The following is a 67,557-nucleotide window of genomic DNA, read 5'->3' as shown; positions in this document are numbered from 1 at the left end:
ACGTGCTGTGCCTCATACAGTTCGTTTTGAAGAGGTCTTGTAATTAAATAAATGCTTTTTAGCTTTAGTGCAATTAATGAGATGTAAGTACTTACGAATAACAGCAAAACAATAATGTAATTTATTTGAAAAGGCAAAACATTGCAGCTCACCAAAATACTTCTAAAACAAATAATGAAATGGGTTTAATTTAAACCTGTTTTCACAAAATGTAATAGGAAATACTCGTTTAGCTTGTGGCAATTTTTTCTAGACGATGATTTAGTGATCAAAACTTTAAACTGTGTTGAGATTTGGAAATTGCTGTTTTAAATGACCTATGGGACTACCCATTTTTGTTGACATGTTTAGCTTATTTCATAGTTTAATTGTTGCATTTTACCTCTTTAGTTACATCTGCATTGCCTTGGTTTTTAACATGATGGCAACAAGTTTACTTTTAGTTTGTCTGATTTTAACATACTGCTCTTTCGTTAATGGTGATGACCCACCTGGTCATATGAAGCCCATTGGTTCCCATGCACCTCCACGTTCAGTCGATGTTCTAGATTATATTCCAAACCCTTTAGAATTTTATGACAATTATGTTAGTGTAAGTAAGCCGGTTTTGTTTAAAGGAGCTGCCAAACTTTTTCCAAGTTTCGATAATTGGAAGGATGATGAATATTTAAAGTAAGTCAGTGAATATTTTGTAAATACATACCAAAGAGATTAATTTTGCTTTGTATCTTTGATGCCTCACATTTAGCTTGAGAAAAACTTGATTTGCCTAAATGTTTCTTCATAATATCTATTAACTGAAAAATATGGAAGTGTGCTCACATTATTATCTATTAACCAATTTTGCGAAAGTAATATTCAATAAAGAAGTAATATAAAATAAAGAAACATGGAAACAACATTCAACTCAGCTTTACAGTTTCAGCCAAGATACTACTAGCTCTTTCTTATATCCAATTTACCTTAATTTTGATTTTATAAATAATATTTATGCTGAAATAAACCTGCTTATCAAAAATTTTAATTGTTCCCCCACCATTTGATAATTTTAGAACTAAGTATGGAAAATGGAGTGTTCAAGCAGAAGAGGGAAAAAAGGAAAACCGCAGTCTCGGTGTTCAAGATATGAGTTACAAAAAGTTTTTAAGTATCTATGCAAAAAGTGATATTTATCTCGTCCAGGATGTTTTGCCACCAAATCCAATGACAAGTAAGCAAATGGATAAACTGTTATTTTTAAAACTGCAGGATTATTACCATTCCAACAGTTGCAAAGTTGTTATGCTGCAAATTTTTACTTTAATTGTTATTTAGAGGAAGTGTTTCTTCCAAAATGTCTGTTGTGTGGAGGATTCACTGATTACTTAAGTACAGCTGTCATGTGGTTTTCTTCTGGCGGTACAAAATCAGTTCTTCACAATGATAACTTTGAGAACATCAATTGTTTATATGATGGTTCAAAAGAGCTATATATGGTTGACAGAGTAAGTATGTGTACCGGTAATGCTGATAGCTGAGTTAACCAAGCGTTTTTCTACTTATTTAAAAGTTAAGCTGCCTCAAAAAGTTGCAACAAAAAATAAATAGTAAAGTTTGAAATAGGTGTAAAACTGATGAAACTTAGTTGGCACACATACTTTCAAAAGTTTATAATTGTTTGTCTTAAAATTTAAATTTATAAGCTTGTGGTATGTTTATGCCATCCAGCCTGGTTACATTTGTTTACTTTCTTAGAAACACAAAGACTTGGTTCCAATTGATGTACTTGATGGGGGCTACAGCAGTGTAGATGTTGAAAAAGTTGATATGTATAAATTCCCAACTCTTTCTAAGCTGGAATGGTTTCGGGCCGAGATGCAGGCTGGTGATTGTTTTTATATACCTTTAAGGTATGCAGTAGTTGTTATTGTGGTCTGTGGGATTTTTATTGATATTTGTTGGTCATATATGTACATGTTTTCACCTGGAAATGTTGCCGATTTTATTAAGCAGATTTCAGGTACCAAAGCATTTCCTAATCTGACAATCAAAGCCAAAGAAATATAAAAAGCTTATTCATCAGATATGTACATTTAATTAACTTAAGATTTTACTTATGAATTTAGTAACTGTTTATGTGTTCATAGGTTTCATAATGATTAATTGCAGAGTTGGATCAATTGTAATTTGGAATTTTAATTAATGTAATTAATTACAGGTTTTAATGTAATTTGCAAAAATTTTGGCTCAATACATTAATATTTGAGAAAAGTTTCAATGCTGAAAATTGTAATTGATGTAATTAATTACAGTTTTTAAGGTAATTTTGTAATTGAAATATTTAAGGGAGTAATTGTAATAGAACTGAATTAATGTAATTGATCCAACTCTGATTAATTGTAAATTGCATCTATCCTTAAGTTTGTAGCAGGGTGTTATTGAATGAGTAAACAAAATCACATTAAAAACTTTTCTCTTTTAACTTGTAGTTGGTACCATCATGTTAACTCATCAATGTCAAGAAACTTAGCAATAAACATTTGGTGGAATTCAATGTATGACTTGCCGAAGCGTGCTGAATGTGAAAAACAAGTGGATCAATTATCAAATTACGATGCACTCTTTAACCACAAAATGGCAGATCCAATAGAGCAATCAAGGTAATATTTTCGTGTAATGTGTTCATATATGGTTGTGTGTCTACAAGTCTACACACCATGTACCTTGTTTTACTTTTATTAGCATAGTTTATGAGCAGAGTAAATAGGTAACAAGTTTAAAACACTACATTAAACACGCTGATTTAGCATCAGGCACCTTAAAAATCTATTTTTTTGTAAATGATTGCATATAAAAGACGATATGCACAAGTAGAATAAGTCGTTTTAACAAATGTAAAGGTAATTTATTTTTTTAACTTTGAAAGTAGAAGTTAAATTTGAACAGGTATTATTTATTTTTGTATGAAATTTGTTAGGAACCTAATTATTTTTACATTTCTGTAGACCATTATTGTTTGAAACATTTGATGAAAAAACTCGATCAGTAACCAAAGAAGATTTTTTATCCAGGTTTCCTACTATTATGGAAACTGATGATATACCTGTAAGTTGTTTTATACTAATTAATTGTTTTGTAACTGTTGGCTTACCACAGTGGTTAGGGGTTTGCAAGCACCTGTAAATTGTAAATTTAGTGATATTAGGTAAAGCTTATCCTTTCAATTCATTTGTAACTGAAGACAGTTATTGGACTCTGATTTAAAAAAAACAATTGGGTGCAATTATGTTCAGAAAGCAGTGATGCGCCAGGTGAAAATGTTTGATAAATACTGGTCACCACAGAGTGGTCAAACTGGCGTTGGGACTGTTGTAAACAATTTGTGAGTGTTAAATTCGCACATACTTTGCAGAGCTGTATTAGTTTTGCATGAACTAAAAAATCTCAAATCATCAACATCCCAATTAATTATCCCATTGACTTTTAAACAATATTGCCTTGTGCTAAAAATTGAGAATCTTGTATTATCCAGGTGTTAAACCTGTGACCTTCTGCCACATGCCACCCTTTACATACATCATAAGACACCCATGATATTTACATTTTTGCCTGCAGCGTATATTAACTTGCATATTTAAAATACTATCTTAAAATGAGTGGATTTTCTGTTTTTTGACACAGCAAAAAATTAACTTGGTAAATAAAAGTACATCCTAAAAAGATTTTGTTGCCTGCAGCTGCAACGCAAGTGAGATTTGTTACTTTCAAACATTTCCTAAATCGTGTCATTTTCGGTGCCTAAAATATTTATGAGGTGCCCATGTCACTCTATACTATTTGTATTTATCGGTGATGTTAAAAACGTCTTTAAGCATATCCACACTATAAACCAGTGGTTCTCAATTTTTTGTGCTCCGTGGCCCCCTTTAAAAAGCTTTTAACCTTCGTGGCCCCCTTGATTAAAAAAACAACTAGCATAGTATTTAATGTGTTTTCACTTGTTTTACTACCACACGTTAATAACCAATACATTAACGAAGTCTAACGAATAAAAGCACTTACTTTTTATTAATTTAACAAACCATGCAGTCATTTTACTTTAAATTAACTTAGTTATTCATTGCCAAGCTTTTTCTTGTACTCCGCCATGTTTTCACTCAGTTCTGTTTCGTATTAAGACAAGCGAATGTCATTATATACGTCAAGACGATTTCTAACTTTCGTTTTATGCACGCCTGATCAGAAAGTCTAGCTTCGCAAAGATAGGTATAGTTGCCAATTAAACGCACATTACAACGGTCTTCTTGCTGAGTAGTGGGTACGAATATCTGATAGACAGCAAAAAATGGTGACATAATTAAACTATTCATAACAAAAATGTTTTATCTGGCGAGTAGGAATCTGCAAGCAGGGCTGCGGAGCCGGTTAAAAACAACCAGAGTCCGACTATCGAGTCCGACTTCGGCCAAAAAAATACACCCGAGTCCAGCTCTGACTCTACAGCCTGTATTTCACCCATTTACGCAACTAACTTAGAGTGACTCATATTGGTGTCATAATTGATCCACCCGCATTATATAGTTAAAATATTTTCACCATTTGCTATTACACTTTTACAACTTAGATTTTGCCGCCTTAACAGTTTTAAATTTTAAAACTGCGCACGCGCACGTCGGATTCGGGACTCGGGGGGTTTTACGCGGTCTTACTCGAGTCCCGCGTCTGACTCCGACTCCGCAGCATGCTGCAAAGTAGAATCCAAAGGTATTTTATTTTTCTATAACAAACGGTTTCGAATTTAGAGTAACAAATCTAATAATTTTTTAAAAACTAATGCTAATATATGTATATTGTAGTCGAAAAAATAAATAACAAATGATTAAGATTCTAAACAAATGCCACTTAAAGAAATTGTTTAAATTAGAATGCATAACTACACGAAAAACTAAACAAGAACCTAGAACGTGATAGAAACCCCCATTGAGTGCAGTGCAAAACATTGTAGTGTTTCATTTCTACTTCATTACAAATATGATACGTTAATTAGGCAGTCCAAATAATATGCTGCCATTATGCGTTACTATTACTTGACAAATACGCTGTGGCGTATTACCTCCCTGAATATTAGCCTAAAGTTTACCTTGAGTAACCCCGTAGCGCATTTTGCGCGCTTTACGATGGAGTGGTTCTTTTGCAACTTAACGCCCTTTAAAAAATTCGAAATCTCTTCACCTGGCATTGAACGTTAGTTGCTCGCCCAGCAGCATTTGATGGACACTTAATAATCTGGCGACTGTTATCAGAAAGTTATTGCTCGCCCGAAAAAACACGCCACGCCACGCCACGTTATTAGGCTGCACGAGGCGAATTGTTTCGCCGCAGCGATAGGCGGCGTGAATCTTGCCAATCGCAGATTTACGACTAGGCAAAACTTTCCGCGATGAAACGAACAAATTTTTTTTACCCGATATAAACGGCTGAATTGGATTAAAAAAAAAAATACAAATTTGAGTTAACTGTCAAATTTAAAAAATAATGACCCTGCTAAGCGAATTATGCTCGTGGCCCCCCAATCACAGCTCCGTGACCCCCCAGGGGGGCCAAGGGCCACGTTAGAGAAACCCTGCTATAAACCAAGCTAGTGCAGATACAATAAATATAATGTTCTGTAAACATTTTTAAACAGTTTTTGTTTCTTAGTTATTCAACACTTGTCCTATCATATCCATCAAAGGTTTTATTATAACAACACTTTTATAACTATAAATCCTTTTGATTATTGTTATTTTTTTTCAGGATTTGAATGCCTTTTTTGAGATATTGGATAAAGACAAAAATGGTATTGTCACTGCACAAGAGGTGTATGATACACCAGCTGAAATGCTGAAACCTTTCTTGGGTGAAGGACCTGAAGGCGACTTCTATACTAAAACGAAGCCAGAAACATCTGCAGAGCATAACGAATTGTAGAGAATTGTAAATATTATCAGCGTTACGATTGCAAAAATATTACTTGGGCAAAGTGTCTGATACGAAGTTTGATTCACTGTTTTAGAAAAACCTTTTTAAAGTGGCTTATATTTATTCTGTTCGTTTTTTTGACTATAGTATTTTTCCGTTTTTGGTTTTGAACTAATCAAGGACTTTATTTTCCACATATAGCTCAAATGCTGCTTGAGTGCTACTGGCCTAAATTTTGTTTAATTACTCTACTAAAGAAACATCCTAAATTACAGTGATAGGCCTATTTTACTTGTTGCTTTGTAATTTACAAATGTTTCGGTTTTACACATGTAAGTGACACGAGTTTAGCTTCATCCTATGAATTGCTTGTGTACAATGTAAAGTTGTTGGTTCAATGCAGTAAGTTTTATTTAGTGGTTTTGCTTGTTACCGTTTTGTGCTGCGTTCACTGTACTGTTATGCGTGTTCCAGATTATGAATGAGGTTTTTGTTAAGAATAAAACGTTTTCCTTCCTAATGTTTGGTCCAGAATTTTAACCTAAGCATGAAACAGTAAATAGCGTTTTCAGGATCTATGTATTGCACCGGCCATAGGATTTTCTTTTCTGGTAAAATTGAGGTACAGAAATGCATCTTTGTCAGTTCAAACCTACAATAAACCGAACAAAACTTCCTAATATTTTACTCCTTACCTACTTCTATATTTCCCTCACGGTTTGTCCACAATGTTTGAGTGTTTAAGCAAGACTGTAAGAATAGATCAATCAAAATCCGATACAGAAAGAGGTGAATAGAGATATTGTTTGAAACACTATGTTTTTACTACGTATTATTAGTTTAAACAGCTGAATTACTAGTTTTTTGGTTAAATTTAAGCATATGTAAAATAACTGCAGCACTATAAAAAGTTTATTAGGCAGATGAAAAATTCAATTTTGTTCATTAGAACGAATATACACAAATGTCATAAAACAGTATGGATATGCAGTTAGCACAACACTTTAACTACAAAACATGGTTTTGGCGGACCAAGATACCACTCAACAAATGGAATTTAGCTCGTATGCTGGATTGCAGAAATATCAGTGCATTGCAGTTCGTTTAAAGAGGCGTCATTGCTTTTCCTTACCTCGGCAAAATCACAAATTGGATTGTAATAGGTACTGGTAAATGCAAATAATATAGGATCGATTGGTGGAATACAGACCCATGCCATGGCAGTCACAGAATTGACGCATAATGCGAAATACCGAGTTGAAACAAAAAACTGACGAGGTTAAGACGAAAAAATATTCGAGAGCCAATTTGATCAAATCCACACTGAAACGAGACAAATTTTATTTTGGTAGTTTAGGCTTATAAATTAATTAATCGACCGAACGGAAACGGACCAGGTACTGTATGTGGTAAGCGGGCAACCAGTCATTATTTTAAAAATAAAATACGATTAAGTGCAAAGAATACATTACATTCGGCGGCAATAAATAAGATATAATAACAGTGACCAAACCGCGTGAACAAGCTGCATATTGTTTCATGATGCGAACAAATATTCCTAGGTAGATAAATTCATTCTCGTCAGGAAGATTCACATTTAATCCAACCAGCTTCTTTCCGTTGAAAGCAAAGAGGTTTTCCATCAGCAAACAAAGACTGCAATGGCTTCGGATTGTCGGCTATAAAAAGCAGGGTAGATCGCATAGCAGGCACAAACTCTTCCGGTTCTACCTCTGGTGAAGTGGACATGTGCCTGTATTAACAGAAAGTCGTTTATTTTAAGGACAGTTGCGTAATGCTGTGAATTGCAAATCATTTATGGGCTATTTTTAGTCGTTTGACATTTTGAATAGACTTGGTATCTACTTCATTCTACAATGGAACGCATTTGAATTAGTAGGGAAAAAAGAATCCCCCAAACTGTTGTCGGTTTTCTAGTCAGCAGAAAACTATTTTATACAAATAAGGTTTTAAAGATCTTTGAAAAAAGTGAATATCTTGTCCAGCAAAAGTAAAATAAAAACATCACTAAAGAAAACCTAACATGAGCCAGTAACATATATTGGATTTTTCGGTTTTTTAAAGGTCAAGTTTTTTAGATTTGATGTTGCAAAACTGACGTTATAAAAAAATACAAAACTTAACTTTTAAAAATGTCTTGTTGAGAAATACTTGTTTGTTTGACAGTTTTAGGAATTAAAAAACTTTATACAGTAAATAGGTATACAAAAATTGTACAACTTTTTTGCAGTTACGTTTTTATAATGTCATCTGGAAGTTTTGTCCACTCAGCAGCAGATGGAAATGGTCCCCAGGTAAACGGTTCCACAACAATAGACTTCTGTTCCCACCTAAATATTCTCTTGTTAAAATATTTTACGTACCTCTTATTTAAATCAGTTTGACCTGGTTAACATTATCATTGCTCCTAATCAGGGCTGCGGAGACGGACTCGGGGTGTCGGTTTGTTTTGCTGGAGGCAGACTCTGGTAAGACCACGTAAAACTACCTGAGTCCCGAGTCCGACATGCGCAGTCCAAATTTTAAAACTGATATGGCCTCCAACTGGAAATTTTAAAGGTGGAATAGCATATGGTGAACATTTTCCAACCATGTATGGTGAGTAAACGAATTATATGACACCCCTTTAAGTGGATTTCTGAATATACACATAACTTAAGTTACGTAAATTGGCGGAATACAGGCTGTAGATTCAGGGCCGGAGTCGGGACTCGACAAAATCGCACATTTGACCGGAGTCGGACTCGGACTCGGTTAGTTCCAGCCCTGCTCCTAATGAAACAGTGGCGTGTTGCAACCAGTAAATCATACTAATTAGGAATTCGATTTTTTAATTTTATTTTTATGAAATCATAATTACCACAAACTATGAAACCAAGTAACCGACTTTAGGGCGAAAAAAAAATGTATAAAGCAATAAAACTTCTAACTAAGAAAGCAAACTAGCCTAACTTCATACAAACCTATACATATTTGTCATTTTTGCCCTCCCATGAAACGTCCTGGCACTTCTCAGGGTCTTGCATGGCTGTCTTGTGCTTTCAGAAAATTCCACAGGAAATATGTCCCCGGTCTGCACATTCACTCCAAGACTAAACAGTATGGGACTGTTTATCAGTTCACCTTCTGGCCCAAATGGCACAAGGGTGTTGTTCAGTGGACTGCAGCAGAAGGTTTTTAGGTGAATCTCAAGATCCAGGCAGAAGTCTGTCAAAAAGTAATCGACATTTTTAGGGTTGAACCATTTAGTTGCTAGGCAGTAGGCAGACCATTCCGAATTCTAGCTTATCAGAAAAAAATCTATTTAAATCTAAAGCCACCACTTTCTGATAAGCTTAAAACTTTGCACAACTTCACAGAAAAAGTTTTTTTTTAGTATAGACAACAACATCTCAGTCTGGGTGGGATCTGTCCGATAAATTGTTTTAAAAACTAGAAAACTAACTGAAATTTGTCTTTCAAACAGAATAAAATGTATGAATTATTCTATGAAATATCATGGAGTCTTTATTGCTCAGTTAGTCGAGTAATACTACAGGTGTGAATGACAGAAGGCATAAGCAAGTTTTAGTCTTTCTAGTCAATGCATTGCTTGCACTTAAAACCCTGGTGTTAGGATTTCAGGCAGGCGTTTCCATACAGTTTCATAAATACATGTTTGAAATATTTTTAAACAGGTTGGCACTCTCGCTTGAAGTAAGATTTAAAAAAAGAAGTCACAAAAATGTAATTATTATTGGGTTTCTCTTACCTACACAAATGCAATGTAGTTCTTGCAATAATTCAAGGGATAAATCATGTGAGGCTCCCATGTCATCATTAAAGCCTCCTGCTATATGAAGATCAATTTTTCTTCCTTCAAGGGTAAAAAACGGTAAACCAACAATGCGTCATGATGTTTAAACACTTTTTAAATTACTGTTGTTGTTTTTAAATCTCTTGTAATAAATGGGAAAGGTCGGTAGCTGGCATGCGATCTTAAAGAGGCAGACAGAGTAACGTCATCGTCGCCTATAACGAAATTTCGTGATATGTTAATCGATCGGGAATCACTTACAACTTTAGAAGTTACCTAAACATAATTTTTTTTCACACGTTGCGCTACACGTTCGGTAAATAGACATTTCAAATTATTTGATGTGTTTCTTTGCATTTCGTCGGTCATGGGAAAACACGTATAGTCTAAATTGTTATACAACATATGTGTTGCTCCTCCCTGTTATCAATTATCGCGTTAATCTGATTGAATGTGAAACATCTAATTGTTTGCCGTAAACTAAAATTCACCTAATTGTTTTTTTACATTTTGTTAAAACAGTACTATGTAGCCAAATTGCAATATCGTGTGTTTATTTGAAATGGAATGATTAAATACCCAACGACTAAGCACGTCAAACATATTTTACGTAACGAAAACCCGTGACATATCTTGATAGGGAGCCACTCACAAACGTAAAATCTTAAGTTGTAGCAGCCATTGTTCGCATTGCGTGTTTGTTCGCATTGAATCCCGGTACCATACTGCGTCCAACGTATACGTTGGAGCCGGTTGGTTTGGCGCAGGGGTTCTTTAACTGGGGTCCATGGACCCCTTGGGGCTACATGAACTAGTTTTAGGGGTTTCATGAAGGCCTAATTAGACTATTAGCGTATATTTAGCATCCAATTTTTCAACGAAAAAAGTAGGCTATATTAAAAATAAAACGTTTTTGCCCTGAGTATAGTTAGACTTCATTTCATTTCACATATTTAGGACAGGAAACAGCAAAATTTTGATGTCTGTTAGTATTATGATGACATAAATGTATGACGTCATCTCTAAAAATTTCTTGCCTACGCTGGACCATGCAAAGCAAAATTTTTTTTAGGGGTCCGTGGTACAAAAAGTTTAAGAACCCCTGGTTTAGCGCCTATTTACTAAACCAAACCGAGAATGATGTGGCGCCGGTAATACGTATTTGTAGGGCCAACGATTGCTTTCGCTAAATTGTAAAGGTGTTGCCACTACAACACTGGCTGCATCTTTGAACGGTTTTTGTTTAAATGTGTATTTCGGCGCCCTATTTTAGACACAATCCGGAACATTATTTTTAGGTTACATGCTAAATTGCAACAAGTTATTTAAAAATCATCGGTTATAAAGCGATATGTGAGCACACTGACACGCTATGGGTCAACATAATATGTAATGGTGATTAACAGGGAACAAGCTAATGGCCATCCGAGGACCATTTGGCAAGGGAAAATTTAGTTTTAAAACTGGATTTTCTTTCGTTGGGCGCAGTATTGTACCTACCGGGATTACGCATTTGAATGAATTTCGTGCAATTTGAATAATTGCTGCTACGACTTAAGCTTTATTTTTGATTTCCTATCGATATATGTCACGGGTTTCCGTTACGGAAAATATGTGAGACGTGCTTAGCCAAGAGTTGACCTTTTATTCGTTCCATTTAAACACAACACACAACTGTTAAAACGTAATGTACAATAGTGATGAAGAGCCCACAACATGATGGATCATGTCATTTTGTTTAATCGCACAAAACTCAATATACTTGGTACATTATCGTGGTTATTGTAGGTGTAATTACTTTTTTGCCGGTTAGAATTTATTCCATGTGTCAAAGTTAAAGCTTTTATGTTTAATAGCTTCTTGCAGTTGAAGGTAGTCCGAGAGACGCAAAATATTGCGTTTATTGCAGCGTTTTCCTTAACATTGTTTCATTAGACATCAAGACACTTACTTAAAAAACGTACAACAACCCTAACCGAGAATAAATTGTTATTATTAAGACCAAGGCCAAACGGCTTCTTACAGTTTGTTTAACTACGCAAAATTAAAACTGAGTATGCCGAAAAAATATCGTTTGGCGCAGCATGGTACCGGAATTACGTATTTTACTTGAATTTTGCGTAAATTGAACAATTGCTGCTAAGACAGACGGTTTACGTTTGTTAGTGATTTTCGATCGATATATGTCACGGGTTTCCGTTGCGTAAAATATTGAGACGTGTTTAGCCCAGGTTGTGTGTTAAGTCGTTCCACTTTAACAAAACAGACAACATGACAATTTGATGTTAAATATCTCAATACATTTTTTAAACATGCGGCTTCAGCAAGCTTACACAAGGCTGGTACCACGTAAATTAGTGATTAAAATGGTCACAGCGCGATCGCGCTTTTCCTTTAGTGAAGTATTTCAGACACAAAACACAAAATTGCTTTTATTTATGCCTCTGAGGATGTTCTTCGGCTATTATAAACATTACTTTGTGGTTATATGCTGATTGCCACATTTATTTTTTCATAATCATGGGCTATAACACGAGGCTACCAGTTTAACATGTAACAACGTAATGTGCATAGTGATATAGAGCCCACAACATGATGGATTGTGTCATGTCGTTTAACCAGACAAAAATCAGGTATACTTCGTACATTATCGTGGTTATTGTAGGGGTAATTAATTTTTTACTACTAAAATTAAACTGGTAAATACTCTATTAACCTGGGCAACGTGAGGTATTTCATAAAGTATCATATAAATTTAGAAGCAGTCCTGTTTTTTACAACAATACAAAATTACGGATTACAAAGTTAATGGGGGTCCATGGAACATGGAAATGCAACACTTTTAAATCACAATTTTTATATATTTTAGGCGGAAAGCCAAACAAGCACTTACTCTCTGTGTGACAAAGTTCAGGGCAGGTAAGAATGGAGATGTCATGCACTGCATTTAGCATCTCTTTGACTCCTAGTGAAGTAGACATGCCATCAAAATGGCCGAGGGAGGTTGCTTTGGATAAAGGACAACGGGCAACCACGGCATGACAAGTGGTCATCATGTCTGTGCCAATCGACGAAACCTATTATGTATGCATAAAGGGAATGTTTTTCATATCATATTTATATAGGTTAAAAATTTTTACAGTAAAATCAGGTTAAAAACTATATCACCACCATATTATGATACATATATATTAAAAACATTTTGGCATTTTACATTTAAACTAGAACTAGGGATTCTGTGGCCTTTGATGCACTTTACAGAATTAAGTAACGATGTTTCCACATATGGACAGCAACATTATTATCTCTGACCCAGGGAACATTATTTAATTGAGTGATAAACTTTTTTTGCTTGGAATTTGCGATGTATGTGTCCCACCATAAACAAAAAATATCTAAAATATATAAGAAGGGCTCGGTTGAGTTCAGTATTATGTTTTCAAACAAATTGTGATACACATTGTTGTATCAAGCAAAGAGATCCTTGAACTGAAAGCTTTTCCAACATCAAGGAAATTAAATACAATCTATTTTTGCGATTACAAATGACCTTGAATATTTCCGCATGATTCAACTCAAAAGTTGTTTTATTATGCCACACTATGTCATAAGAGCACTAACTTACTGTGTTTTGCCAATAAAAGATATACACAAATAATATTATGGCCGAGGGAATGACATTCTTGACTCATATCTGGGGACTGCCGCCTCCCATAGATTAATCTACATGGTTCCATTTGGCCAAAATAGCAAATTACATGAGAACAATGAACCCTATATTACAATTGCCTATCTTCTAACCTTTTATCTAATGTAACATAACGAAATATTTTCTAAAAAGATGAAACATGTTAAAAAAATAAAACTTTAGCCATAAATTCTAAATTTAAGCCAAACCAACACTATCATCTTGAATGCCAGTGCTTCCAATTTCCCTTTGTCCAATAAAGAGGCAACAGTCTGATTCTGTGATGTGCTTTGACACTTGGGATGTAAGATCTTTGGCATTTTCAATAAAAAATTTATTGTTATTCTGTAAAACAAATTGCATATTTTAGTTGTTATATCACTCTTAACAAAATAAATAAAGATATTAAAATAAAGTTGAGTGTTGTTTACAAATGAGCCCAGTTCAATCTAAATTATAAATTAGAAGGGTTTTGGATTGAAATATGATAACAAAAAGGGGCAATTGCTTCCATTTAGCTATTCTGAACCAGTGGACAACAAGGCTTTTTTAATTGGGCTGTGCACTTTTACTTAAAATGGAATCGCATGTGTTCTTTATGTTAATACAGGGGTTCTTAAACTGGGGTACATGGGCCCCTTAGGGGTCCGTGAACTAATTTTAGGGGGTCCATGAAGGCCAAAATATTCGTGTATCAATTTTTCAAAGAAAAGAGTTTCAACAAAAATAAAACGTTTCAGCACTGAACGTAATGAGACTTCATTTTACTAAAATCATCACCATATTTCTGAAGTCTATTTGTATTTGTAAATTAATACATAAATCTTTTTTTTTTTATTGCGACATCAATTAATGACGTATTTTGTTTAAATTTTTCTCACTACCGTGGTCCACGCAAAGCAAAATAAGTTTCGGGGTCCGCGGTAAAAAAAGTATAAGAACCCCTGTGTTAATCGTTTTGCCACCAGACATTATTGTGGCGTCCTACCAAATTCCAACAGAACTAGAAGGTTGTATAAGTTTGTAGAAGTTGATCGCAAAAAAATGATGATAAGCAGTGTGCCAAAGAAGTTTATTGACAGTCAAATATCTGAACACAATTTAACATACCTGGAGGAATGAGTGCAAACTTTCAAGGTTCTCATCAGCAACACGCTTGGGCTCTGGCCGACAGACATACAGGGGCATATTTTAAATGACCTAAAGCACAAACCTTAACAAATCAAAAAGTGGCAGTGGTTAGGCAAAAACGAAATGAAATTGTCGCAAAACAACATTTATGTGCACAAGTAATGTACATGAGAATACAAATGTTACACAGTAAGGAAAATTAGCAAACAAAAATATTGCAAAACAGCTTAATGAAAATCTACAAGATTGGCACATAATGTTTTACAAAGGTCATGTTCTACAGAATGAAGTTATTCAAATTCCATTTCAGGAAACTGTCTATTGTTCCAAAATTGATTTGTGTTGTAACTTGGGATTTCAGCTTGGTAATTTTGATGATTGGTATCATTTGCTTCGCTGAATGTTAGCATGGTGTCTTTCCAATACTCATTGTCCAAGTATTCATTTTTATCCGCTGTTTTCTGACAAAATAAGTAAACATATTGACATATTTTTCCCAAAAAGCTTTAAAGTTTATAAAAACTAAATAATCCAGTCTGCGAAGTATGTCCCATATACTAAAATTTGTCATGTAACACATTCAGAAATGAGACATGTTTTGCCGATTGGATTAGACCACTGGGGTTAGGCAAGCTTTTCCTAATCGTGGTACAAAGCCAAACTTAGAACTTTAGGTATCTGTGAGCCTTTTTAAAACAACCGCAACGACTGTTTAACATTTTAACAACCGCAACGACTGTTAGACAGGAATAAAACTAGGGTATTTCACAATTGAAAAGGGGACAACTACATCTTACACTTGATGCAAAAAAAACATTTGCTCAAAACGCAGAAAATTCCCTTTAAGTTAAAAAAAGTTTTGGAAATGGCCTCAGGCCCAGTTGCATGACTTTCGTTGGCGGGCCGTAGGTTTCTTAACCCTTGATACAATTAGCAGTAAAAAAATGGTTAAAACTGCAAAAAAGTAAAAAAAAATTAATAAAACTCTTAAGGAGGCGCTGCAAACATAGCAACCAAATTGTTGTTGAGTTAGTAGCCCATAAAAATGTGATGCGACCAAATTAGAAAGTATTTATTTTTTTTACTTTTTCATGCTTAAATAAAATTTCCAATGACTGGAAAACCAAACCAATAAAATTGTTTGTACATAATGCCCCAAAATGACGAAAGATAATCTATGGTTATTAAGCAATAAAAATATCAGTGTTATACCAACGCCATATACTTTGACATACCATTATGTTTTCGCCGACAGGTGATTTTGCTTCAGCCAGGGGAAAGGTAGAGAAGTATCGCAAGTCTGTGTTTGCTTTTGTTTCCATCTTATCGTTCACGTAATCAATCAGTTTCTTCGGACGTTTCGATCTGTTGTCAAATTCTAAATCCAAAGAAAGCTTACGCTTGTCGCAAGATAACTTGGGCCGTTTGTCCTCACAAAATACAAAGTGTTCTAACTTTCTTTTCCCAAGTAAGAAGTGCATTTAATTTAGCTGTTGCAAATGATAACCACTAATAAACATTTCTAAATTCTATTTGTGCACAAAAATAAATAAATATATACATTTTTAATCTTTTTTTCCAAATGGTATACCAGAATAGAAAAAATGTTTAGGGATCCGAAGTAAACTTGTAATATCGGTTGTCGTTTCATACTTAGGTGGCATCAATACCAATCCTATACGTAATAATTTGAGCATTTCAGTCTTGGATTGCGTTTAAACTGGAATTACTACTTTTCTAAAACAATATTCACATTTTTGTGTGATTATGGTAAGCGCTTATAAAAAGACTGAAAAACATAAGATATTTCTACTGAAATAAATCTGGGGTAATACCCAATTGTTTTATTACTATTGTCTGATGTTCGTTATTGTCATTCTACTCTTCACCCAAAGTAGGCCTATGCCAATACGCGATACTATTAGCACCGCGATTAGATGTGATAAAAAATGACCACAGGCTAAACCCGGATTTTATTTTGGAGTCATACAAAGTACCAAACTACTGTAGTGACTTTGCAGGCAAGTTTATAGCGGCAGTGATAGTTTTTCTGCTGCATTCCATAAATCGCCTTTTTCGCGTGTCTGCTTAAATCATTTGTACATCCTTCCTTCGAAAGGGACCGCCAAAGTCTCTCGCCGAGGCCAGAACAACCCTCTCTTGTGCTCCACGACCTTCTGTGATGTAATATTTACTAAACGAACTATAAGTAGCCTAGGCCAGTGGTTCTCAACTTTTTAGCTTACGGACCGGTAAAATTTCAAAACATAATTTCCAAACCGGTGGACTTTTAAAAATAAAATCAACCAAAATGTAATTCCGACAAAAGTATGGAACTTAAACGCAAAACAAGTTGCAGCCTGCTTTTAAATAGTTGAACACAACACTTGCAACATTGTGACATGCGACAAAGTCCAAAGTAGACCATTAACTCAATGTTTTGTCACAGTTCTGCAAATTACGGAACTAGCGAAGTTTTAAGTTTGACGGACACGAGACAAGCCTTCATCATCTTGCATTTTGTTATTGAGATACAAAATTGTAATATACTTGGCGGACTGGCGGAAAAGTTGACCCGGTCAGGCACCGGCGGTTGAGAACCACTGAACTATAAAGGCTACAATTAGTAGGCCTAGTCGGTAAATGGCATATTTTCTTGTAGGCCAACAGTTAAAATGTTAGCGGATGTAAATTCTAGCTAAATTTTGATAAAATTGTAAACTGATCTACAATTTAATAAAGCTTACTAGGCCTACAGGTTTTGTTGCATATATTAGTTTATATTACCTGTACGATAATTCAAGTTAATTAAGTTCAACACAGATTTTTATTTCCGGCCCGCGATCGTCAATTAATTACAGTTATTCAGCCCACAAGCTAATTCCCTATTAGCATATAGGTGTTAACGGACTCGAGTAAGAGGAACCTTAATATCTTCCGATAGTATGGGCTTATCGAGAGGCTTCACTTGTGAGACCGAGTAGGACATTCGTACTCCGGCTGACATGGAAGGTGGGCGTCTAGAATGTCTTACAAATCGCTCTGTTTTTCTTTAGCTGCACAATCCAAGCCAGATATGCGGCGGACATGCTTGAAACAAAACACACGGACGATTTTCCAGCTGCGTAACTTGTAATACCAGGGTTGGGCGGTATGAAAAACTCAAGTTTAGATCCAGATGCCTGCATCTCAGATGTTGGTTTGTCACAAAGCGCCGCCCGGCATATTTCGTACTGGCAAAAAGCTCACTTTGCAGAAAGTCATTATCAATAAAGGTTTGATTCAAGACAAAGTCACTGAACACAGATCTGACTTCAGAATGTAGCTATTGGTGTTCGGCACAAGCCAGTCTTTTTTGATCTTTTAACTCTGATCTTAATATTTCTTCAATTGACGTTTCTATTGTATAATCCTTACAACTAAGAACGATAAAAACATTATTTTCATAATACTTATGAAGACGAGACTGATACGCTATTCGAAAGACGAGTAACAATAAGTTAAAACGTTACGCTCCAAAAGCCCGACGCATGGGCGAACCTTTACACATGATAAACTACTACGATCACGATGCCAAACAACAGAAACATTTATAAACAGAGTTTCTGAATAGGGCCGGGAACCAATTGTAATTCCAATTCAAATGGCTTTAAATTTACAACTGTCATATCGGGAGTCATTGTCGGTGAAGTGCATATATGATATTTCATTCAATGAATAAGAGAATACACAACACACAACACCAAAGAAAAGCAAAAAAGCACATCATGGACTTAACGGTTAGAAACATTTATCCAACGCAAAGACTAAAACTACACGCCATTCGTGAAAATAAAACTTTGATATAAGAGCTATAAATACAGCAATATGATGTGCCAACTCCGCAACTATATCCAAGGACGATTCCTATAAATTAAAAAAAACACAATACACATAGAAAAGGCTTTAACTTAAGACAAAATGTAAACAACGCGGTTTTGGAATAAAGATCAGGAAAGAAAAAATGAAAGCACCAACCGCCAATCTTCCCTAACATAATCTGTTTCGCCAAACGCAAATACATAGGCTACGTCACCACGTAAAATCACACCTTCAATGAATAATATTTACCTATACATAAAACACATACGTCCAAAGTATGCAGATGACTGTCAATCTTTTAAGACAAAATCCAGACTTGAACACGCCCCCACCAAAAATGTATTCAGATCTAGACGAAGATGGCATCATAGCCATCGTCAGAATTCTCATGTTTGTTTTGTTGACATCACAAAACCCCCAAAAACAACAAAAGCCACTCTTATTAAAGGTTTAGAAGCAGGAACACTTATCTTTTATATAATTGGAGAACTATTCATTATATAATTTTTTCCTAAAACACCGCTTATAGGCTAGTTAGATTTCCTCTGTTTTTTTGACGACTTGGCCGCCTCACCCTCATTCGAATCCGAATCATCGACCGAGCGTTTCTGCGCAGATTCCCGCTCGAGCACCAACAATTCATTTCTATAACGAGTCAAATTCTTACCAGTCACATTCTGGCCCCATACTGTCATCTGTAATGATTCTGCAACATCCAAAACTCCTTTCTTTCTTTCAGTCGGAGCACCATAATTAAAGGCTCCCCAGAGTTCAGCCCTTTGGGCAGCCTGATTTGCTGCATCAATTGAAGCGCCCGCCTTCCTCGCATTTCTAAATGCCTCAAGCATGTCCTTATGGCCACCACGTTTAAATTCAATCAATGTGCTGCGCGTTCCAAGCAATATGGCTCTCAACTCTGCATTAGAATACTTTGCCTCGAAAATTGGACGCCACCTTCTCTCGTAAGAAATAGAAAGGGCATCGTCTCGATCTTTGAAACGGACGCCGAATTTATCAGCGTTACGAACCACCAAAATGGCCAGGATACCTATCTGGTCCTTCTTCTGCCATTTGTTCTTCTTTTTGGGATCGAATGGCTTCTCTAGAACGCGGTAAACGTGCTTCCAGTTCGAATAAATGCCGCCCTGTAGCCAGGGTTCGAGACTACAATCTGGAATTTTATGCAACGCTTGGTAGGCATGCTCGGCTGAAGGAAACGTATGGTCGCCCACCCGAACAGTACACGCATACAAATTGCTCAGTTTGAACCAGGGATCTTTTGCGCCACTGAAGAAGCGTGTTGGCGGCGTTTCCAGATGGTCAGATGGGTGCAGACCTTCTGATATAGCGGCTTCTAGTTTTTGCTCCATGTTATTTAGTTATTCTGAAATATATAGAGAACTGTTTTAAAGACGTAGGCCACTGGAAAATTTTGAAAAATTTTCTTAAAAAATAATAGGGGAATTCTTCTCAAACATAAGAGCCATGATTTTAAAAGTTTCAAGGGAAATCTGTAAAAGGTTACAGGAGGGAAATAGAATAGGCTTAGAAATTGAAATACACGTATTTTTTAACTTTCATTTTGAGTTGGTGATTTGCTATACTATATTTGTTAATAATGGAAGAATATGGAAATAGGTTGTGGGCTAGATGTGATTCTTTGGGGAAGCCAGAAGCTTGTTTTTAGGCAATATCCCCAGTTATTTTTATTGTGATTTTTTTTAATTTGATGATTTATTTTTTAAATGATGGCATCCATATTTTGCTTACAATTCCCCAACCAACCTAAACATATAAACAACATACAGTTAGATCTTGTTAATTAGACCAATTGGTTTTGCAAAAAATGTTGGTTTAGGGCAGCGTTTTACCAACTTGTGGGCAATAGCGCCAAAAAAACACTAAATCATTGGGCAATAGCGCCAAAAAAACACTAAATCATTATGGTGTCAGAGTTCAACACCTAAAGTTGACAAAATCTTAACTGGTCGAAAACATATCACAAAAATGGGAAGACCACTTTTGGTCCATTGGTGCTTTTATTTGGAGTTTCACGAGGATGCATTATGGTTCAACTACTTTTTAAACTTATGTCAATGATTTGTCTTCTAACACAAACCTAAATTGAAGCTTGTATGCTGATGATATTGTTCTATTTTCCTCCCATTCTGATAAAAAACAACTGGAAAATATAATGTAATAGAATCTAAATAAAATTGTTCATTGATTTTAGGCAGCTTAAAAACCGATGCACAGCGGCACACAAAGGAAAAAATATTTTAATTAAAAAAAAAATGTTAACTTCCTACTAGGCTTAGCTCATTGATTCCAAAGTACTTTAAGGGCAACACACAATAAAACCTACAAAGCAACAATACCAACATCAGAATAATCTAGATATTATTATCTAAAATCGTCTGAATAAGACATAAACATGTAAGAATAAGTCCTAAATTTATTGGAATAAGGCCAAAAACTGTATAGAGAGAGGGTATACAGATGCTTGGGGACACCTGTCTGGCATTAGCTTTTTTACTGTAGATAGTTGGGTGCCCTAGTTGACACCAAATTTTTGTGCCCCTGTTTGTGGTTAAGGGCGGTTAATGGATGGGGTTAGAAATTTGGTAAGGGTTGAAATTATTAGGGGTGGGGTTTGGGGTTAAATAAAGGTTATATAAAAAAAATTGCAAAACAATTTAAGAGAAATACCGGTATACCCAAAACATTTCCGCACCCTGAGGTAAAAAAGGTTTAGAAACACTGGTTTACAAACTGTCCATAAATTACCTATGGATGGGAAATTTGAATAAATTTCTTGTCTTTTAACTTTTAAATAATGTGCTCATTCTGTGACCATAACTTGGTGGTTTTAATTTGAGGTTCACCAGTTTTCTAACCTGTATAACAGAAAATAGTGTAACAAATTAAATTTTAAATAAATAAATACTTTTATGTCAGCATTGCCAATACTTAGAAGTTTGTAATAAATAGATCAGGGCTTTCCAAACAGGGGGCCACTTAATGAGTTATTTTAATACAAAAGTGCTACATATTATAAAATTGTTATTTTTTCTGTTTAGATTGCTAATGGCAAATGTAATGCACATTACTAAAATGAATGTGTGCAAAGCAGACATCAAGAAGTGTTACGTTTTAAACTGTTTAACGTTTAACCTAAGTGGTCGTGGAAAATTTCAAAATCAATAAAGTGGTCACAGACTGAACGGTTTAGGTCAGGGGTTCTTAACCTTTTTTGTATGTTTTACCCTTTTAACAAAGATGAATATCATATTTACCCCCAAAATACAAAGTGGTACTCATTTATTAAAAAACGAAGGTGAAAAATACATCAGTTATATTTAGTGACGGCTGTCCTTGGGTTTTTTGGCAACTAGTTGTTCAATTTCTTGTAAAGTAGTTGATAATGCACAACAAATATCAGATTTAACATGTTAAGTCGGTTTTGTGCTTTAGATTTGATAGTAGGCAATGCAGAGAAGCCACTTTGCATAGGTTAGTTAAGAAAACGGATCCAGAATATTCAGAGCTTGAATACATATCCTTGGATTTACCCCCTAAATCGAGGAAATTTACCCGCTGGGGTAAATTTACCCCAGGTTAAGAAAGGCTGGTTTAGGTAGACCTGAACTAGATAAACTTTCACCCACGGACAGGCTACAGTTTATGTTTTGTTTTTAAGTAAAAAATACTCTATAATGATTTGCATTACAAACTTATATCATTTTTTTAATTATTACATTTGTCACTATGATCTTACCAGAGGTTAGTTGTATGTTGAAAATAATAGACTGACCATTTTTTGAACTGTTGGTATGTGTTTAAGCAATGTCAAACATAATTCCAGATTGGCTTAATCACAGTTATAAATGCATATGTGTTCTCATAGTTTACCAAGTAAATATGAGAGAGTTCTATGAAAATAAACTAAGTGGATAGGTTTAACATTATATAACATATTCCAATACTGAGCATCAAATAAATATCATTGGCAAAAGTATTGACTGAAGTCAGCGACAGCTGGTTACCAGATTTGGTGTCAATTTAAAGTTCATGGTATCAATTTTAATGTGCCCAAATTTCTTACACTGGAACAAGTATAGAAAAAAGCAGAACAGCATGAATTTAAACTGTGTAGGCTACTGAACCAGCATAGGAAAGAAAAATTTGAGAGACATTTATGGAAAAATATTCTTTTGGATAAGTATATATTTGTGTAGAGAACATTTTGCAAATGGACGATGTCTATTACTATTTGTTTATTTATAATTAAATTGATATACAACAAAATATTATTCCAACTCAGGGGCATATCCAGAAATCAAAAAGGGGGTCCCGAATTTTTATCTTAGGGAATTTCCCTAGTTGCCGTCTGACGATAATAAATAATAACACCTAAAATACAAGCTGCGGTTGAGAGAAAATATTTTGTGTTAATTACACACTACAAACGTTGTCTAAGAATGTGCTTACAGAGAATAATTTTGCGTTAACTATAATAACTTAAAAATTGCGACTTTGAAACGCACACGACAGTCACCATTCTATCAGCTTTTAAGAATCTGCTTCAGTTAAAAAAAATGCTGTTTTTACGCCAATATTGGATATTAGCTCAGACAGCGAACAGCGAGGAACATAGCTGCGCCTCACTCGGCCTTTTTCAGCGAGAAAAAAAGACGGTTTGACTTGTAGCGACTAGCGATGTCAATTGTCGAATACCCACTTGCTAATCAGCCAACCCGAACTAAAACGAAAGAGAAAAAATATCTCGCGTTTACGGCCGTCCAAACAAAAGACGAAGATGGCGTTTTGCGTTTGATTTTGGTTTCGCTATTAGCTTAAGACGCGTGTATATGCATAAATTGAGACTAGGGGTCATTAAACAACAAATTACGCCAAAAGCTTGCCGTATATTATGCATAACAGGTTTAATGGAAAATATTATGATTTTCTTATTATGGTAGAATGCATCACTTAAAGGAAAAGCAGGGGTTCTTAAATTGGGGTCCATGGACCCTTTGAGGATCCGTGAACTAATTTTAGGGGGTCCATGAAAGGCAAGTTGAAATATTAGTCTATATTTAGAAAGTAATCAATTTTTCAAAGAAAAGAGTTTAATTAAAAATAAAACGTCTTAACGCTGAATGTAGGCTATTTTAACTCCATTTCACTTTAACATTTTTTGGACCGAAATCAGCATATTTCTGAAGTCTCTTTGTCTCTCTTTAAATTTTTTACTTTGTTTTTGAAACTTTTCTTCCTACCGTGGTCCACGCGAAGCAAAACAAAATTTTAGGGGTCCGTGTTAAAAAGAAGTTCAAGAACTCGTGGCTTAAAAGAAAAAGAGCAGAACTAGTAGTTACTAGTTTATCCTCAAGGTTATAATCTCTTTGGTTCGACTTCATGATGCGCAGACCGTAGATTTATAAGATGTTTTAACCGTTGTTCAGCTATCCATTTAAAACGTTTAAAATCCGTCCAAAATTAGTGCAGTTCCAACCAAAAAGGTTTACGACAATTAGTGTACCATCAAAAAGCCCTTTAAAAAAAAGTCGACTTTTAAACTTTGAGTTCGTGGACAACAAACACCCGAACTCAAACGCTAACCAGCACCCTATTAACCCAGTGGTTCTCAACATTTTTAGCTTACGGACCGGTAAAATTTCAAAACAAATTTTGCGGACCGGTGGACCTTCAAAAATCAAACCGGAACCGAACCGGAACTTTATGAACCGGATTTGGTCCAAATTTTCCCGAACCTGAACCGTTTCAGGTAAAATTGTAAGGAGCCGAACCGGAACCGAACCGAATATTTTGAAAGAATCTGAACCTTAACCGAACCCGAAACTTTGTAACAAAAGCGGTTCACTCCAGGATGACGTCACAACCTCTATTTTACAGAGTCAAGTTATGTCATGTTCGAAATTTTATCAAAACAAATTAATACGGATTAAATAAAACGTTGATTTTCATTTTTCAGATATTTCAATAACGAGCTGCTTGTTTACGTCACGTAACTTTACATTTATTGACCCACATTTTCATATTCAATTGCATCCGAACCGGAACTTTATGAACCGGTTTGGAAAATAAATTTAGTCGAACCGGAGGTGAACCGGAACATTTAAAATGCTCAAAACCGAAACCGGAACTGAAGTGGATTGCGAAAAAATCCTTGAACCCGAACCGAAACTGAACCGAAAAAGTCAAACGTTTCGACTCCCTGCCCAAAACATAATTGCGACAAACGTATGCAACTTAAAAGCAAAAAATGGAAACTTTAATGTAATGAGCAATTTGCTGCTGTATTTTTGTATTATACGTGTTATACGTGATGGTTCTATTAAAGTTTTTGACATAGAACCGGTCTTAAAGTTTAAGACTTGAACAAATAGCCTGTTTTTAAAAAGTTCGGTACAGCACTTTGTAGCATTGTGACGTAGTTTACAGTCCAAACTAGACCGTTAGCTCTTTGTTACGTCACAATGCTACATACGGAACTGGCTAATTTTTTTTGATGGACAAGCCATCAACATCTTCCATTTTGCAATTGAGATATAAAATTGTACTATATTTGGCGGACCGGCGGTTGAGAACCACTGCCCTAACCCAAATATTGTGCGTTAATTTAATAATTGCATAAACGCTTTAGGTCCCATAAATTTGTGACTTATGCCCACCCTAGTTTGGGCTTTTTCCCCAGCGTTTAAAAATATTATTAAATTAACGCAGATTATTTTGGTTAGGGTTCAAGTTAGCATATGAGTTTAGAGGAGGTCAAGTATTATTAATTCGATCTCACATATTTTGTTATCTTTTGTGAATTGTCAGAGAATATTTTTAATTAATTTACGCCGGGAGTTTAGCTAAAGGCCCTAACGCCCAACTAGTGCATTGCCGTGACCTCAATGTCTAAAAGTTAGACTTTTCTGCCCTTGACCTTTTTGCTTAGAACTGCTATAATTTCTAACGGATCGTGTGTTTATTTTGCAGATCTTTGCCCCTATTTGTGCTTGCCAATCGACCATTCACCAGTGTTGCAAACAAGTTACTTTGAAATGACGTAAATCCCAGTCAAGTCATTCGTACAAGTTCTTTTCATAAAAATAAAACGTTCAATGATAAACTCGTCCGATTTAATTATAAGCAATATAGCTCAAGTAGCCTAAACATATAATAAACGCAAACTGTTTTATGTGCAAATAGTAAGATGAATAACCCAATTTAACAAAAGCTCAATGAAAACACTTTATTTCAACCTGATTTGACTAAATGACTTTAGTCACGTTATGGGTCCAAAAGACCCAAGTCAAGTCATTTTTCCCGGAAGACTTAAGTGAAGTTTAGCGATTAGAAGCTGTATAGTTCCTACGGGTAACTTAGGCGCTGGCTCTTAGGCAAGAGCCGACGACTGCCTAAGTCTTTCATACGTTCCTTGTTAAGACTGAATCCACAAAACAGGTCGCTAAAATACCTGTCCTTAATTTCTACTCTAGATAGAGTCACTTTACTCAGTTAATATCACTCGTTGAGTATATGTATATATATTCACAAATCTCAGAACACACGATAACGTAACACGGTGATTCAAGTCACTATAGTATAACCGGTTACGGGTATAGTGACGTCAAGTTGTGTAATAATGCTTGATGAATGCTGCACAAGTCATTTGCTCAAAATACTCTAATTAGGTCAAGTTATTTTGACCAAAACTCATTACAAGGCTGATACTAATACCGGAATTATGACGCCATGCTGTGACGCAACTTGTAACAATATAACTGAAAAAAAATTCTGATAAGTTTACATTTTGGGCTGCAGCCCACAGTTACCGGCCCACTGGATGGAAACAGTCCATAATTGAATGATGGTTTATGATTCAGAAAATAATTAAATTTGTATAACTAAAACGGTTCTATTTCGAAGGATACACTGTGATATATTTGTTGATTGCATTCCAGATTTTCAAGTCCACATTAGACCAAATAGTTCGTTTTAGAGATTGACTGGTGATATTTTTGATGCCTCCGCAACACCTAGTCAGCCTACAAAATCTCGCCCTATCTCATCCTACAATTTCACTGGCAAAATAACCATCTTTATTCAGCATTTAGAAAACAAATATTTTACAACCACACTAATACAGGTCTATATTTTATAAATATAAAAAAAAAATAGCAAAAAAAAAATATATATATATATTAATATTGAATATTAATATTCGCGGAATATTGAAAGATAAAAACATTTGCCGACCGTTTAACCAACAAATCGCGATAATCGTAACGCCTGTAGCTCACACAGTTCGCATTGGAACTGGACGAAAGCGTATACTTTACCAATGAAAAAAGAAAATACAAAAAATCTCAAGGTTTAGAATATTCCATTTTCATAATTGAATATGAGCAATGTCGCGATTTTTGTTCCTGGTAGCATCCCCTTAAAATGAAGGGAAATTTTGAATTGCCGACCGTTTAACCAACAGATTGGGGTAAACCTTGATCATACCTTTCCAATGATGCTACATATAATACCACTGATATGGGGGATAAGGGTTTAAATCGACGATAACCGATATTCATATTCATAACCGATCGCGATAATCGTTAAACGCCTGTAGCTCGCACAGTTCACAATTACTTTAAAAAACAATTGGCTTTCTTTGGCATTTAGAAGTCTCTGTGCCAACTATTGTTCTCGTGCTATAGTAGGCTAATTGTTATCTTTTCGCACCAACTGCTCGTGCCGAAAGTGTAAAGCGAAAAAATTCCTATCTTTTCGCAACACCTTTTCGATCCAAAAGTGCGAAACGAAGAAGGTTCTAAGGATGATGCTATCATAAAACTCGGTTTTACTGTTCATGCATTTCAGCAGAAAGACAATAAAGAAAATTTATTTTATAAAACAAGATCGCAGTTGGCAGGAATCCTACTCGCATAAGAGTGTTTTATAGTTTCTTTAGGCCTTATAGTTTGTGTTTTCTGGATGTTGAGTGAACTGCTGGTGAGTTGAACGGAGTTTCAAAAGCATGAACGCTTTGTAAACCTCCAATTTGGGGAAATTCTGTTGCCATAATATTCATTACTGTATCAATATGTCTGTCACTAAGCCAGGTGTCTTTTGACAATAGTTCCGTATAGTCATTTTGATCCATGTTAAACCTGGGTTGATATTTCACACCACAACAACGGCGACCCCGGGAACTAACAGGCAAATTGGAATTACAATTGTGGTCCTCAATTGATTTGTTGCTCGGCACTTTTCCGTGCTTTTTAGGACTAGAGCTTCTCAAGTCCTTTGAAGATACTTTCCAACCGTCCTATCTGGTTCTGGGTTTCTTTGCCCAGCTTTCCTCCTCCTGTGGCTGGACGACTACCCTCTTACGCCTGAATTTTTGCGTAAACCGAATGTTATCTCTAAATTCACGAACTAATGCATTATTTTGGTCGTCGTACACTTTGGCGAACTCAGCAACGTTACAAAAACGCTTTCCGAAACGCCGCGATCGCTTTAATTCCTGCCGACTCTTTTCCATAACGCCTTGCGGGTTCTGTTATCTTTCGTTAAATTTTGCTCTTCACTTTTAGTTAACTCATCGAAAAATTCAGACGGTCGTATGTACAACTCGTCCTTTCCGTGCCGACTCAAATCGCCTAACAACAGCCCCGTCCACAGCGCAATTTTTGGCAAGCAATTGCTCGTAAATCTTACAAAAAAATCAGGTAAAATTCCTTTTGTCCACATGACTTTTGCATTTGGACTTCCTGTCTTGGTCTTCTAATAGTGTTGTCAAAGTACTTAACAAATGGGTTGGTTGACGTGGTGGCGATTTTGTGAAGTTCTAGTTCGCTCTCTCCCGATTTCCTTTCAGAAAGAACAATTGTTTTGAAATATGCTGATTTCGTTCAATTTGTGCTTTCAACCATTTCCAGCCTATTTTTACTTGAGTGTCATTTCTCGAAGTAAATATGATTACCATACGATATAGAATGTTGTTAATCTCAAGAGATTGATGATCCCGCGCACATCAACAAACCCATTACATACATTGCCTCTTTCCTTCTTTTAGGAAGAAGACCACAAAGGCTTTTCATATTCTTCATAGTGTGGCTACCATACAAATGAAGAAACGGTTTGCTGAAAGTTCTTTGAGTCGCTTTTCCTGTTACTAAACTAAAACATCGATCTAAATAGGCTTCCAAATCCTCGCTCATATAAACTGATAACGGCGATCGAATAATTGCCACGCTTCCATCGCAAATAATGTGGCGCACAACGGTTTTTCCAACTAATTTATTTTCGTCCGAATAAAACATTTAAAAAAATTCGAAATGGAAACGATGTTGTGACTGTTAGTAACATCAGTCGTAACAGCCAAGGGGCTTTTCCATTGGCCGGATGACGCACAGAGATTTCATACGAAAATACCACCTGTGGCGTCTATGTACATAACATCTGTTTTAGTTCTTTCGTGAAAAATGCGTAAAGTATCCAACCACGACCAAAGCGAAGGCTACTCGGAATGCTTGAATAAAAGCGAATGGTCCTTGACAACGCGGACTTGCTTCCTGTACATTTATCCGCTTGCGCGACTTACATAGCCTTAATCGCGTCGGTTTCGTTACTCGAACTTCCGCCCTCGCTTGTCCTTCCGCCCCTCTTTGTCGTTACTTCCGCCCTCGCTTGTCTTAAAACGTTGTAAATAGGCGCGTTATCGCGATTTCTTGACTCTTCAACTTCGTCGTCCAACTTGTCTAAATTATTTAGGTTAAAGCGGTGGGGCAAAATGTTAGCCAAATCACCCTTTAATCTGCGGGCAACAATGTCGCCTTTCTTGAGCTCGACCTCGCCTGTGTATGTAACCTGAAATGTTTTACAGGTATACTCGCAAATCGATAGTAAATTTACAAAATTCAAATGTACAATAACCTATATAATTAAGATCACGGGTTTTATCGTTTTTTCGATTCCAAAATGTCTTCTAAAGGCAAAACTACGGAAAGGCTTTTTTTAAAGTGCTTGACGAAACACGTCAACCCAATTTTTATTTGTGAAACTTCGACCAACTACGGACGATTTTAATGGAATCCTCTCAGATTCGGTGAGTTCAAATGTTTGTTGTTCTGCTATTTTTGTATCAGGAGTTCAAAACTCGCAACTCTTATTTTTTTGCGCTATCCTTTTCGTCAAATGACGACACATGATCACACGGGTTAATAAACGGCGAATTGCTCTCATAGCCTACAACATGGGCTCCGCACAACACTCATCCTCACTAATTTCAACACCTGAAGCACTACTACTACTGCCACAACTTTCCCGCCCGACACAAAGCCACCAACACATTCAACACCGGTCACACTCTCTTCACCTCGATTTTCATTAAATGCACAACACTCATCTTCACTAATTTCAACACCTGAAGCACTACTACTACTGCCACAACTTTACTCGCCCGACACACAGCCACCAACACATTCAACACCGGTCACACTCTCTTCACCTCGATTTTCATTAAATGCACAACACTCATCTTCACTAATTTCAACACCTGAAGCACCACTACTACTGCCACAACTTTACTCGCCCGACACACAGCCACCAACACATTCAACACCGGTCACACTATCTTCACCTCGATTTTCATTAAATGCACAACACTCATCTTCACTAATTTCAACACCTGAAGCACTACTATTACTGCCACAACTTTACTCGCCCGACACACAGCCACCAACACATTCAACACCTGCCATACTCTCCTCTCCTCGATTTTCATTAAATGCACAACACTCATCTTCACTAATTTCAACACCTGAAGCACTACTACTACTACCGCAACTTTACTCGACCGACACACAGCCACCAACACATTCAACACCGGTCACACTATCTTCACCTCGATTTTCATTAAATGCACAACACTCATCTTCACTAATTTCAACACCTGAAGCACTACTATTACTGCCACAACTTTACTCGCCCGACACACAGCCACCAACACATTCAACACCTGCCATACTCTCCTCTCCTCGATTTTCATTAAATGCACAACACTCATCTTCACTAATTTCAACACCTGAAGCACTACTACTACTACCGCAACTTTACTCGCCCGACACACAGCCACCAACACATTCAACACCGGTCAAACTCTCCTCTCCGCGATTTTCATTAAATGCATGACAATTTTGCGCAAAAAAGTGCTTAAGCGATCGAACTTCGCGGCTAAGTTCTTTCTTCGACATTTTTTCGTCTTTAATTGTTTTACCAAAGTAGCCCAGCTAGCACCGAATAAAGGGACAAAATTAAACGTTTTGATTGTGGCCTTTATTGATTTAAGTTCATCAACGAGATTAACGTCACAACTCTTTTTTACCACATTTTTTACACAATCCATACGAGACACATCCTCAACATTCAATAAAGCACTGCTACTACTGCCACAACTTTCCTCGACCGACACACAGCCACCAACACATTCAGCACCTGTCATACTCTCCTCTCCTCGATTTTCATTAAATGCATGGCAATTATGAATATGAATATTGGCTATCGTCGATTTAAACCATTATCCCCCATATCAGTGGCATCATGTGTAGCATCGTTGGAAAGGTGTGATCAAGGTCTACCCAAATTTGTTGGTTAAACGGTCGGCAAATGTTTTTATCTTTTAATATTCACCATATATTAATATTTAAAAAATTTTTTTTTTTATATTTATAAAATATAGACCTGTATTAGTGTGTTGCAAAATCTTTTTTCCTTAATGCTGAATAAATATGTTTATTTTGCCATTGAAATTGTACGATGAGATAGGGTGAGATTTTGTAGGCTGGCTAGTTTTTGGTCTCCGCAACCACTTCTTTCTAAATATCAGGAAATCAATGAATCTAAACCGGTAGATGACTTGGAAAGTGAACTCAGAAACCATTAAATGAGCTTGTTCAGAAGCTATTTGATCCGCCACCTATATCACCGAAGTATCCGACAAATAGCGATGCAACATTGTGTAACTTTGCATAGATGTTGTAAGATGTTTTCCTAATTTCATCTTCAGTTAATCTGTATCACTTTTTAGCTCTGCAGAATAATTTTGCTTCCAGGTAAAACACGGTATGTATGGTGATAGTGGATTAGCTGGCTTGCAGTTTTCAGCACACGTGTAAACAGCAACAGTTCCCCAGTCTATAGTTGGCCCCTGTATACTTGTGTCGCATTGCAAGAACGTGAGTAACTGGGGCATAATCTGCAAGAAACAGTGTATTTAAATATTTGTAAGTTGAAAAATATATATGAAAGAGTAGGAAGGCATTCGTTTTTGCTTTAAGTCTATACGATGCCACAAACCCCTTAAACATATTTGATGTCAAAAATGTAAATCCGCAAGAGGTAAATCATAACAGGTAAAAAATGAAAAATAATTTAAGTGATGTATACAAGAAAAAAAAATATGATGCTAAAGAGTAAAAAAAATCATAACTGGAAATGTTAGTGTGGATTAAATTGAAGAATATTGTCATGATAACAAATATAACATTTAATATTTGATATAAAATGGCATTTCATGCAGAATGGCATTAGACATTTTAATAATGTCTTTTAAAATTACTTAAAACCAACCTGAAATTCAAATATTCTCTTAGAACCACATTCACACTGTGCTATATCATTCTCTTGAGGTACAAAGTTGTTGCTGCACCACAGCGTTTTTTCACCTTTACCATATCTTAGAATCTGATATAAAAATATTTGTATTTTATCAATAAAACCTAATGTGCCAGTGTAGTAAAAGCGGTTGACAAACTACAATTAACCCAAAATTCAATAACATTTTTAACATAACAACAACTGTAATAAGCTTTCTATTTATTTTGTTGTCTATTTTTTGCGTTTCCTTCGTTTAATCAATTATAATTTAACACAAAGTTTTATATTCCGCCTGTCATATTAATTTCTTACAGTTATCAAACTGACCTACTTTAACAAAAAATTTTATTTGCCATAAAAGCCTTAATTGTTAGGGTGTTAACTGTTAACCCCCAAAAAAGGAATTTATGTAAAAAAAACAAAAAATAAATTTTACCTACTCATATTGCAACAAGCCTATACATAAAGCAAAAAAACAGGTTAATTTTTTTATTGTTAAAAATTACAAAGAAACAACCAGAGACTTAACTAAATGCTAATAGTGTTAACATTATGATAAACAAAAGTTATAAACCTGGTCAGGAAAACTTGAAATCCTTTTCTTAAACTTCGAAAATGTCTTGTCTTCCTCTTTTATACCAACCGCTTCATTCAGTTCAGCTTCACTAAATTTAGAATTGTCTTCATTGGTTGAAGAAATTTTGATGTCTGGAGTAGCGAGTTCTCCAGTGTAATCATCTTCTTTACTAAATTGTTCTTCTGACTCAATTACAATCTCGCCTTCTAAAATAACCAAACACTTTACAGTCAAAACAGTTATTACCTAACCAAGTTTTATTAAGTTTGTATATAAATATTTAGTTTATATATATAAATACTCACCCCCAAACCAAGATTTATTGAGGGTAATAGCTTAAACACAATTACTTATTATAAATATAACAGTAAGATTAAAAAGCAAGTTGCAAAATTTGTTATTTACCATTCAGCAACAGGTATTTAGATTTCTATACTAGTTGCTTAGATTTTTCTACTAGCATATATAGTACTTCAATTACTGCTTACCTTTAAACAGGTAATCTGAGACTTTTAGGAAATCATCTTTAGTCTCTGGCTTTTTTCCACAAACATGTTTGTGGAGTTTCCAGTCAACTATTTGATGGTCGCGCCCACAATAGTGTACAACTTTGCATTTCGAGCATGTCTTGGGTCCAATACATCCACAGAGGTTACATAATGCCTGAGGTTCACAGCAGTTCCTTTACAAAATTGTTTACTTTAAAGATAAATGCAACTAAAGCATTCTTAAAGCCTGCATAGCTTTGTTGATTTGGATTACTAAGCTCAGTGACGTCAAACTTGATCAATAATAAATTCATACAGATTCTTTAACAAAAAAAATGCAACCCTACATTTACAGGGCAAAATAGTTTGTTTATGTATCTGACAATGGTTAACTTAGTTCACTAAGGTTTAATCAGAGCCGCGGAGTAGGTTAAAACAAATCTGACTCCACCCTACAAAATAAAGTAGAGTCAAACTCACAAGTCCAACTTGAGGCCACTATATAGATAGATAATAAAGTAATACTTCACTCATACATGGACACTAAATCGTCTGCAATCCACTCATAGGAGTGTCATTCAATTTATCCACACATTGTTGAAAAATATCCCACCCTATAATATTACATCTTGGTGATTAATAAATTTCCATCTTCGGTGATTAATATTCCATCTTGGTGATTAACAATGACTTGACTTAAGTGCACTTAAGTCACTGTTTTCAAATGACTTGACTTTTAAAAGTCATTTGGGTATGACTTGACTTGACTTAAGTCTTTCGTCAAACGACTTGACTTGGCTTAAGTCTTTTGGACAAATAACTTCGGTTGAAATGAAGTGTTTTCTTTAGGTGTTTTTGATAAATTTGAGCTATTTATCCAAATTTTTGAACATAAAACAATATTTTTGCTGTGTGTTTCATTTCCTCGTTGTTTTAGATCAGTTATTTCTCATAAAACGTTTTATATTTATAACAAGGCTGTGACATGAATTTGACTTGCTGTAATGATGACTTGACTGGGATTTGACTTGGCAAACTGATGACTTGGACTGGAAAATTTATTCAAAAAGACTTGACTTGGACTCAAGTTATTTTACAAACGACTGGGACGTTGTTTACAACACTGAGTACTATACTTAAAAGTCAAAACTCTTAGGGCTATGGAAGTTTTGCACATTCCATTTTCAGTCGCGGTAATAGCTGCGCATATTGTGTACAATCAACATTAAATGCGGTCAGCTGTTAAAAATCGCTCAAATGCGCAAAACTTTCGTCTGCGCTAACGGTTTTCAGTATAGTGCTCCATTTTCAGACGTGCAAATTTAAAAAATAACATTATTTCAGCCGCGCCAATTTAGGCAGAAATGTTATTACAGCCGCACAATTTCAAGCTACCAAATCCAAAGAATCCAATCTGGAGGCTAAGCAAGCAACAGCGTGGGGGATTATCAGACATTACTTTATACTGTGTGGAAAAGCACTTTTCATTTAAACGGTCATAAGTTATATTGTGCACTCGACTGCTATATTATATATTATTATGTACCAGACAACATCATTCACAAAAGTCACAATATTTGTATTCATACCTTGCTGCGTCTCCTGTTTCATAGTCAGGTGGGTCAACAGGGTAAAAATCGTTCTGTCTTGGAAGAGAGCATAGGAATGCTTTTATGCACCTATTGTCTTTTTCCATATAGCATCCTCCATTTTTACAACAAAAAACAAATATTGATCTTCAAAACAAAATGTAAAGTTCAAGGAATTTAAAAGTGTCTAAAAAAATATTCTCTTTTTCGCGTTAGATTTTGATTGCAACAAACCTGTGGAAGCAATGGTCAAGCGCATCGTCAGGTGCATAAACTTGAAGCAAAAAGATAAGGGGTTTCGAGCAATTGTCACATTTCAAGCTTTCCACGCTCGGAAGATTCTTTGGATCAAGCCATGCGGGTTTTCCACCAACTTTGCTTGGAAAATAACAACGGTGTAGCCTCCAAGGGTCGCTAGGATCTTCCAAAAAACCTAGGTCCACGCAGTTACCAGACATTATTTATAACGTTAAGTGATCGAGCAGTCATTAATTGAAACAATTGACTAACTCTCAACAAAATGAAAACAACATGCGTAAAAAAGGGTTATTCCCCGAAATCGATAGTATAGATTTTCGAATTCTTTTTGAAATAATGATGTGCCCAATCGCTTCCAGTGTTCTTAAAAAGTCATTTTAGATGAGTCCCAGTCACGTCTTTCGCGAAATAGATTAAGTCCACACCAATTTGTTACATTTTTGAATTCACATAAGTTATTTCATTCTAAGAAATTTTTTTCATCAAAATAGTCACCAAAAGCTAGGATTTTTACGTCCTAAAAATACGTAAATCACCCATTTTGCACAAAAAAACATTTTTATCTAAAACACTTGTTGTAAATAGAAGATTCCTATAGCTGCCCTACCCTGGATCTGCCGCTGTTCTCTGACTTTTTAGCTCCAAGATAGTTCCAGAATAAACTAAACTTAGCATTTGAACTTATACGTGTTTCATGAAAGAAATGACTGTAATACAGCCATAACTGTTTATGAGGCAATACTTAAGTGTATGTTTTGGTGGAACGAACTTAGATGGAAGGAATTAAATAGTCTTAGTTTAGGCAGATTTAAATCGTCTCTATGCGCGACTTGTTTTTGTATAACCCTCGCGACCCATTTCTGGGAAATGCCGAAGTGGGGGATAACACGTTATGCAAATAAATATAGAAAATGAGCACCAAAAATCAATATAAGCTTAATGCTTATTTATAGGGAAATTAAAATTCAGTAGAATTGTTAAAAAAAATTAAAAATCAAGGAGCTAACACCCGCCTAACAATTAAAATAGTGAACCAAATGACCCGAGCAAACCATATATTTTAGACGTACCAGCTGTTTGATATCTTTAAATTTTAACTTCCAAGTTCTTATCCTAAAACGTTCTTATAGCATTCCGCATATACCATTTCTGTCTTGCTACGCACTACTTATTGCCCACAAATATTTTACTACCAGAAAGTTTTACTGACGAGTTGGCAATAGGAATCGATGCCTGAAAACGTTGGGCAAAATATCCAGCATATAAGAAATATTGAAAAATATATTTACAAGTTATAAAATAGTTTGCCTTTATCAAAACTGCAATTAAAGTATGATTGTTATTTGGGTAGATTTAAATTGACTTGTAATTAACCTTAGCGCAGTGACAAGCAAAATTATAATTAAATGGACTGAAAAATCAAAAAAGAAATAGTCAAATAATATAACTAATGGAGTTGGAACTAACGTTTAGTTTCAAGGTTTTCAAAACCAACGTGTTTTTTTTCATTCAGCAAAAAGTAAACAATACAATAACCCCATGAAAAGCTAGAAATAGAACGCTTGACCCAGATAATCGATTATGATTAATTATATAGGACCCTGGTGGTTCAAAATTGCTTGAGACAGGCTCGCTGGTGAAAATATAGTACTTTAAAAAGAAAGAATTTAATATTTGGACGTGAATGCGAAATATATCCGTTTTTGTAGAAAAACAAAAAGAAAAATTTTGAAAACAAAGGTCCAGACTCTGCCTTGCTCCTCAAACTTATCAAAAATTGAAAAAAAAAACACAATACACTGGCGTAACACAATCATCAGTCGGAATCGCTCGCGCTGCTTTCGCCCTCCGACTCGCGAACGTTAATTGTGAGTTTGTACTCCTGGTCGCAGCCCATGTAAGCGTCGCTCATAAAGTAAAGCGTGTAGGAATGGGAGCCGGCAAAAGGTGGAATGAAGTCCAACTTGACCTTGGCTTTTTGCTGGAGGGTAAGGCGCTTGATGGAAATCAGGCTGTTCGTTTTGGGGTCGCCGACCACCACCCACCAGCCTTCTTCTCGCTTTTGGGGGAAGTAGGGGGCAATCACAGGTCCGGCCACTTCGTCCTCCCGTTCCAGGGCGACGTGGACCACCACTGCCTTGCCGGCGTGAAGGTTGTCGGGTTCCTGTACTTCGTAGGAAAGCTCAATGTTGGGGTATCTGTTGCAGAACCTGAGGTGGGAGCAAATTTTGAGGTTGAATAACGTAATTTATGGGTAGTTTTCGATCGTTCAGTAAAGCTAAACGACCTGGAATCACTTTTTTTAATTAAAGATATTTTTAATAATTTTGCATGCATTTAATTTTTTTTAATGTAAATAACAGAGTATATTCGACTGGGTTGAACAGCTTATTTTTTTTAGATCTTTACTATGTAAATAGGTTTATAATATATTTGATATAACTTTAGATATTCAGTATGAGTAAAATACAGGTAAAAAAAATCCACAGAATATCAATGTATATCCTATAAGTTAACAAAGCATATTCCATAAGTTAACTGTATCAGGCATGTTTTACAGTAAAAAACAAACTATAGTCCAACCTTGCAACATCAGCCATTTGTGATTCTCCCATTTTCAAAAGCTCCTCGCGATCAGTGTCTTCCATTTCAAGGATATCGAAGACGCTTTCAATTTCCTGTCATATAAAATTATTATGTATGTTTCTAAAACTTTCAAAATTCAATGTAAAGATTTTATACAAATTTAATGTATTTAAATCAGAAGCATGTTTAATTGCAGCTTATCATTTGAGTTGCGCATGATTTAAAAAACATAACAGTTTTTTTTAGTTTGTTAATTATAGATACTTTGGGAAACTAACAACCTTGTTATTAAAAATTCTGCTCATAACATAATATCTGTTTTTTTTTGTTCTTTTTTAAATATAAAAGTAAAGCATTAATTTACTCACCTTGTCTGTGCACTTCTTGATCAGGTCAGCATCAAAATGCGGCAACTGTTTAAGGTAGGAATCTCTGCTCCACATAGCTTGTGTCACCATCTGGGCAAGTTCCATAGCAGCTAGGGCAGGTGACAGCCATCCATTGGACGACAGAACGTCAACGCAAGCCTGAATAAGTCGAACCGCCTTGCTTAGAATGTGTTCAGTGTCAGATTGCAGTTCTGCTGGGAGCTGAAGTCTGGATAAATGTGCCTGTAGAAGAAGGTTTGTCTTGATGTGTGGGTCGGTGAAGCGAATGTTCTGTGGCTTGTATTGGATTTTGGGCAGCAGCTGCCTTAAAGTGTTGTCTTCGTGGCGTCGAATTGAAATGCCCTCGTACTCTGCAGCATTGCTTATGATCTCGATCAGACCACGGATCTTTGTCTTTGCATTAAGAGACATGCTGAACAGCTCAATGGTGGTGTAGTTGATATAGTAGTAGGCAGCAATCATGGCCAGATTTAAAGGTGTGATGTCCATTTCATCTTCGATTGAAATGCATTTGGATTGCTCCAGGTCAGCCAGGGTGTTTTCCACTAGCTCCGAAAGACTGTCGGAAAGATGGCGATGGGATACTCCCTGCAAGTTGTAGTAGTTTGGATTTTGGCTCATTCTTCTGTACAAAAATGTCCATGTAAGATAATCAACAGCATCCTGTTTGTTTTCAATGATCTTGGTAACAATTTCTGCATTGAAATGGTCGTGAAGGCAGTGGTCTAAATGTGATTCAACTGGCAAAGGCTCATAGACAAACTTCTTGAAAAAGTCTTTTTTGGAAGTCTGGCACATCACAACACATTTACCTTCATCATCCTTCAGTGGTCTGTTGGCTCTTCCGATCATTTGCAGCACATCAGTAACAGGATAGTCAACATAGGCATGGATTTTACCATTGTAGTACTGGGTATCCATCACAATCACAAGATGAGCGGCAAGGCTAAGAGCCCAACACAGGCTCCGTGATGCAACAAGGACTTGGACAGCACCAGAGGAAAATAGCTGCTCAATTACCGTCTTCTCAATTTGCGTAGTACCATCGTGAAGGTATGCAACACCATTTGACAGTGTTTCCCTAAGAGTGGCATCCTTGACATGCTCTAAGTAAGCGCCCAGTTCAGATTCGTTACAATGCAGGAAGCGCTGAGGTGCACCATCAGCAGCTGCATATGTGAGGACGTCGACAGCAGTCAGTTTGCTCTGTTTGCGCGATGGCACAAACACAATGACAGCACGCTTTGGAGAGTGCTTTGTAATGGCATTGTACACCGGCTTGGCCATGCTAAGCAATCGTGACTGAGTGTGTGTGATGTTGAAGCCCTGAATGTGGAGTTCAAGTGGAACAGGTCTCACATTCGGATGGAAATTGAAGGTGTGCATAGCAGAGCAGCCCAACCATTGGGCAACATCCCGGGCATTGGCTAGAGACGAGCCGAGTGCAATTATCCTGATCTGCTTCTCCAGTTGTGATGCGATGTAGCGCATTCTGGAGCATACTACCTCCAGTTCAGGACCACTTTCGCCTCCAATTAAATGGATTTCATCGACAATGAATAGTGACACGCTGTGAACATTGCGCCTCTGCTTCCATCTTCGTGAAATAACATCCCATCTCTCTGATGTGGCAATAATAATCGAGGCTCTCGATATTAGCCTCAGATCGGTGCTGGTTTCGCCGGTAAGTAGGGCAACACGCTTTCCCAGGCGCACCTCAAACTTCTCCCGCCAATCCTTGTATACGATGCTGGCAATTGCTTCTACAGGTGTCACATAAACACAACGGGAATCAGGATCTTTAGTAAATGCCCTGAAAAGGGCAAATTCAGCACAGATGGTTTTGCCACTTCCAGTTGGGGCACCTACAAAAACGTTTTCATCACCGTTGTAAATTGCATTGAAAACCTGGGTTTGAATAGGGTTGAAACAGGGGAAACTGTTCTCATAGAGAGCTTCGAACTCTGGATTTCTTAAGGCTGTCACAGGAAGTGGTTGCAAGTCTAGCAGCTCTGTTGGTGGCGGATATTTTTCAGGCAAAACCAGATGCCTAAAAGATACAGGTAGCTGAGTCTCGGACGATATCCAGCGGTCAGATATGATTCGTATAAAGTACTGTGGTGGTAGTGGTTCAAAGACAGGAACAAAAAAGTTTACAACATGCTCGTCGGTTGAGTACTTAGATTTTAAAAGGAAGTACTCATGATGTAAGATTACTTCGCTGTCCACGTCTTCTACTAGAATATAAAAAGCCTGCGAATGTCCATGAACTTTCTCATCCCATTGAAAGTCTGGTGTGATTGTCAATTCAACGCGAAGTGTAGAGCGGGTGATAGGCTGAACATGAACAGAGAGCTCCATTTTGGGGAATTGATGGACCAATTTGTGTAAGGTCTTGCCCATCTTAGGCATGCGAATCAATTCACCGATTTCATTGTGGCCAAGATCGTAAAAGCGCTCCCATGGAAAGTTCTTCTTTTCAATCTTCTTTACAACTTCTTCGGGGACTCTTTTGAACTGGCGAAGTGGTGTCATGGATTGCCACATTCTGCACTGTATCATCTTGCACAAAGAAAGGCATTTGTCTGCCAGCTGAGCCCAGCCCCTGAAGAGTACAATTTCAAAAATAGCTCTCATCAGCCTTCCAGCACTCTGAGTTACATATACCATATCTGCCATAAGCGCAAATCCTTCTAACTTCAAATTTGAAATGTAGGCCTGAAGTAGGACGTTGACCTTGGCTGAAGATTCCTCAATGCTTTCTTTGACAGGTATTGGAACTTTTTCAAGAAGCTTGTTCAGTTCAAGCTTTTCTTCCTCCCTCACTGTGATGTATTTAAATTCAGATGACAGTGAAAAAACTCGGAACAGCTCAATCTCACTTAGGGTTGGCTTTAACAGCTGATTGTAAGTTGCCATGCTTTCATTTGAGCAGTAATAATGACTGGCAATGCGCCCCAGGTCAGTGACTTGGATTTGACCAGTTTTCCGATCGTACTTTGCCAGATTGTTTTTGGCTAGCATGCTGACAGCAGAATGAGAAAGGTCGATTCTTCTCTGCTGAAGCAGTGCATCATCCTGTAGTGATTCAACACCGTACAGAGAGGGATGCCGCAGGGCACGAATATACAGGTAAGTGTAGCCCAGCCAGTTTACTGCATCTTTAATGCTTTGAATGTTACCAAGCACAATTTCAGCATTGATGGCATCAGGAAGTTTTGATATCATTTGGCTTTCTACTGGCAGCTGTTGGTTGAGCAAAGACAGGTAATATTGCAGCTCACTATGGGCAGTAATCAACACACCTTCACCCTTTGTGTCATACTGAGGACGACCAGCCCTTCCCATCATCTGGAGTACATCTAAGGCTCCCAATTCGACCCACCTACCCTTCTCTGGGCTGTACACTTGCGTGCCTTTTATGATTACTGTGTGTGCTGGTAAATTAACACCCCAAGCGAGGGTGGAGGTTGACACAAGAACTTGGATGTGCTTATCTGCAAACAGGTCCTCCACCAGTGTTCTGTCGACTCTTGTCATTCCAGCATGATGGATTGCAAAGCCGTATGGAAGAAGGTCTTTCAGTTCAAGATTTTTCACCTGTTCTGCTTCTGTCCTTAAAACCTCAGTGGAGGCGGAACCTTCCCTAAGAAAATTTCCGAGAGTGTCGTTTTCCAGACACATGTCGCGGATTGCTCTGGCTGTTTTGCCGGTTTCCTTGCGAGAATGCACAAAAACAAGAACTTGATTTTTGCCAGCATTTTCAACAACTTTCTCGTACACAATTTCATTCATCACTTGAAATCTTTTGAGTGCTTTTTTCTCTGTAATTCCAATATACTGCTGCTCCAAGGGAACTGGTCGAAAACTATTGTCAAAGTAAAACAAGCCCTTTGCTGGGTCAACTCGAAGAAAAGTGGCAACATCTTCGTAGTTTGGCAGCGTTGCAGATAAACCAACAAGCCTGACATCTTCTTGTGTGGTTTCAATCGATCGGATGGTTCTAGCAACAATAGCCTCTAAAACTGGACCACGACTGTCATGCAGCATGTGAATTTCATCCATGATAATCAAGCGGACAAGTTGGGTGTAAGTTCTCTCTCCACCTTTCCGCGTAATGATATCCCATTTTTCTGGAGTGCAGATGATAATCTGAGTTGCGTTAATTTCTTCTTTACACAACTGATGATCCCCAGTCAACTCAGCGACTTTAATGCCATAGCTGGCTAATCGTTTTCCAAAACTACCCACCATTTCTTGGACAAGTGATTTCATTGGGGCAATGTAGATTATTTTGAAGCTGTCCAGTTTGATTGTGCCATCTGTGGTTATATGCTTGCCGATTTCCTTTAGCATGCATAGCAATGCCACATTTGTTTTTCCAGCACCAGTTGGAGCACACAGCAGAACATTTTCATCACTTTCTAAACAGGTTTTGGACAACTTACTTTGGACACGATTCAAAGATTTAAAACCCGAAAAAGCTGCCTGTGCATATTTGGGCAATGATTCAATACCAACTAACTTCTCTCCATCGTCAAACGGCTTTTGTTTCAATGCTGGTACATGGACCTCTTCATATCCCTTCCACTGTTTTCTGTAGGAGCCATCAGGTAACTGACACTTTTTGTTTGCCATAAAATGTGAACCCTGGCCGAACTCCAAGTCTTCCAAGTCGACTGCAGCGTGGCTTGGTTGAAATGCATCTTCAGATTTTGAGTGATCAACATCCATCGCTTCTAAGTCAGCATCGACTTTGCTTTTTCGTAGTCTTTCCCTTCTTTCCTGTTCCTCTTTGATAATATCATCTTTTTCGGTGTCGTAAAGCTGCTTTAAAATGTTTAATAGAGATGGATTGGATTTCATTTTTTCTTCTATTTGCTGCTTTGCAGCTTCGCTCTGCGCGCCTGCCAACATGGTGCAGTATAGGATCATTTCGCGGTGTTGGCGAACAATTTTGATGAAGTCAAACTGGTTGTAGCCTAGCAGCAGCACAAGTTGATTTTCACAGTTGAGGTCATCTGGAGCACTTTTCAAGATCTCTAAAACCTCTTCAGCTTTCCTTTGGGAAACTATGGCGTCGTCATAGACTTTGCTGAGGTTTCTCTGTAGCCAAAAGGCATCGATATCGCGTGGATGCAAATCCTTGTGTTTGCTGATATTAATGTCGCCAGCTTGGTTAGTCAGGTTCCCGGACACCACCATGCTTGCATCTGCCTCAACTCCCTCCTCTTCATCTTCTTCAACATCTGATCCTTCACGGATTTCTCCGTACATATCTTCCTCCCCAGCTTCTTCATCCGATTCAAACTGAACATTAACGCCGTATGTTTCATCAATGTTGTCATCAGCGGTCTGTGCGTCTTTGTCAATACCAAAGTCGGAAATTTTCCGTCCCAAGTTGACCAAGACATGATACCTTGTGTCCTCCAGGGGACCAAGCAAAGATTGGACTTCCTTCCTTCTTTCTTTGTCTCTGTGTTTCTCATTTTTTAGTACTGAAATTACCTCGTCAGCTGCACCGCATAGGATGTCTCTCGGCTGGTCACCAATGGCAGCTTGAATAAAGCTGAGTAAAATCTCATAGGTTTCTCTGGTTTCCTTTGTCTTGGGTTTATACACAATTCCCACCATTTCATCCACACCCTCCGATAGCAGAGTTCTTCCTTTCAAGTTTCCTTGGCCTTTTTCATCCTCATCTCGCTTACGTCGCTTTGATTTTTTCTCCTCCATTTGTGGCGGCTTTGTTCTTTGAGCTTTGTCACCCATTGCAATTCCGCTCAGTTTGCCCTGTAGGGAAAGAACCTCCCCAGAAGGTTCATTTCTGGGCCGTCTGTCAATCAACGACCTGTCAGCTTGCAGGACAAGATTGGAGTTTGCCTTGTACTCATATTGCAGTGATCTGGCAGATGCATCTGCCATTTTTTTGTGTGTTTATATCAGTGACAAATCTGCATAAAATAAAACAAGTTTTAAAATTGAAATGTGAACCCCTGACTTATCAAAACATTACTTAAAAAAAAGCTATAGCTTTAATTTAAATTCTAAAAACAGTATGTCGGCCGAAGAATGAGCCAGAAAACCGAAGAAATTGGTGCAAAAAAATTACTCAAAACAAAAAAAATTTTAATTTTTTTTAAATGATCCATTTATCCTTAAAAAAATGTTGTTTCTACACCTACTTATTCACATATATTTTTGAAATGCAGAATATGTAGAAACATTACGCACTACAGTTGGCAGGAATTAATATTGTTGTGTGTCATTTTTAAAACATTTACGGAAGTGCGAAGCATGTTGTTTCAGTCGCCATTCTTGTTAAATAGGCAGGTATATGACATTCGCATGAGCCTGAAGAGGATGTACTAGGGAGCTAGGCCGTGCTGTTCCATCTAAGGCTTAAACTATATTTTTGGCTATTTTAATTAAGTAAACGCAAAAAAATTTCGGCTCCGTGCAAATTTGCCCTTGTTTTGCTATGATTCTGTCTCTGTTTTAAGCAAATCTATTCAGACTGTGTGACTCTAAACTCGGTAACCAATTCCTATTAAATTTGATTATTAATATCATTATTTCAAGCAATATATATTAAAAAATTCTCCCATTTAACCAAAGAATTGTTTCGCGATTTTTAATCTGGTTTTGCACTGCATCACAAGTTTGTCCAAAAACAGCTTATCTATGTAACATTGTTGGGAGTAAAAAAAGCATACATGTACTACCCCAGGCCCCAGTTTGTACTTTAGTAAGTCCCTTATGTATATAGTTGTTTAAGTCACAAAAAAATTTTCTTTACAAACGTATAAACAGAAATAAAAACTACTTGTTTCTAATCTATTATGAAGCATTTTTTTACATTTAAAACGTAATATTACTTTTGCAACTTTACGCATTTAGGGCAATTGCGAACTCCACACCAGACATTTACATGTTAGTCTCGCCCAATAATGCTTGATTGACACTTAATTATTAGACGAAAGTTATTGCGAGACGTGGTAATTGGCCGCCCGAAAAAACGCTGACACTGCACTACCAGGCTACATTTAAAGCAAGCCCTGTAAATTGGTCGCCGCAGTGACAGGCCAACTTACCACACGCGTTTGTACAATTAGGCGCAACAATCGGCGGTAAAACATTAAATTATATCGGTTCCAATTACCCGAAATAAACGGCAGAATTGGATTCGACTCCAAGGATTTGATATTCTACTTTGAACATCCCTAAACTTGAGGTTTAGCATGTTATCAATTTTAAGCTTTTTTCTGAATTCAGTTGCATAATTTATTTAACTTTCAAAACTCGCCACACGAAATATCCAAATTTTCCAATCTAGATTAAGGCTGTGCAGCACCAAGTTTTTAGTTGCGTTGCTATGCAATCAAGATCTTATGCAATAAGCCCGATTGTATTCCAGTCTCTTCTCAAAATATATTTTGTAGGGTTGGGCATTTGACCGGTCAAATAAGATCCGGTCAATTGACCGGTCAAATACTCGTCAAATAGGTCAAATATTGGTCAAATACTATACACACTATCAAAATGCAATTGAAGTTCAAAATAAACCTTGATTTTAACTTTAAATAAATATGTGAACGTTTTGGCTCAAGTACAGTGGTTTATAAACAAAATACAATAATTTTATGACAATTAATAAGAATTTTTGCAAAACCATGTCCATCTTACAAAGCAAAACCAGTTAAGCCAACAAGTTCATTAACGAAATTTAACAACAAGTAAATGCATCACTAAAAAATACTTTTGCGACTATCTGAATTTTCTAAATCATCACCAGGGTCCACTGGAGACAAGCGATTTGGTTCTCCTAAATTTCTAGGTCCCGACTGGTATTTCCTTTTATGACAAATGTGATTCATCATATACCTGGATTTATTCTAAACAAAATAAATCTACTTGGCTATTACAAACACTTGTTATTAGCACAGAACATGTGTTTGCATCAGGTAAACCCTGCCATTTTATATTTGAATTCTAAAAGTTACAATCAAGTTTATTAAAAACTCAAATCACAAAAACAAAAATTTACAACATTTGAATCCAATATGAGTATTTGACCAGTTAAATAAAGTGCGGTCAATTGACCGTATTTGACCGGTCAATTGACCGGCTTGCCAACCCTAATATTTTGCATTAAATACCTGGCCAAAACCCTCCATCAAGACATCATTTAGCATAAAATATGCTAGCCTACACAGAATGTATAAGAAAATTTTAGCGCAAGATTTCACGCTAAATTTGTTTTGCACAAATCCTGGCCGCTCTAAATTATGGAATAAAGTCAAGCACACAAGTTTCTTTAAAATATGAAGTGGCTCTTCCCTGACATGCTCAGGTATGTTTTACCCAATCTGCGTTTCATGTCGTGATCTCACGTATAGCGCTAAATTTGTGCTTTCAAGGTTTTATGCACACCTGAGGATCAGGAATATAGCACACTCCACCATATTTTGGATTTTGCGCGGCTGTAATAATGCCATTTTTTTAATTTGCCTGAGTGGAAAGTTTTGGTCATCCGTTGCCCAAATCAAGTACTTGTCATAAACGGTGACTTAAGTGAAGGTAACTTAAGTCATCACATTTACAGCACTATGTTTTATTTACATTTTTGGCAGAATCTTACCACATTAATTTTACAGTAATGAACAATGAGGCGTCGAAGTTAAAATTGCAAGGAACCCATAAATATGTAACAACAGAAATATTAATAATACTTGACCCACCCAAACGCTAACTGTAACCCCAACCCAAATAAAGTTAGCAATATGAACGGACGAATATATGGTAGGATTCTAGACCAGCGCCGATTTTTATATTTCCGATAATTGATATTAAATCTGTTACAATAGTATTATTACTTTGCCGTAAACCAATATTAAAGCTAGGGCGTACAATTAAACCGTAAAGTTATATAAAACAATATTTATTAATGTAACAAACGTTCATAAAACGACATGCCGCGTGAAAAAAAAAAGTTTTACCCTGTGGTTACGATATGGCAGCCATATTTGATCTAACTAATTTTGCTCGAACAGTGAGAACCTTTTTTAAATTATTTGCCTGAGATACATTTTTTTCACCACGAACCGTACTATAAATAATATGAGAGTAAACAGATCACATGCAAACCCTCTTAATAAAATGATTGTAATAACAAATGTCACTTAAAGTTTATTCAAATTGGTGAACTAGCTTTAATTAATTTTGCTATTTTGAGTTGAATTTACTGCAAAAAAGAGTTGTCTTTTACGGACCCCCTGATAGTCACCCATACAACATACCAAAACGTAAATACACTTAACGTTCGCTACAGTTTGATAGCGTTTTCGAATTTTCTAGTAATACATGATATTTTACCTTATTCCGATTACTTAACAAAGCCTTGGTACTAAACATTGTACTGCTTTGTCTTCGTACGACTTCTTATTTTCAGTATTCCGATTCCGTCGTGCAAAACACACGCTAAAATAACTAAAGGCAACTTTAAAATTCCTACTTCTTTCATTTTTTACCGCATTAACTCTTCATAGCATTTCAACGCTTTAATTTCAGTCTATTTAAATTCCATTTTTAACCACTTATGAAACCTTTCGTTGCTAAGCAATGAATGTCCGTCCCTTTGTCATGTTAATGCATTGTTTGTAATTTTTAACATAAAAACTGTATATGTTTGTAAGCTGTAATGGTTGCCAAAGACGAGCGAAAATTATGTTTTAATAGATGTTTTTGCGCTTGGAGCAAATCGTTGTAATTCTAGATTTTGTTTCCAGGTTTGTGCACCAGTTTGACAGATACCAGCATTTTTTTATGAAATAAGGTTGATCCGACAAAGTTATATAGGCTACGTCGAAATATGAGGCCACAAGTTAGCCCACACCATAAACTTTCATTAAAATGTGACGCATTTATAAAATTAAAAAGACGTGCAACGTGAATGCTATACGTTTAATTTAGTTTCCTTGAGAACCATCTGATATTTGCCAAAATTTAATGAATGTCATTGTGGGAACGGCATGGGGCCTTTTAGGCTAAATATATATGTTGAGCTAAAAGATCGACTTATCCTAAATCCAAATGAAAGCGCAAACAATTTCTATATGTACGTTACAATAGTTTAAATAGCCAGAAAAAATAGTTGGGCCACGGCCCGGCTTTGTGCATTTGATGTCACAATGATCCTTATCAATAAATTCTTGAAAAAAATCGAATTACGGCAAAAGTCCTACTAAACTGGTTCAAGCTACTAAAATAACGAACGATTGTTACGTTATGCAAAATGACAGAAAAAGTTTTCGTAATAATTCTAATAAATTAGTGAGAAAGAGACCTTTACCCAGGGAGTCGAACCAGAACCGTACCGGAGCTTTATGAACCGGATTTAGGTCAATTTTTTTCGAACCGTAACGGAACCTGAACCGTTTGTTATAAGATTTTAAGGAACCGAACCGGAACTGAACCGAATAGTTTGAAAGTACCTGAACCTTAACCGAACCCGAACCCGAACCTGTAAACAAAAGCGATTCGCTCCTGTATGACGTCACAACTTCTATTTTACAGAGTCAAGTTACGCCATGTTCGAAATGTTATGAAAAAAACATGAATAATAAATAAAAAAAATCGTTCATTGTTTTTTTTTAGATATTTCAATATTCAGTTGCTGTTTTTTTAATAAGTCACGTAACTTAGATTAAATGACTTAGGCCTACAATTCAAAGATTAACCTCTATATTTGTCGACCCACATTCTGAGATTTAACGCAAATTATATTGTATCTGAACCGGAACTTTACGAACCGGTTTTGAAATAGCGATGCTTGAACCGGACCTGAACCAGAACTTTTAAATTCCTTTGAACCGAAACCAGAACTGAACCGGATTCCAAAAAAATCCCTGAACCCGAATCGAACCTGAACCGGAAAAGTTAAATAGGGTGGGTGTACACTGTAGTGTACCGTACAGCAATCCATTTACGGGGGATGTCATCAGGGACGTGTGGTCAGGGGAGGCAGGTGAGGCAGTGCTTCACCTGCCAACATCTGGCAAAGCAAAACGTATATTAAAGAGATGTTTATCACATAATTTATATTATTTGCTAAAGTACAGTAGGCCTACACAGTGCATGTTTTTGGGTGCTTTAATGGATTCCTGTAGTCCATACTCCTTCTCCCGCAAATTTTACACTTCTATACCTAAAGCGTTATTGTTTCCAATTTATTTTGCGTTATTCATACCAAGCGTTCAAAATCGCTTTTGCCCAGACCCCACCTCCCTAAATTTTTGGCTGGCTACGCTACCAGTGGCTGTGCTTTAAAAAAATCGCCTTTTATACTTTCCCTGTTTCTTGTTTTCATTTTTGTAATAAACGTGAAAGCATGCCGCTAATTTTTTTATCTTTATTAGTACGATACCGTTTTTGTGATTGTTAAAGAAAAGCGTGGCTTGAAAAAATTAGTGCCTCACCATCTAGTAGCGTCACCGCACGTCACTGGATGTCATAGACCTAAAACTTACCACCCGCATAACGTGGGTTATTATTTTTACATTACGATGTACAGGATACGGTCATGTCGGTTCCAAACTTGCTACTGCGGGACTGGACTCACAGCCTCGAGTCGCCTTTGTGGGGCGCAGCCACAATAAAAGAATATTTATTGCAAATAAACAAACGACAAACAGTACTTACAGGTAATTACGATATACGTATGATACTTAACCTCCGTGTAACGTACGCGATCTGGACTCCGAAATTGAACTGTAGGGACTGCTGATTTTTGGTATAAAATGCGATGGCGTTAATTATATTTCATAACAGTACGATTTGGCGACGAAGGAAATTCGGACATTCGACGTCACAGCCGGCCAGAATGAATGGGCGATCCAACCAGACAAGCTGTTCACCGAAATAACAGAGCTGCTGGGTCGTAGTTCAAAAGTCCAAACCTCTACACCTTAATCCGACTCAAGGCAAGAAACCGATGTCCAGCCCCGCTTACCTTGTTTCCATGCGTTCAGTTATATAACCTTTTATAGAGCACAGATCAGCATTTAGATTAAATTTTAAATGCTTTGGATAACGTCATGGTCGGACAATTTTCAAGTGTGTTGGGTCAACCAACCGTTTCAAGTCAACCCGTTGCTGCAGAAGCTAAGCGTCAAAAACAACAAATTTTGATATCGGTTTTACTTTAAAACAGGGAAGAGAACAAAATTTTAATTCGAGGTATACAAATGTTAAACAATAAAAACATTCAAGTTGAAAGTTTAATATAGTCCGGAATTTATTGAATAATTTTGGTTCATTTCTTGAAATGACAGCAGGCCTACCGAAAAATCTAACCGTTTGTTAATGTTTCCGATAAATAAAAATAAACTAAATTTATATTTAAATAGATCAACAAGCAATAAACGGGGAAGGTAAAATATTTTTTCAAAAAAAATGTTTAAACCTTGAAAATATTTATATGCAATAAATAGGATTACATATTATTTGCAGTTAAGCCCCCTAACAGAATTATATGCTAATAATAAGGGTATTTTCAATTTATACAGATGTTTTCTTTTATCAAATGGTAATGAAGAAGGATTTTACACAATGTTCTTCTATCGTGCAAAGCGATACAAATTTGTAATCATACCAACAGTATGTGTTACCTTGTTTCTATTCACAAAAATCATTGTTCACTGGTTGCATGTCACATGTGTAAACATCCCGGTTCAAGCTCTTGTCGTAGAAGAAGAAAGAACTTGCTTTAAAAGTCTTCCTAAAAAAAGTGGTATTGTAACATTGATATTATTGTATGTATTATATATACTTTACTTGTGGGGAGAATTTAGAATTCATGTCATGCATGGTGCATGGGTAAGTTCCAACTGATTTATCTTAAGCCTTTTATTACTAATATAGATCATTGATTTCAAAGTAATAAATAACTGGTTATATAAAACATTTTGGTTATGTGGATGTAAGTGGTTTAGGGCATTTATTATATCAATGTTTGTTTTAAACTTAAAATGAAAATGCATACATTAGACCTTTTCCTCCTACAAGACTTGGTTTAATATTTTACTGTGAAGAAACCTCCAATTTACATAACTTTGTTTAAGTAACTTTTTGTGTAAAACTGTAAACCATGGTAAATGGGTATTATGTATATTTTAAAGAAACCCCAAAACAAGCATGTTCTTTTTACAAAGAGTTCCTGTTCTCTACGAGCGATGAAATTAAGAAACTGTCCTGTGAAAATATTCTGACTAATTTGACAGCAGGAATATGGATAGAAAAGATGCATATTCGATCTGGTCAAAGACGTGAAATGGATTCTTTTTTGCAGAACTATAGAGTTAATGTGTTAGGTAAGTATTGGTAATTTTAATGGCAAATCATAAGCAATCTGGAGTTTTGTATGTCTACGACAAAGGCAAATTCTAAAGCTGTATTGAAATGCTTACAGGAAAGGATACAAAAAAGTAATGGCTGCATAAACCTCCCCCTAAATTTTAGTTGAGCGTTATTCTTTTTTTCTATACTACAATTTACTGACTCTATATATTTTGCTATTTAAACATAGGACTACCTTTTTTTGTTTTTGTTTCAGTGTATTAGATTTTTAACTTTCTTTTAAGGGTATAACAGCAAATATGTGCGAGATGACATGCAATGTGGGTTTGAAGTACCTGCAGAATCCTCAGTATGCAATTTGGTGAAAACTTACCAGTCAGCCTGGTGTAATCCAAATGGCCTTTCTCCATGTTGCACAAGTGCATTGAAAGGAAAATGCGTTTCCGCAGATATTTGTTTGCCAAACAGCGGCATTAACCTCGCAAGTTATGTGCATGCTGAACTATCAGAGTGGAAACCATTAGATTCAAGGTAACTCTCTATTAACTTAAAAATGTCTTAAATTTGAAATGATATATACTTAAATATTTGTGAACTCACAGCAATCTGTTTACTTTTTGTGTTGTCTACTCACCATAATAATCACTTGTTACAATATCAGTACATATATGCAAGTTGTCTCCTTATACTGCTGTTTTGTAAAGGCCTGTTATTAGTTGTAAATACTTCTCTTGTTACCTGAATTGAAATGCTCTGCAGATGTTCATATGTTAAATTTGACCAATCAAGTGCCTGCCAACTTCTTGCTGCCAAACACGTGAGGTCTGTTGGCTTTGTCGGCAACTCTTTGATGCGGAACATGTATTCAGTGTTTTTACAAATGCTCACAGATAACTATCTCAATGGCAGTTTACAAACATGTGTACCGCCCTCAATTCGCAAACTTTGTGCTGGTCACATGCAAGTAAGTGAAGTTTTGCAAGTCAATTATTATGATAGATTAAATGGAAATATGGATTCTTTTCACCAAAATAAATATGTGGAAAATACTAAAATCTCTGAAAGTCTGAATTCCTAGAAAGCATGCCTTTATGACGTTCTACAGATTTAGATTTATTTAAAAATACTCACTGTCTATTGCAGATAATGGATAACAACTGTCTGACATATGGCCTGGCTACATCTAGCAAGAATCTTCCAAAACCTGGAATTTGCAATGGTCAATTAGACTTGAAAGTGTATTTGGAAATGTATTGGTTGGCCAAATTTGGTACAGAACTGCAACTACTATTGAAAGCCTACTTAGACATTGATGGATCTTATTTGTTGGTGGGCATTGGCATCCATGACAGCTACAATTCAAAACTTGTTATTAAATCTTACTTGCAACCAGCAATTAAAGAGTTAAAGGATCATTCCTGGCCAAAGGTAAACGATTGAAATTTGCCTAGATTATTTTTTTGCACATTTTAATCCACAGTGATCATATGTATGAAGTTAAAATTCTCTGTTCAAACTACATAGGCGGCATAGGAATTAATTATTTGCAGACAATATGCACTTTGAGAAATGTTAATATATATACAATGAGCAATTCTATAAAAACACAAACAGGTTTTAGGTTTTACATCAAACTTTTTTTCAGTTATGTTTATTAACTTGGAATATTACTTTTCTCAGTTAATCTGGGTACATACACTCAAGTCAGGAATATTCAAGCCGCCAGAATACATAAAATATCACGGAGATGATCAAGATATTGATCAGTTTGTGACAGATATAAATGAATATTGTAAAACAAACAACATAAGGACTCTTGATTTTCGTAACTTGACAACTGGTGTATGGAGCATAGATGGAACACATTTCGGAACTGCTGTAAACCAAATGAAAATTCAATTTTTTCTGAACCTACTATTGTCACTGTAGAGTTTATTCATTTTATTTTGTTTGTTAATTCTAAATGCAGCAATCACAACTTGCAATGTTGTTACTTTTTTAAATAATCTGTATTGTTATCGTTAGCTTTACCTTGCCAATTACATTGCTGTATTTAGGAGAACAATTTATTTATATTGCAAAACTAACAGCATATTCCCAAAAAGGTTAAACTATGCAAATTTTATACGGCTGTTCCTACCTTCAAACGATTTTTTTATAAGTTTTAAAAACGTCATCACTGTGTATTTGTTGGACCAATCTCCAAATTTATGAAACATTATTCATCTATGTTCCTTACTTTTCTACCTGTTATGTTTTTTGTTTAAAATAAAAATCCACTGTTTGCAGGAGGCATGTGCAACAGTTTCAAATGGCGAGCCAAATTTAAATGTTGATGCACTTCCTTAAAATGCACAATTTATAAGTAGCATCAAAGCAATTACAAAAAGCATTATATGGCCAATCCTTATAATAGATAGTACCTATGCAAATTTTAATTTAACTACAAAGGATGCCAGTAGAATTTCTTTAAATGAAATTTGCATCACAATAAGTCAAAATGCAAGCCAGAACAACGTTATACACTGACAGTGACTAATCTTAACAGAGGTGCAGATCATATGTTACACACTTTTGTTTTGTTTAAACTTTTTTACGAAAAAGTGACATTTTATATGGTCCCTCGAAATACCACAAATTAAACACATTAATGATACAATTATATGTATTGGATTTCATTTTTAAACATATCACAGTATATAACATGCTGTTTAATAACGAACAGTAACAATTTGCAACAATGAACATTTTTACACAAAAAAGTAATTGCAAGGTAACTTTGTATGAAGTTCCTGATTCGGAAGTATTCCAATACCCTATGACTGCTTGTTATGGACTGATGTAATATATATAAATTTTTGCATTTTAGTTTCCACTAAAGAAGTCAAAACTTCAAATAGTATATTTATAGAATTCAATGAACAATCTAATATTCCCTTTTGGCAGAATAATACAATTTTAATGCCACTGAATTCAGTGCTGTTGAGTAGCATTCAACGAGCCAGGTTTATTTGTCTGGTTTAATACTCGAGTCAGCCAATTCATGTCCTGAGTCTGTTGTGTGCATGGCACTAGCAAGTTTGGATTTAATAAAGCCACTGTAAATCATGAAGGTGGAAAAGCATGGGGTAGAAAATTGTCCAGCCACATTAAGTGGTTTACAACCAGCCAGTTTAGATACGAAGACGAATGTAAAACAGGTCTGTGGAATCGGAGACTCTGAATCATAGAGGTGAATGTTGCGATGTAATAAACACTATAAAATCAATGCTGAATAATTTCTGCCAAGAAATAATAATCAATAGTTTGGCAAGCAATTTCCACAAAACAATTATGTTTCAATTTTATGCAGTATCAAAAAATGGAACGCTGATTCAGTGCGATATTGCACATTTTATAACATGGTAGAAAATAATAAGTAGTAAGTACTATGTGAGACATCGGGTCTGAGAATAGTTTTTATTCTGCTGGTGGCGTAGAGTGAGTGACTCGTCGTCCTGGCGACACCGATGGCCTTGGACTTCTTCGCGAATTGCTGACGGCAGAAAAGTGCTGAGGATTGGTGTGAAGGAAACTAAAACAAGAATGCATCAAATACAGGTATAACAAGTACAAATTCCCCAATTCTACTAGATAAGTTAAATAAAACTTTATGTTATGTCTCGCCAGGTCTGTTTAGTCGTCGGTTAAAAATAACGTCTAACTTCAACCAATAAAGTAAACCTGAGTCCAACTCCGGCCAAATGTGCGAATTTGTCAAGTTAAGAGTCCGACTGGCTACAGCCTTTATTTCACCCATTTACGAAACTTAATTAAGGTGGATTTTCAGCAATCTCATCATAGGGACGGCATACAATTCATCCATTCACAATGTGTTATTGGAAAATATCCACCATATGCTATTCGGCCTTTACAATTTACAGTTGGTGGCAACATCAGTTTTAAAATTGGACTGTGCAATTGTGTATGCGCATGCCGGACTCGGGACTCTGGTAGTTTTGTGAGGTCTTACACAAGTCCTGAGTCCGACACAAATCCACTGCGCCGAGTCTGACTGTCAGCCCTGCGTCATGCAAACATTTTGCTTGAATTTGGTAATTGTTTTATGATAAGTACCTCAAATATGTCGAACAGTTTGTGTTTTCCGAAGTTTACAGTCACTCCCAACTGTTTGATTTGTTAGCTACTAGTGTTTCGGGTTGGCAATTGTAAGTTAATCGTTACTAGGGATGTTCAAAGTAGAATCCCAAGGTATTCTAGAATAATAGGTTTCGAATCTAGAATAACGAATCCAGAATAGCGAATCCTAGTATATTTTTATTAAATTATTTAACCTCGATTTTGTTTGGGGAAGGGATTAATCTTAATCTACCCTACAAGGCCCACAATCACAGCAATAAATTTCCCAAACAATTTTTTAACATGTGTACATTATAATTAAAAAACTCTCTCATATGTTTAACATTCTTAACAACTGGCATCTGAAGCCGTTCTGTAAACTGTAATATGTCAACTGTCCAGGTTGTGTCCAAAACTTATATTTTTGCCAATAGTGAGAAAATGCAACACTCCACACAGAAGTCTTAAGCAATTCGGTCCTGATTTTGAAAGCATTGTTAAGTCTTATTGCTTCTTTTTTGACTAACATGATCTGTTATGCAGTCAAATGATGTACTGCAAAGAATACAAAGTTATTATTGACATAACGAATTCTTGACAATTACGTTGTGCATAACTGCATAACTTCCCTGAATATTGGCCTAAAGTTGACCTGAAGTAACCCCATAGCGCATTTTGTGGACGGCCAGCACGTTTTGCAACGCTATGTTACTTTTGCAACGTAACACATTTAGGGAAATTGCGAACTCCACACCTGACATTACACGTTAGCCGCTCGCCCAATAACGCTTGATTGACACTTAATTATTAGACGAACGTTATCGCGAGACGCCCGAAAAAACGCTGACACTGCACTACGAGGTTACATTTAAACCAAGGACTATAAATTGGTCACCGCAGCGACAGGCCAACTTACCACAAGCGTTTGTGCAATTAAGCGAAACAATCCGCGGTAAAACATTAAATTATATCGGTTCCAATTACCCGAAATAAATGGCAGAATTGGATTCGAATCTCATCTGGATTCGAATTCAAGGATTCGATATTCTACTTTGAGCATCCCTAATCGTTACCAATTCATATATTCTTACAATTCATATATTCTTTTTTAGACAGGAAGTAATATTTTTCCTAATAAAACAACTCAGAATCGTTTCATACTTTCTTTTGATATTCGTTTTGATTTTTGAGTTTCATAATTGTATTTAAGCTTTTTTAAAAACCTACTTTGAGTTAGTTCTGCTCGATGAAGCATCTTCATCACTATCATAGCGATGGGGATTGTCAAAGAAGTACACTCTGGTGCTGTAACCATTTGGCGTGATTGCATTAATAGCGGTTTGCTGTAAAACATCAGTTGCACTATAAATAAGGAGTTATTGAACATGTTAAATAGCTATGTTTCGCAAGAATTGATATTATGTTATGTTTTTATAATTGAAGCTGTTAAACAATTTTACTATACAATATAGGTTTTTGTAAAAATGGTTATTAAAGAAGGTTGTGCCATTACAATGTGACATAAATATAAAAATAAAAAATAAAAATTTTTTAGAAAAAAAAAAGTAAATCAGTATAGTTATACAATATACATACACAAAAAAGTACCTCCATATTAAGGTTTGAATGAAATTCTATTTCTATTTTACAAAACTTTCAACACATTAAGATAAAATTGTCAAGATTATCTGTTTAAATATACAAAAAAGCTTTTCTGAAAACAATAATGTATTTAGTTATAGCAGTCACACTCACACTTACCACTGATTGAGCGCTTTTCTTTACCCGAAAGAAGAAAATTGTAAGTCCAGTAGGTAGAAGCTCCCAAATAAATAAGACAATTCCAAATATAACGTAGTTCATATCATCACTTAAGTTCACCAAATCAGCCTTCAAGCAAGAAATTAAGATGGAATTTACATTTTACAGCAATCAGCAGTAGAATTATTTATTTAATTAAACTATTTTGCTAAATTATGGATAAATATATTCCCAGTAGTTGTTAATCTACACAAACTGAAAATTTTTTTTGCTTAAATTTCATAAAAAATTTTTAAATCTCGAACTTCTGAAGATGCTAATGCTCAAATCGAATTTGTACGCGATGAAGGTCGAGCAATTTTCTTAGCAGTCTATGGCACTCACCTGGTCTGATACATTGTACCAGTTAAAGTTAAAGGACGACAACTGTTCGCATCTGAGAGGACTGATTGCAAGCAGGTTGTATATCGCCCTTGAGGTGTAGAGCAACACTATGAGAATGCCAACGGAAACAGCTTGACAAACTGTAGTTCCCTGAATAAAATAAATTGTTAAATTAAAAACAAAAGCATGAACCACTTGTAATAATTGAACCTATAGAAGCATTGTTGCCATATTTACACTTTCAAGACAGCTTATAAAAAAGTTATTTTGTCACTGTTTTTTTTCAAAACAAATTACCTGGTTTAATTACAGCACTGCTAAAACATTTTGGACGAAATGCATACTAAAAAAGTCATGCTTATATCTTAAACTTTTGACGCTTTGTCAAATTTGTCCCATAACATTTGGTGGTTTTTAAAACTTTGCTTAATAAAAAAAATGGGAATATTACGGCATTTAGGTATTGCCCTTCCATTGCAAAAATATATACTTTGTTTTGTGAAAAGTATGCCGCAAGGTAAAAGAGTTTGACAATCAAGGTCCTACTCACTAACTTAAAATTCTAGTTACTGAGTCAACTTAAAATAAATGTATTATGTACCGTGCAAAACCAGGGTTTGCAATGTGGTATTTACCTTTGATTCCAGCAAAACATTTGCAGAAGTAGTTTTTGATATTTTGAAAATACAGTAGGCAAGTGATGTTGCACAGATCACAAATAGCATGTCGTTTATCAGCACTCTGGCAACAACAATTCCTCGCACAAGATTTACATTTGGTCTTTCTTTTTCCTATAAAATAATAAATATGATTCTGTTAAAATTAAAACCTGAAGAGCTTGTTTGATGGTATGATAGAACATTGGGTTGTATTTTCTCAATTGCAGTGCAATATTAAGCAAATAGACATTATGAATTTGGAATAACATGAAGAGAGAAAAAGAGTTTAGTAGTTAAATTTGTTTTCCTTGTTAAAAGACATAGGTGGACAAGAAAACTGTTTGTTGTATCACTAGTTGTCGAAGAAATGTCGCCAACCAGACATCTTCTTGTTTGGGAATTACCTTATTATTTGTATATTTCTAATCCTTGCATTAGCGCATTAAGCTTATAAGCCAGTATTAAGGTTTTAAATAAGCAATAATTACACTTACCAGCTCAACAATCATTGCACAACTAATGTTCATTCCCAAAAATATGATGATAGAAGTTATACAAAACGCTCGTAGAGGATAGCTAGGTAAAATAAAAACAATGATTTTGTATTTTTTAAATTGATTTTATATAAACATGTGAGAAATCTTTATATAGTACAGACAAACTATATCAATTTTTTGGACTGATACCTATACCTGATTTTTTTTTTTTTTTTTTTTTTTTGAAAATACCATTCCCTTTTAACTACCAATATATTATTTAAACTCCTATTGTGCATGGTAACTTGACATTAAGGTTAAATATTTTTTTGGCATACAAATAGAAAAGTTGTTTGTTTTTATGAACAACTAGATAGCATATTATTTTCATAGTAAAACACTGGCCAACATTTACAAATACTGATATATCACCAGAAGTGAAATATTGGCAAATATAAAAATCAATAATCAGATATATTTCTTGCGTTGAAATAAGGAATAAACAAGATTTCCAGATTAGCAAGCAACTTTAGGAGCATGTGTTTATAAAGCATATTGAAACGATTTATTGTAATGTGAGCATTTACATTTATAAAATGTGTGTAGGACGTAGGTGGAATATTTAATTACTTCCTACTTGACAATAAAAATAATGAATGACACCTACTAACCCAAGTAGATAAACAATAAAGAAATAACATATTTACAAAGTACACCATCTCTGAGAAGAAAATAACACACAAGTGGATAAAAGACAACATGTACTGTTTTTAATTCAAAGATAAAACAATTTGCAGTTCACAGGGCCACCATTACTAAAATAGCCATGTAGTTAACTATTGGACCAGAAAACAATACATCACTATTCACTAGCACTACATTTTTCCCACTAAACAATGTGTCACTTAAGTAACTTTTTTCAGAATAGAAAGTAATTCCGCAAATTCTAGTATGAAATTTTTCAATTTTTGCTATAAATTTTATAAGATTGAGTACTTCTACAAACAACCACTGCGATGTTTATAACTTGTCCAGGTGTAAAATCAAACTTTAAACAAAATTTTTATAACCATCGATTGTCTGTCTGATTCTTCGGCAAACATAAACCCAAAGTCGCCAGCATTCTGCCATATTACCACTGAGTTTGCTTGGCTCAGTTGGGATAGCCCTAGTATAGTTGAGAACTTATGCCAGATGGTGGTATATTTTATTAAGCTAAATGGCTTTACTAAACGTAATTGACTCAGTGTACCAATAACCACATGGAAAACTTGCAGTTTTTACAAATTAACAAAATAATAATCTTGCAACGATTCTTTACCAGCCTAAGGGTTGGGTTACACTTAATAATAGCAGACACTTTCAGTATTTATAAAACGAAGACTGATGCGCTATTAAGGTCCCAAGCATTGCAGAACAATTTTCTTATATAGAAGCTCTGTTTATTTTTCACATTTAACGAGTTGCCATAACTAGTTACTAGAACATATTCGTTGCTGCCAAACAGCAATGTAATCTACCAATCTAAGAATCAACAGTTTAATCAGCAAGCCAAAGTCAATTCAGTTTTGAAGTGAATTTTAGTTAGTTTCTATGTTGCTTTTATAAATGCATTAGCCATTATTTTATTCACAAAAAACTATTACCTCCTATTCGATTGAATTTACTGTTCATAGCTCATTGAACATTAAAAGACTTTTAAATGCTTTGTATCCTGGTAAAAAGGTAGAAGAAATAAAAATAATACAACATAAACTTACATATAATTGTTTGGGTTGGCAGCATACTTCGGCTTTGCTTTGAACATCACCTAAATAAATTATAGCAGTATAGAATTGTGTTCGGTAACAACTATTCATAAAAGTTATGGGTAAATGTGCTTTCTTTTAAAAACAACTATGTATGTTAAGCATGAAAGTAACAATTATAATATAAATAGCTAATGTTGATAAAATGCTAATGTTATTATTATTATTATTAATGTTTGTATTGGGAAAAAGGCCCATTCCAACACTGCTAGTCATTTATTCTAATATATTTGCAGGTTTAACTAGAACTGACGATGCATTTTAGCATAACTATAGTACTAAAGATTCTTTTTATACCCTTTGTGGTTCTATTTGGATAAACAGCTAGTTGTTGTTACAGTTAAGTAGCATTAAAACAATTAAAATGGGTTTTGTTTTTGCTGTTTGCAAGGCAATCATATATAATTATATAGGAATGTTATGTAAGTGTAACACAATTCAACAAACCTGAGCAAAATACAAGTTGAGCAAACACAATGTGAAGAACTGCAAACAAACCGGGAAGCAGTACAACAACCAATTTGCAAATACCGGTAGCTCGTTTGCAATGATAGTATCGTTGAAATAAAATGAGAAAAGAGTCGCCCGGAGTGCGCTCCAAAATGCACACAGAAAAAGAAAGACTGTTTGAAAGCTAAACCTTTTGTAGTTGTACAAAAGGATAAGCCAAAGCTGAATGTAAACTCCAATGAACAAGCCAAAATACATGGCAAGGTAGAAGACGGTTAAACTGAGCTTGACATTGCCGGGAACAGAATGTGTCATTGGTGCTGGTATTGATCCATTGCCGCTGCCAATCGGAAATGTTGAATTTGGACAGGAGGCCATTTTGAAAATTTTAACCAGTGGTTGTTTAGCAGAAACATACAATTAAGACATTAAGACACCTAGAAATATTAATGAACTTATTAAAATTTATAATTTTGGGTTGGCCTGCACCATACAAATCAAGACTTGAGAAAACCGGAAAGAAATATAATCATGGTTAGGAGCTGGTCTAGAATCCTACCACAACCCACATTATTTGGGTTAGGGTTAGCGTTTGGATAGGTTAAGCAATATTGCTAAATAATAATACTAACCCAAATATTGTACATTGCTTCAATAATAATTTGTAATGCTGTGGTAGAATTCTAGACCAGTGCCTATGGTTATATTGAATTGTCCACTAAAAGCATCAAGGGTCACACTATACATGTTTAAAAAAATTAATCAGCATACCTCATTCATGACAATGGACTTAAAACTTTTTTAACATATTACGTAGATAAAATGTTAAGGACATGTGATCTTGCAACTTTTTGACCCGAATACGACAGTAAGAAGGAGCATCGTTTATACATTTGTGATGAAAATGTTATACAAAGTGTTGGAAATTGTTCTTCAATTTGGGTGTTATACAAAGCTTACAAAACCACCATGTAACAGTTTTTCAGTTATAATTTCTCTCCATAGAAAAGACTATTTAAAAATAACAAAAAGTTTTCTGAATGTTACATACAATATGAGGTTGTAGTGCGTTGGGCATTTTGACAAAGGGTATTGTTTTCACATAAAACAAATGTGTAATACACAGACTAGCTTTTTGAGTTGTACTGAGAGTTTATCAAATATGTTAATGCATAGTTTTGGGCTGAGGCAATATGCCAGTTTGGAAGTTCTTATATAAATGTAATAAATCTGGGTACCAACCAGATTGGAAACTTGTGATTTTGCGCGGGGGAGACGATTTTGCAGCATAAAATTGCACGGCTGTAATAACATTTCTGCCCAAATTTGTGCGGCTGTAATAACGCTATTTGTAAAATTCGCACGGCTATAAATGGAGAACTATGACTGAAAACCGTTAGCACGACGCAATTTTTCGTGGCTGACCGCATTTTACGTTGGTTTTACATGAAATGCGAGGCTATGACCGCAGCTGAGCGGTAAACTGCGTGGGGATTTACCCTAAGCATAACTTTCCAACCTGGGGTACCAAAGATTGAAAAGTGCAAAATCGGTTGATTTGCTAAATGTAGGAGAGATGTTTTTGTGGTCTGTTTAAGAAAACATAGTGTTACACTTGTCATACTTTTCACATATTCCACAATTATAATCAAGCTGTAAATTTCACAATGAACAATCACAAGATTTAAAGGGTCAATTGGCAGCTTGTTTTAATTTTTTCAGAACAGAAGGTGTTAAATGACGCTGATAGAAGACAAAAACATAATCAAAGCCAAGCAAAAAAAAACGGAATGCATTGGAAAACAAAATATTCATTTTGTGGTGTTTTTTGGGCGCTCTTTCACTATTGTACGTGAAAAGTTATGCAAAAAAAAAAAAAATAACAATACCGCATACCACAACGCATATTGTTTGGGTTAGGGTGCAGGTTAGCGTTTGGGTGAGGGTGGGTCAAGTAATATTATGTTTATTATTAATAATAACTTGACCCACCCTCACCCAAACGCTAACCTGCACCTTAACCCAAACAATATGTGTTGTGGTATGCGGCATTTGAAAAAAAAAATTTTTTTATTAATTTTTACGTACAATAGTGAAAGAGCGCCGTTTTTTGTAGTGTGCATTGTGCATCCGACTAAATTTATAAATGTGCAACAAGAACGTTATTTTGAACACCTGGGCTTGGATTTTACCACAACTCATTTTTTTTAGATTTTCTGGGTGTTAACATATATTGGTCAAATTTCGGATATGAACTTGACACAGAATTCAAACTAGATGAAAACAACGTTACGTAATCAGCTCTAAACTCCCTGCTTAATTTTTCGCACAATTATACTTGTCCTACCTGTGTACGCTAATGCAGCAGCAACAGAAACATCATCTAGGAATATCGCATACCTATATCGGTCCTACAAAAATGATTTTTTGAGGTTTATGTCTCACAAAACTCACGGCGCTAAACTGCCTTCATTGTTTTTGTTTACAAGGGTAATGATCCACTGACTGGTTGAAGACGTCCTATTGGCTGTCAGGATGCCACGCCTGAGAAACCGCGGTCATCGTCTGTACTCTATTAACAAATTATTTCTACAATCTCTTTGTTTCTACCTAATTAAGCAAGACATATATTATACACTTAAAAATACTGTATTGTTGGTGCGATTGCTTTCGTTTTGTAAGCTTACTATAGGATTAATAGTGTAACCGCTAGTTTTAAACGGCATGTTTTGCGAGACATCTATACACATTTTGTTTGCAACCGTTCTTCTGTGTTCGGTTCTTAATATGCAGACCTAAATCGTCTTTCTAATCTGATTACTAAATCGTATGTGAACACAACGGGAAACTGGCATTTTTTTAATGATAATTTTGTTGTATTTCATAGTTTATTTTAATAGTTGTCATTACGTATAAGAGCAATTTGCATTTTTCTTAGTCCAGTGCGTCGAATATTTATATAAAAATGTTTTCAATTTTAAAACCATGAGGGCCTAAAAATAATTTGTTTCGTCATCGTACAAACGCTTAGCCGCCATCATATCTAGGTTTTGTTTGGACTTGATTTGAATTACACATAGCCTATGCACACGAACTCGAAAAGGCTATAGGCTACTAGTATGATTACGTCCCGGTCCCGTTATAACAGTGGTTCTTAAATTGGAGGGCGTGTGAGGTTCACAAGGGGGGCGCCAGAAATTGACAAACTCTGTGTGAATTATGACTAAACATTAAGGCGAAGTGATATTTCCTTGCTTCTAATCCTCAAATTAAACATTTGGTATCAAAAAAACAGTTACATCATTCGCATTAATGCAACTTACCTGGAAAGAGATTGCTGTTCTGCTTTATGTTTATTATTTTGAAACAAGGTGGGGCGCGAGTTTTGTTAAAATTGTAAAAGGGGAGCGTGTCTCAATAAGTTTAAGAACCACTGCGTTACAACGTAACTTTGTGATCAAAATGCAATCTTAGCTTTACCTACGGCTACAAGTGTATCTAATCAAAAAAAAAGAATAGAATTTGTGTCGAATGTCAAATTTGTTTACAAAACTATGGTGGCAGACAGGCGTGGATCTAAGATATTTGGTTGGGCGTACCATGACGTTTTTTTAAAGATCACGTAACAAAATCACGTCAAAACGCGACGCCATGAACTTACGTCAAAACGCGACGTCATCAAGAAGTAATCTTTGGAAAAGTTCGTTCATTTGTTGAAGATTTAGGTTGGTAGGCTAGTGTCACTTTTAACACAACGCTATATTACAAAGATGTTATCGATTAGCGCGAAGCGATAAAGAAAGCCTTTATATCGTTTAACTTAATTGTACAAATTGACACCTTTGGGCTAAAACAAATTGATCAAAATAGTCCGAGATGACCTACGAAACGCAATCCAGATTCGCACAAAACGCGATTTTTTTTATTTACGTAGTGAAAATAAACAAAAAATACAGTTTGTGGGGAGGAGACGTCTTGCCCCCTCGACTATACATGTTCTAATAACAAATTATTTAAAATTTTTACTATTCGCAACAGGCTGAAACGACCTCAATCAGGTGGTGTGGTCCATTAGCGTCAAATCAACACTCGAACAACAGCACTTCTAGGACGCAGTAAAAGTTTAACATTTTCTATGGTTGGCGAACTTTGATTAAAGTTTGATCACATGTCATTTTTCGTTTTAAATCAGCACGAGCAGATCGCTTTTGCAGATTTTAGCGTACCGTATTTTTTGCTAGTTGTTTGTTGGCCAAAAAATAACAAAATTTGGATTGGGCCCAAACGTTTAGTCTGAACAAACTACAACTGAAATCTTCCAGGCCAACTGTATTGAAACTAAAAAAAAACTCATGAAAAGTCTTGTAAAAGTAAATAAAAATTAGAAATAGGCATGTCAGCATATTTTTTTGCGTCGGTTGGCATCGATTACTGATGCTTACACAAAATCGAAGTTTTATTGGTATTGTCCGTGGACTCTGCAATTCACTGCAAGGTTTACTGACAAAAAGTCAATAAAATTGAGAATTAGCAATTAGATCAGTTTGACCTTCTTTAGGATGGGCCTATCAACATAAAATCGTGAATTGAACAAATATCATTAAAGTATCTCTATTTGCAGAAAGTATTACGTTTTTATTTGCTGTAATATTCCTGGAATTGCGTTACAAAATTCCAGTTAGGGTCTGATTTTTGCGAATTCGACTTTTTTTAGCTGTGACTGACGTACGACTCCAATTTCTATAGCACGAAGTTCATTTCAAATCACGTCTTGTCCGCATATATGCACATGAGGTATCGTGCCGAAGTTGAAATAGCGCAAAGTCATCATACTCAAACTTCTTTCAAATTATGGGCTAAAGGTTAAAAATAAAAAAAAATCGCATATTTATTTCGTAATGGAACCACTCTTTCAGTGTAGTGTATAGCTTTCATTTGTGCTGTGACATATAGTTATAATCTGTATAGCTTGTAAAAATCCTTTTAAATCAAGGTTTTTTTTGTTGTACAAGAACAAGATTTTGTGAGAATTTTTAAAGAAATGAACGAAATATATAAGCAACATTTTGCGACACTTTCATTATGTGATCGGTGTTTGACAAGCTCTGTTATGACGAATTAAAATTGTATTACAGAAAACGTTATGGAAATGGAAAATAATAGCACATTTTGTTAAATCGTGCCGGAACCAATTTTAAATTGTTATCTAACTAATTTAGGTTTATCCACTATCTCCTAAAATTTGTTATCACAAATTATTGAAAATAATGCTTCTAGTTACAGGCATCGTGTAATTGCTATCGTCTATTGATACCTGTAAATTATATAGTTTGTGATAAAAAGTTATAGCATGTTTAGGGATGTTCAAAGTAGAATCCCAAGGTATTCTAGAATAATAGGTTTCGAATCTAGAATAACGAATCCAGAATAGCGAATCCTAGTATATTTTTATTAAATTATCTAACCTTGGTTTTGTTTGGGGAAGGGATTAATCTTAATCTACCCCACAGGGCCTACAATCACAGCAATAAATCGCCCAAACAATTTGCTAACATGTGTACATTATAATAAAAAAATCTCCCATATGTTTAACATTCTGAACAACTGTCATTTGAAGCAGTTCTGTAAACTGTATTATATCAACTGTCCAGGTTGTTGCCAAAACTTATATTTTTGCCAATAGTGAGTACAATGAAACACTGCACACAGAAGTCTTAAGCAATTCGATCCTGTTTTTTAAAGCATTGTTGGGTTTTAGTGCTTCTTTTTTGACTAACATGATCTGTTATGCAGTCAAATAATGTACTGCAAAGAATACAAAGTTACTATTGACATAACGAATTCTTGACAATTACGCTGTGCATAACTGCATAATCTAGCTGAATATTAGCCTAAAGTTGACCTTAAGTAACCCTAAAGCGCATTTTGTGCACGGCCAGCACGTTTTACAACGTAATATTACTTTTGCAACTTAACGCATTTAGGGAAATTGCGAACTTCACACCAGACATTACTCGTTAGTCGCTCGCCCAATAACGCTTGATTGACGCTTAATTATTAGACGAACGTTATCGCGAGACGCAGTAATTGGTCGCCCGAAATAACGCTGACACTGCACTACCAGGTTACGTTTAAAGCAAGCACTATAAATTGGTCACCGCGGCGACAGGCCAACTTACCACACGCGTTTGTACAATTAGGCGCAACGATCGGCGGTAAAACATAAAATTATATCAGTTCCAATTACCCGAAATAAACGGCAGAATTGGATTCGAATCCCATCTGGATTTGAATCCAAGGATTCGATATTCTACTTTGAACATCCCTAAGCATGTTTGCAATAACTTTTGGATATTTCGCCACCTGGTCATAAAATAAAGGTATAGGGAAAATATTAACGCCTATGTTTGTTAAAAATAGTGAAAATTGACTGTGTGTTTTCGTCGGTTTTTACACCGTATTTGTGATAGCTGTGCACCTTATCAAATACGTGCTGCGTTATGTTTGTACATGGTTTTATGCTCGATCTTCTTAGTCTATTACGTGTGGAACGTA

General features: G+C 35.8%; 7 protein-coding genes across 9 annotated transcripts; 2 read left to right on the top strand and 5 right to left on the bottom strand.

The window, feature by feature from the left end:
- Positions 1-395: 395 nt before the first annotated feature.
- On the top strand, positions 396-6,370 carry LOC146140892 (bifunctional peptidase and (3S)-lysyl hydroxylase JMJD7-like). The gene is made up of 7 exons (XM_083391827.1): positions 396-672; positions 1,053-1,210; positions 1,315-1,484; positions 1,735-1,889; positions 2,469-2,639; positions 2,985-3,084; positions 5,776-6,370. The coding sequence occupies exons 1-7, from the start codon at positions 419-421 to the stop codon at positions 5,947-5,949; spliced, it is 1,182 nt and encodes a 393-aa protein (XP_083247953.1). The 5' UTR covers positions 396-418; the 3' UTR covers positions 5,950-6,370.
- A 469-nt stretch (positions 6,371-6,839) lies between these two features.
- LOC146140891 (protein N-terminal asparagine amidohydrolase-like) lies at positions 6,840-13,787 on the bottom strand. The gene is made up of 6 exons (XM_083392058.1): positions 13,659-13,787; positions 12,651-12,834; positions 9,713-9,817; positions 8,925-9,168; positions 8,196-8,291; positions 6,840-7,693 (listed from the first exon to the last, which is right to left on the bottom strand). Exons 2-6 carry the CDS (start codon positions 12,811-12,813, stop codon positions 7,522-7,524), a joined length of 780 nt encoding a protein of 259 aa, XP_083248184.1. The 5' UTR covers positions 12,814-12,834; positions 13,659-13,787; the 3' UTR covers positions 6,840-7,521.
- Positions 13,788-18,103: 4,316 nt separating this feature from the next.
- On the bottom strand, positions 18,104-22,422 carry LOC146140890 (uncharacterized). 2 transcript variants are annotated; one of them, XM_083392179.1, is made up of 4 exons: positions 22,216-22,422; positions 21,225-21,334; positions 20,557-20,619; positions 18,104-19,821 (listed from the first exon to the last, which is right to left on the bottom strand). In XM_083392179.1, exon 4 carries the CDS (start codon positions 19,805-19,807, stop codon positions 18,968-18,970), a length of 840 nt encoding a protein of 279 aa, XP_083248305.1. In that variant the 5' UTR covers positions 19,808-19,821; positions 20,557-20,619; positions 21,225-21,334; positions 22,216-22,422; the 3' UTR covers positions 18,104-18,967. The 2 variants fall into 2 exon arrangements, with proteins under 2 accessions (XP_083248305.1, XP_083248306.1); XM_083392180.1 differs by lacking the exon at positions 21,225-21,334.
- Positions 22,423-30,592: 8,170 nt separating this feature from the next.
- On the bottom strand, positions 30,593-35,217 carry LOC146140889 (uS5 assembly chaperone PDCD2-like). Its single transcript, XM_083391386.1, has 6 exons — positions 34,994-35,217; positions 34,760-34,906; positions 33,171-33,364; positions 32,680-32,888; positions 32,079-32,192; positions 30,593-31,704 (listed from the first exon to the last, which is right to left on the bottom strand). The coding sequence occupies exons 1-6, from the start codon at positions 35,215-35,217 to the stop codon at positions 31,516-31,518; spliced, it is 1,077 nt and encodes a 358-aa protein (XP_083247512.1). The 3' UTR covers positions 30,593-31,515.
- A 990-nt stretch (positions 35,218-36,207) lies between these two features.
- On the bottom strand, positions 36,208-43,933 carry LOC146140888 (U5 small nuclear ribonucleoprotein 200 kDa helicase-like). The gene is made up of 3 exons (XM_083391385.1): positions 37,972-43,933; positions 37,601-37,695; positions 36,208-37,227 (listed from the first exon to the last, which is right to left on the bottom strand). Exons 1-3 carry the CDS (start codon positions 43,912-43,914, stop codon positions 36,834-36,836), a joined length of 6,432 nt encoding a protein of 2,143 aa, XP_083247511.1. The 5' UTR covers positions 43,915-43,933; the 3' UTR covers positions 36,208-36,833.
- Positions 43,934-50,137: 6,204 nt separating this feature from the next.
- Positions 50,138-53,627, top strand: LOC146140887 (uncharacterized). The gene is made up of 7 exons (XM_083392107.1): positions 50,138-50,226; positions 50,556-50,779; positions 51,201-51,359; positions 51,630-51,876; positions 52,105-52,309; positions 52,489-52,773; positions 53,026-53,627. The coding sequence occupies exons 2-7, from the start codon at positions 50,599-50,601 to the stop codon at positions 53,272-53,274; spliced, it is 1,326 nt and encodes a 441-aa protein (XP_083248233.1). The 5' UTR covers positions 50,138-50,226; positions 50,556-50,598; the 3' UTR covers positions 53,275-53,627.
- A 187-nt stretch (positions 53,628-53,814) lies between these two features.
- Positions 53,815-61,431, bottom strand: LOC146140886 (integral membrane protein GPR137B-like). Of its 2 annotated transcripts, XM_083391299.1 has the most exons (8): positions 61,000-61,431; positions 60,505-60,554; positions 58,763-58,844; positions 58,245-58,400; positions 57,610-57,759; positions 57,226-57,354; positions 56,692-56,807; positions 53,815-54,919 (listed from the first exon to the last, which is right to left on the bottom strand). In XM_083391299.1, the coding sequence occupies exons 1-8, from the start codon at positions 61,378-61,380 to the stop codon at positions 54,805-54,807; spliced, it is 1,179 nt and encodes a 392-aa protein (XP_083247425.1). In that variant the 5' UTR covers positions 61,381-61,431; the 3' UTR covers positions 53,815-54,804. The 2 variants fall into 2 exon arrangements, with proteins under 2 accessions (XP_083247425.1, XP_083247426.1); XM_083391300.1 differs by lacking the exon at positions 53,815-54,919 and having other exon boundaries at positions 56,692-56,826.
- Between the last annotated feature and the right edge of the window lie 6,126 nt (positions 61,432-67,557).

Source organism: Ascidiella aspersa, chromosome 6 (assembly GCF_963924565.1).
Source record: "Ascidiella aspersa chromosome 6, kaAscAspe10.2, whole genome shotgun sequence".
NCBI classification, from domain to species: domain Eukaryota; kingdom Metazoa; phylum Chordata; class Ascidiacea; order Phlebobranchia; family Ascidiidae; genus Ascidiella; species Ascidiella aspersa.
This window is presented reverse-complemented; position numbering and strand designations above follow the sequence as displayed.

What these genes read in the sequence shown, in the direction of transcription:
- LOC146140889 (XM_083391386.1), bottom strand. Translation starts at nt 35,217, where the DNA reads ATGTCTGGTAACTGCGTGGACCTAGGTTTTTTGGAAGATCCTAGCGAC. An exon ending in CTTGACCATTGCTTCCACAG is followed by an intron (nt 34,907 to 34,993) that starts GTTTGTTGCAAT and finishes TTTGTTTTGAAG; the next exon opens with ATCAATATTTGTTTTTTGTT. An exon ending in TTTCAAGTTTTCCTGACCAG is followed by an intron (nt 32,193 to 32,679) that starts GTTTATAACTTT and finishes TTTTTATATCAG; the next exon opens with ATTCTAAGATATGGTAAAGG.
- LOC146140891 (XM_083392058.1), bottom strand. Translation starts at nt 12,813, where the DNA reads ATGATGACCACTTGTCATGCCGTGGTTGCCCGTTGTCCTTTATCCAAA. An exon ending in AAAATGACAAATATGTATAG is followed by an intron (nt 8,292 to 8,924) that starts GTTTGTATGAAG and finishes GAGAATATTTAG; the next exon opens with GTGGGAACAGAAGTCTATTG. An exon ending in CCAGATGACATTATAAAAAC is followed by an intron (nt 7,694 to 8,195) that starts GTAACTGCAAAA and finishes CTGTTAATACAG; the next exon opens with GCACATGTCCACTTCACCAG.
- LOC146140888 (XM_083391385.1), bottom strand. Translation starts at nt 43,914, where the DNA reads ATGGCAGATGCATCTGCCAGATCACTGCAATATGAGTACAAGGCAAAC. An exon ending in TCAAGAAGTGCACAGACAAG is followed by an intron (nt 37,696 to 37,971) that starts GTGAGTAAATTA and finishes TTTATATGACAG; the next exon opens with GAAATTGAAAGCGTCTTCGA. An exon ending in CAAATGGCTGATGTTGCAAG is followed by an intron (nt 37,228 to 37,600) that starts GTTGGACTATAG and finishes CTCCCACCTCAG; the next exon opens with GTTCTGCAACAGATACCCCA.
- LOC146140887 (XM_083392107.1), top strand. Translation starts at nt 50,599, where the DNA reads ATGTTCTTCTATCGTGCAAAGCGATACAAATTTGTAATCATACCAACA. An exon ending in TGGAAACCATTAGATTCAAG is followed by an intron (nt 51,877 to 52,104) that starts GTAACTCTCTAT and finishes AATGCTCTGCAG; the next exon opens with ATGTTCATATGTTAAATTTG. An exon ending in TTTGTGCTGGTCACATGCAA is followed by an intron (nt 52,310 to 52,488) that starts GTAAGTGAAGTT and finishes TGTCTATTGCAG; the next exon opens with ATAATGGATAACAACTGTCT.
- LOC146140890 (XM_083392179.1), bottom strand. Translation starts at nt 19,807, where the DNA reads ATGGAGCAAAAACTAGAAGCCGCTATATCAGAAGGTCTGCACCCATCT.
- LOC146140892 (XM_083391827.1), top strand. Translation starts at nt 419, where the DNA reads ATGATGGCAACAAGTTTACTTTTAGTTTGTCTGATTTTAACATACTGC. An exon ending in TGTTTTTATATACCTTTAAG is followed by an intron (nt 1,890 to 2,468) that starts GTATGCAGTAGT and finishes TTTAACTTGTAG; the next exon opens with TTGGTACCATCATGTTAACT. An exon ending in TGGAAACTGATGATATACCT is followed by an intron (nt 3,085 to 5,775) that starts GTAAGTTGTTTT and finishes ATTTTTTTTCAG; the next exon opens with GATTTGAATGCCTTTTTTGA.
- LOC146140886 (XM_083391299.1), bottom strand. Translation starts at nt 61,380, where the DNA reads ATGGCCTCCTGTCCAAATTCAACATTTCCGATTGGCAGCGGCAATGGA. An exon ending in TCAACTTGTATTTTGCTCAG is followed by an intron (nt 60,555 to 60,999) that starts GTTTGTTGAATT and finishes TAATTTATTTAG; the next exon opens with GTGATGTTCAAAGCAAAGCC. An exon ending in GGTACAATGTATCAGACCAG is followed by an intron (nt 57,355 to 57,609) that starts GTGAGTGCCATA and finishes TCTTGCTTGAAG; the next exon opens with GCTGATTTGGTGAACTTAAG.